General features: G+C 43.0%; 1 protein-coding gene across 1 annotated transcript; it reads right to left on the reverse strand.

Moving 5' to 3' along the window:
- Positions 1 to 14,978: 14,978 nt before the first annotated feature.
- On the reverse strand, positions 14,979 to 39,869 carry LOC137543108 (calponin homology domain-containing protein DDB_G0272472-like). Its single transcript, XM_068264661.1, has 3 exons — positions 39,807 to 39,869; positions 38,821 to 38,882; positions 14,979 to 16,236 (listed from the first exon to the last, which is right to left on the reverse strand). The coding sequence occupies exons 1-3, from the start codon at positions 39,867 to 39,869 to the stop codon at positions 14,979 to 14,981; spliced, it is 1,383 nt and encodes a 460-aa protein (XP_068120762.1).
- Between the last annotated feature and the right edge of the window lie 32,220 nt (positions 39,870 to 72,089).

Below are 72,089 nucleotides of genomic sequence, written 5' to 3' on the forward strand. Positions count from 1 at the left end.
TGCAGCTTGAAAATATATATAATACTTTTTTATTTTTTTTAGTTTTTGTTGTTGTTTATTTTTAGTTTTGGAACTTGTTCATGCCACCATAGGGGATGACATTCCTATAGCAAAACCACTAATATATTCAGGGCAGAAATTCCGGATATGCAATGAAATTTCAGAAATATCACAGCAGGAAGCACACGTCCACAATATCCCGCCTGCGTGTCTCTGATAAATAAAAAACATACCACTGCTATTGTTAGGATATGAACATGCAGCACGTACGAGAGAGAGCGGCGCCGGTAGACTTGGGCGCAGGATACAGACCGGTATATGGCTTATCCTGCTGCCGCACAAGTCCCGGCCGTGTTAATCACTATTCCCCCTCTAGGCCGCCATGGATAGTGGGTGAATGAAATAATTTGGCTTCCAGCAATTGCTGGAAGCCGAATTATTGTTTTAAAAGCAACTTCAGCTCCGTCTTCTGACGGCGCTGAAGTTACTCCCTGTGCCTGCTATAGCCGTAATTCCTATTACGGCCTATGGTGGCGCCGGCTGCACCCAAGTCTCCTGCGCAGGGCCGGATTTCTGGAAAGGCCAGGAAGGCCACGGCCTAGGGAGATAAAATTAGATAAGATAAGAAGGGCGGCATGACTTGGAGAGAGAAGAGGTCATATGTCAAAGTAAATCATCTCTTCTGATCCCACAGCGCAGCCATCCAGCACCCTGCTCTGCACTAATAGCTGAATTCCAGAGTTCCCCAATCCCTGCATCTCTCTCTCACTTCCTGATGTGTTAAAACAATCAGGATCAATCATAACGGACGGTCACCTGATAATCCATTCCTTTGTATGATGGACATACAGATCGATGTGAGAAATACCAGAGATTTACATTACAAAGCAGATAGAACTAAGTTCCGCTGAGTTTTAATGCAGGCATTCCCAAACATCAGTGAGCTCTGCAGTTTCTTCACCTCTTTTACAGCTTTGACACTGACCCCAGCAGTTGATAATTTATCTAATCCTAATATATGACTTTTTTTCTTTTTTTTATCCTAGTAGCAGTGGTCTCTTATCTTCCTTAGTTAACTCTTTCCTGACTCATTTCCTGTCCTCCAGCTCCTACCATCTATGAGACTGCAGGAATAAAAATGCTGTTTTCTTCCCTTTCATTGCTAAACTGTCATTTTGAATGACACCTGAGCAGTGGTGCTCATCCAATATTCAGGTATCCGAACTACCCAGATAATCTGAACTTTTTCCACTATCTGAACTTTGAATAGCAATTCGGATATTTATTAAAATCTGAATAGCACTATCCGAGCAAACTCGAATTTCCCATCTGAGAGAGAGAGAGGGATTTTAAGTCCCCACATCATTAAAAAAAACATGATGCTACATGCCTCATTTACCCTAAAAATGTTTTAAAGGCAATTTAAATAAGCGTTCTTCAGACTTTGTTCCCGTATACTGTCAATATGTTAGAGCACACCACCATATGTACATTCAACATTCAAAAGAGATGCATAGATTTTTCAGCAAATATAAATAAATGTAATTCAGATGCTTTAAAGTGGAGCTGAACTCTTGCACAGGACAGAAGGAAAACAGAGATATGTACCATGTATGTATTTCGAGAGCCTGTCTAATTCCCCCTCCTCTGTGTCACAAGTTGTAATTTGATCTCTACACTGTGTCACCTGACTGCCACAACAGCTAAGCTCATTTGAAAGCACAGGATGTTAAAAATATGTCTGCTTCCATAAAAGCAGGAAGTAGACACACTGCAGATTTATTGCAGGATTTGTATCAGCTGTAACAAAGAAATGTTTTTATTTAAAGGTTATGTTGTTGCATATCTTTTAGAGCAGAGAGGAAGTTCTGAGTTCAGGTCCACTCTAATTGCAACAGAACATCCAAAGTGGGTCTTAATAGGATGTTTGCTACTTACCTGTTCTCTGTTTTGGATGAGCTTCTCTCCATTGCACTGCCCTGCTACCTGTTGGTGGCTCTGACTGCAGCCAGTCGCACAGAGGACAAAGAAGCAGCGCATGCTCTGTCCACTCGCGCTCCCTGTAATTTCTCGCTCCTACCCAGATGTGCACAGTAACCAAGGCCGGTACAGTGTTATGCATTCTTGACAAGTACCGGTCATACATCAGCATCATTTCTCAAGTATGCATGCCCAGAACACTATCGGCTGCTGTGCACATTCGGGCAGGAGCGCAAATTACAGGAATTATTTGTTGAATGGGGGGTAGAGCAGCACAACTGAGATGAGCCCATTCAAACCAATGATCGCTAGTCAGGGTGATGGACAAATTATTTTTTTTGGGGGGGGGGGGGGGGGCGCTTGGTGACAGCAGGCCTAGGGCACTGGAAAGTACAAATCCAGCCCTGGTCCTGCACTGCTGCACCCAGGTGTCCAGCGCTGAATTTAGCACGTTCGCATGCACCCAAACTGTGCATCTCTTGTGCTATAAAATAATTTACTTTAGACTGACGCACAGTTTGTAGTACTTCCCATATCAGTACTTTTGCCACTAATAAAAAGAACCTGAAAATTGTAGAGCCTGTCTACAAATTATTGAAAGGATACCTGAAATAACAGAACTAGAAATCACTGTGCTCCCATAGCAACATTATGGTTGGGCCCTCCCCCTCCACCCCACATAGCTTTCTCTTGCCGTGTAGTAACCCCCATGTATAGCTTTCCCTGGTAGTCTAGTGGCGAAACCCCCACACCATATACCAAAGGTGGGAGTGTAGACGGAACTAAAGTTTAAAGTGGACCTGAACTCTTGCGCAGGATGGAAAGAAAACATAGAGAAATCCACCCTGTATGTATTTAGAGATAAACATGTGTTCATAAAGTATCAAACCTACTAAGAACTAGGCTGTGATCCTTTTTACCATTGAACTGTCCTGTAACTCTCCTTGATAAATAATTACTGATAAAACTGTATAGCAAGGAAAAACTTGTAAGACTATGGTACAAATGTTAAAAAAAAAAAAAAGTTAGACAATTCAAGAGTGGTAGCTAAAAAATATTAAATACAGTCATCTTTGACCTGAGACAGTCAAAAATTTCAGCCTACACGTTTAACTTTAAAACACAAAATAAGATCATTAGATTCAATCAACGTGCAATTTAGAATAAGGACCATACACACACACAAACACATACAGTTCTAACAATGACCTGTGTCTAATAGTGGAGTGATACTTAAGGGACACAAACCAATGAAGCCAGATATAAACCATGGAGCAAAGTCAAGTGATCAGGGCAGTATGCAGTGTGTTTAAAGTATACCCGAGGTGACATGTGACATGATGAGATAGACATGTTTGTACAGTGCCTAGCACACAAATAACTATATTGGGTTCCTTTTTTTCTTTCTCTGACTGAAAGAGTTAAACATCAGGTATGTAAGTGGCTGACTCAGTACTGACTCAGACAGAAAGAGACTACAGTGTGACTCTCACTGATAAGAAATTCCAACCGTAAAATACTTTCCTAGCAGAAAATGGCTTCCGAGAGCAGGAAAGAGATAAAAAGGGTCAATAATTCATCGATTTTAGCTCTGGCATACTTCAATGAATGTGTCTTTGAGGAAAAACAATAAAACAGTTAAAACTTGAAAAGTAGATTTAACCCATTCGCGTTCCGTCGTTTTCACTTGAGCAATGTTCACCTCCCATTCATTAGCCTATAACTTTATCACTACTTATCACAATGAACTGGGCTTTCTTTGGGGGGTACATTTTGCTAAGAGCCACTTTACTGTAAATGCATTTTAACAGGAAAAATAAGAAAAAACGGAAAAAATTCATTATTTCTCAGATTTCAGCCATTATAGTTTTAAAATAATACATGCCTCCAGTGGCGTAGCATTCGCTATAGCCACCATAGCGTTGCTACGGGGCCCCTAGCCACAGGGGGCCCGTGCGAGTCGGGGGACTTTTTTTTTAATTTATTTTTTTTTAATTATGATGCCGTCCGGCCCGCCCCCCCCCCCCCCCCGATAATTTTACACCAGCGCCGCCACTCGCCAGGCTCCCCTGGCCCCCCTCCTCTGATAAGGTGGCTGGTGGTGAGGAGGGGGACTATGTGGCGGCGCATTGATCCTCCCTGGCGGCCGGGCCGACACTTACTGTATAGTTCCGGCTTCCGGCCAGCCAGGGAGGGAGAAGGAGGAGACGTGCGAAGAGGGAAGAGGAGAGCTGCGAGCCTGCGAGGCTGCGAGGAGGAGAGCGAGCGGAGCACGGTCACCGACCCGACCCCACGCCACCCCACGCGTAAGTGACGCTGATGGAGCTGGAGGTGGGTGGAAATGGGGGCCGACCCGGGGGACTTGTTGGCTGTTGCCATGTGCCACCCATACCCGGTCCGGTCTGGCCAGCGGCCATGATGCAACCTGTGCTGGCTGGCTGCTGGGGGAAGGGGGGGATAGGGCAGGAGAGTTGCTGGCTGCTGGGGGGGGGTTATGGGGGAGAAAGTTGCTGGCTGCTGGGGGGGCGAGGAATTGAGGAGAGAGTTGCTGGCTGCTGGGGGGGGGGGGAATGGAGCGGGCACATATACCCCCTGGCTACATATACTTTGCGCATATACCCCTGGCTACATATACTGGGCGCATATACCCCTGGCTACATATACTGGGCGCATATACCCCTGGCTACATATACTGGGCGCATATACCCCTGGCTACATATACTGGGCGCATATACCCCTGGCTACATATACTGGGCGCATATACCCCTGGCTACATACACTGGGCGCATATACCCCTGGCTACATATACTGGGCGCATATACCCCTGGCTACATATACTGGGCGCATATACCCCTGGCTACGTATACTGGGCGCATATACCACTGGCTACGTATACTGGGCGCATATACCCCTGGCTACATATACTGGGCGCATATACCCCTGGCTACATATACTGGGCGCATATACCCCTGGCTACGTATACTGGGCGCATATACCCCTGGCTACGTATACTGGGCGCATATACCCCTGGCTACGTATACTGGGCGCATATACCCCTGGCTACGTATACTGGGCGCATATACCCCTGGCTACATATACTGGGCGCATATATCCCTGGCTACATATACTGGGGACACTGGCTGTTTGTCATTATGTGCATTTACTGGTGAAAAGCTGTCTCTTATTATGTGCGTTTACTGGTGAAAAGCTGTCTCTTATTATGTGCGTTTACTGGTGAAAAGCTGTCTCTTATTATGTGCGTTTACTGGTGAAAAGCTGTCTCTTATTATGTGCATTTACTGGTGAAAAGCTGTCTCTTATTATGTGCGTTTACTGGTGAAAAGCTGTCTCTTATTATGTGCGTTTACTGGTGAAAAGCTGTCTCTTATTATGTGCGTTTACTGGTGAAAAGCTGTCTCTTATTATGTGCGTTTACTGGTGAAAAGCTGTCTCTTATTATGTGCGTTTACTGGTGAAAAGCTGTCTCTTATTATGTGCGTTTACTGGAGAAAAGCTGTCTCTTATTATGTGCGTTTACTAGTGAAAAGCTGTCTCTTATTATGTGCGTTTACTGGGGAAAAGCTGTCTCTTATTATGTGCGTTTACTGGGGAAACGCTGTCTCTAATTATGTGCATTTACTTCATATTTTTTTTATGTAGCTACATTAGCTAGTATAACTACATTAGTTAGCCCCACCCACATGACATCATGGCCACGCCCATTTTAAAAAATTTCCTCGGAAATGTTGCCCCCTAACCATTTTTGACTGCCCCCTCATATGTGCCAGTCTAGAACCGGCCCTGTACCCTGCCTACATATACTGGGCACATATACCCCTGGCTACCTGTTCTGGGGACATCTCTATCCCTGGCTACATGTTCTGGGGACATCTCTACCCCTGGCTACCTGTTCTGGGGACATCTCTCCCCCTGGCCACCTGTTCTGGGGACATCTATACCCCTGGCCACCTATTCTGGGGACACCTATAGACCTGGCTACTTATACTGTAATTAGAGGGTTGTGGGACTGTTGGGGTGGAGGGTCCTGGAGGAATGTTTGGGTGGTGGGTCCGTGGGGTTGGAAGGTTGTGGGGGGGGGGGCATAATTTTTTTTTGCTATGGGGCCCAGTCATTTCTTGCTACGCCCCTGCATGCCTCCATAATTAAAACTCACGTATTGTATTTGCCCATATGTCCCGGTTATTACACCGTTAAAATTATGTCCCTATCACAATGTATGGCGACAATATTTTATTTGGAAATAAAGGTGCATTTTTTCCATTTTGCATCTATCACTATTTACAAGTTTAAAATAAAAAAAATATAGAAATATTTCATCTTTACATTGATATTTAAAAAGTTTAGACCCTTAGGTAAACATTTACATGTTTTTTTTTTTTTTATTGTAATGTTTTTTTTTTTATATTAAACATTTTATTTGGGTATTTTTGGGAGGGTGGGATGTAAACCATAGTTTTTTAATGTAATTGCGTGTTGATTTAAATTTTTTTCACTTTTTGTTGTAGTTTTACTTTTTGGCCACAAGATGGGATGAGTTTGTTTACATGACGTCACTCTAAGCGTAACACACGCTTAGAGTGATGAATCGGGGAGGGAACAGCCAGAAAAGGCGCAGCTTCCGAGAGAAGCTGTCGCTTTTTCAGCGGGGGAGAGGAATCAGTGATCAGGCACCATAGCCCGATTCACTGATTGCCTGGCTAACGAACCGCGGGCCGGGAGCGCGCGTGCACGCGCGCGATCGGCCGTGGGAGCGCGCATGGTTCCTGGACGTAGTTGGAACCAAAATAGGTTAAACATAAAATAAAACTGTGGCATATCTTAAAAAGTCATTTTTAGAAGAAGGAAGATATATACAATCGTTATTTAATTCGTTTATTTTCACCTCAGGTGTCCTTTTAGTGTTTGTTTAACGAATTAATCATGTTTATATTAAATTTTTGAGCATTCAGTAAAGATTGATTGCATAGACCAGGGTTGCTATCCTTTGTGGCCTTACATCCTTTTGTACATCTATATATATAATAGAGTAAGTGCCTCAACCTTCAAGCAAGAAGAAGAAGTAGTGCCCTGCCCCCAGGGCCGGTCCTAGCAAGAAGAAGGGGCTGCTCCAAGCAAGAAGAAGAAGTAGCGCCCTGCCCCCAGGGCCGGTCCAAGCAAGAAGAAGAAGCAGCGCTATGCCTCCAGGGCCGGTCCAAGCAAGAAGAAGGGACTGGTCCAAGCAAGAAGAAGAAGTAGTGTCATATCAAACCAAGGGCAAAGAGAGATAATTTGCATATTCAGCAGCAGTGAATTGTGGGTAACCACAAATGTTAACTTATAGCTGAATTATTGCAGATTTTCTTCTGTTTTAAGAAGGCAAATTACACCAAGCTTTGATTTTTTTAGTAGAAGGTATTTTTGGTCCCTTTTATCCCCCTATACATTCTGAGTGGTTTGGGTCACCCTATCTCTTACAGCTGTATCAATCCTTGTCATGTACAGATGAGAACCAAAAGTCTGAAACAGGCTGTTGTATGTAGGTTTGATATGGCTGTGTAAAATTTAAAGCTGTAGGCTTGCTATACACCAGTGGTTCTGGATGCTTGCTTGGCTTACTAAGGGTGAAAAGGAATTATTTGCATATTTAGTAGCAGTGCATTGTGGGTAACCACAAATGTTCACTTATAGCTGAATTATTGCCTATTTCCTTCTGTTTTAGGAAGGCAAATTACACCAAGCTTTGATTTTTTTAGTAGGAGGTCTTTTTGGTCCCTTTTATCCCACTATACATTTGGAGTGGTTTGGGTCACCCTGAGCTGCTTGGTTACTCTGTTGTACTGGTCCAAGCCCTATCTCATACAGCCGTATCAATCCCTGCCATGTACTGATGAGGACCAAAAGTCTGAAACAGGCTGTCTACATGTGGGTTTGATATGACTGTGTAAAATTTAAAGCTATATGCTTGCTATACACCAGCGGCTCTGGATGGTTGCTTGGCTTATCATGGGGGAAAAGGGGTAATTTGCATATTTAGTAGCAGTGCATTGTGGGTGACCACAAATGTTCACTTATAGCTGAATTATTGTAGATTTCCTTCTGTTTTAAAAAGGCAAATTACACCAATACAGTGTGCAGTATTGCAGGAAATGACGACAGTGGAACGCACAATGGAACACGGAAGAGGTGAGTCATCCCCGCCCGCTGCCTCTTACTAATAGTGGCGGCTGCTACTGTGCTTAAGCAGGAAGGGGAGCGCACATGGGGGACCCAGTTGAGGGGGGGTCCAACCCCCTTCCTGCCCTCTACCCTCTTATGCGGCGTATGCTACGCCGCGGGTCGGCTAGTACTGTATATTATAGGTGGAGAGCACACTGAGAGTGTTGGTGCAGATCTATTTTTTCATGGCTGCAAGTCATAACGAAAAGGTAAATGTAACACTATTATATTGCAAAATGGCTTGTGTGGCACTGATTTACAGTATGTTACATAAATTGTTCGAAAAATTTGATTTCATTAAAATATTTGTATTCTTTATCACATTACTTTTCCTAGATTATAAAATAGAACCAAATTAACCTCTTCAGCCTACAGTGTCGTTTCACCTTGTGCATCCGAGCAACTTTCACCTCTCATTCATTCGCCAATAACTTTATTTTTTTCTTATAGCATTTTAACAGGAATATTAAGAAAAAAATTGAAAAAAATCATTATTTCTCAGTTTTCAGCCATTATAGCTTTAAAATAATACATGCTACCATAATTAAAACCCACGTATTTTATTTGCCCATTTGTCCCGGTTATTACACCATTTAAATTGTGTCCCTATAACAATGTATGGCGTCAATATTTTATTTGGAAATAAAGGTGCATTTTTTCAATTTGCTTCCATCACTATTTACAAGCTTGTAATTTAAAAAAAATTATAGTAATGTACTCACTTGACATGCATATTAAAAAAGTTCAGACCCTTAGGTAACTATTTGTTGTTTTTTTATTGTAATTTTGTTTAATTAAACACTTTATTTGGGGGTTTTCGGAGTGGGGAGGTAAACAGGTAGTTTTAAAGGACTTACGAGGCCTAAATCTAAAAAAAAAAAGTAAAAAAAGATAAGTACCTGCATCTCTTTCAAACACACGGAGGATGCCATCCTACGAGTCGTTCCGTCAGGTCCCCGCCGCTCAATAGCCCCCCGGCCGGTAACGACCACACGGCCGGGTCGGGCTGTCCTGCCTATGTCAATATGGCCACCGGAGCTGACCGCGACTGCGCAGCTCTATGGCCATCCCCCTGATCCACGCTACAGTAGCGTGGATCAAGGGGTTGGCCTTAGAGCTGCACAGCCGCACTCGCGGCTGTGTGGACTGCGCAGCCGCGGCCAGCTCCGGCGGCCATATTGGCAGAGGTAGGACAGCCCGACCCGGCCTTGCGGTCGTGACCGGCCGGGGGGGGGGGGTATTGAGTGGCGGGGACCTAGTGGAACGACTCGGAGGGCGCGGATGGCGTCCTCCGTGTGTTTGAAAGAGATGCAGGTACTTAACTTTTTTAACTTTTTTTTTTTTTAGATTTAGGCCGTAAGTCCTTTAAATGTAATTGATTGTACATATTTAAAAAAAATATGTATGTAGATGTAGTTTTACTATTTGGCCACAAGATGGCCACAGTGATTTTTTGATTTTTCATCCTGTAAGCGAGAGATCTCACTTACAGGAACTGAAGGGTTGACGTGGGACATAGAAAAATCGCGGCTTTTCAGAGAAAGCTGTCGGTTTTTCTTAGGTGCACATAGATCAATGAATGGGATCTGTATTCCCATTCATTGATCTCATTGGCAGCGGAAGGCAATGGGAGCGTGCATGGGAGTGCACACGGCCCCGCAGCAGCAGTGCAGGCTATCTGGATGAATATATCCGTCCAGATAGACCTAAGTGGTTAAAAAAGAGAAATACTGTAGAGAATTTATTTGTTGATTTATTTGTTATTTTGCTTGTTTTCTTCTTTTTATATATTTTGCCTTGTTTCTCAATCTATTTTGTTTGATACCCCTCAAAAGAAAAAAAAAAAGAAAGAAAAAGAAATGGTGTCGCCTCGTAAAGTGATCATTCTGAAAGTTCACGCTCCGAATCCAGAATCAGGAGTTATATATTAGAAAAGGTTATTTGAGATTAAAACTCGTTTGTTTTTAAAGTCAAGGAATGGCTTTAAATTGTAAAAGGTCAGTAGACTTAAACAGAAATTCTTTATTATACTGATACAATTTAAAGGTAAAAATAACATTGTATATAAAAATTGATCGCCTCCAACTTGGGCTTGTGTCTCCAGTTGTAGGTAGCAAATCAGACATTAAAAATGGGCATTGATGGTGAAAGGTTAACGCTTAGATTTCTGGTAGGATATGTTTTATTTAACCACTTAAGTACCAGCGGTCTCTGCCCCCTTAAGGACCAGAGACCGCTGGTACAACAACAACGGAATACTGAAGAATATCCGCATATACTCGCTGCAACCAATGTCCAAGCAGCACGTTGGGATCCTCAGGACACCCACTCTGCTGTCTCAACGATGGCAGGGTCATGTGAGGCAGTCAGGAGCTGCTTTCTTTGGCTCCTGACCGTGTGTATCAATGTAAGCCTATGGGAGTCAATGTAATTGGCTCCTGACCGGCTCACAGGGCTCCATCGTCATAGAGACAGGCAGAGCAAGTGAGCTGTGATGGGACACGGCGGGGATTCAGCAGCAAGATTGGCAGGAGCAACGAAAACGGCAGTGAATTGAAATCTACGCCCTTGCAGCCAGGTAACCATCAAAACAGGACGTAGATTTCAATTACCTCGGTCCGTAAATATTTAAAGGAAAAAGGTACCAACACATAGCAGTCTAGGTCATCTTATAAGAAATGAAAGTAGCACAGTGCCATCTACAGGCCAGATGTATGTATGGCACCTTAGGTGAGAAGGATATGGAGGCTGACAAATGTATATCCTTTTAAACAATGCAAATTACCTAGTGGTCCTGCTGATCCTCTGCCTCTAGTACTTTTAGCCATAGACCTTAAACAAGCATGCAGATCAGATGTTTCTGACTAAAGTCTGACTGGATTAGCCACATACTCGTTTCTGGTGTGTGATTCTTCAGACACTACTAAAAGATCAACATATCACTCTCATTTCAGGTTCCCTTTCTAGATCATCATCAAGGACCCATCTCACCCGGGCTTCCGCTTCCTCAGGGAGCTTCCCTCATGCCGGAGATTCCGGTCCATCTACACCAGGACCACAAGACACAGGAAGAGCTTCTTCCCCTCAGCTGTCAACTCTTTGAACTTTATGGACTCTCCTCACATTGTACAAAATTAGCGGTCAACTCGATGTTTTGTTACGTTTAACGTTTTCTGTATTGTGAGGAAACGCGGAAAAGCCGCCGCAAGTGCTCAGAGTGAGGTGGCTGTTTCCGCGTCTAACATGGCGGCACAACGCGAAGAAACCGCCGCATGCAGCATGGGCAGAGCAGTGGAGTCCGCGTTGGATGCAGCGGATTGCGCACATAGCAATACTACTGACATTGTGGTTGGACGCGAGGAAGCCGCCGCTTGCTTGGAGAGTGGGGCGGCGGCCCCCGCACCCAAATCAGTGGATACATTGCAAGACATGTCTGGTGTGGCTGGGACTGCTAGTCCACACAGGTTCAGAAGGATGCGCGCGCGCGCTGAGAGGCAGAGCTTATATGACAGCCAGAGAAGAGTCAGCTGACCAAGCGGGTCAGCTGACATTTTCACCACCTTCCATTGGTCCAGCACTTAGGGGTGGCGCTGGTGAGCGCTATAGTATATATACTGGATGCTGGTCATTTCTCTGGTGTCTGCCGTTGCGATCACTACGTGGTAGCACTCAGACCTTGTCTGTATTTGTGTTCTAGCATAGTTTCCAAAGGTGTTGATGATCAAGGAACTCACACCTTAGCATTAGGAATATTGAACTGTATTATTTGTTATGACCTTCTGCCTGCCTGACTATTCCTCTGAACTCTGATTCTGTACCTTGCTATTTCTGATATCCTGTTGCCAAACTCTGCTCGTTCCTGGACTCTGTATTTGCCTCCTGATTCTGTACCTTGCTATTCTGATACTCCGTTGCCAAACCCTGCCTGTTTATTGGATTCCGTATCTGTCTCCTGAATCTGTACCTTATCTTTCTGTGTGTTAACGACCTGGCTTGCCGACCTCGAGAACTGGCCATACTGTTAGAGGCAGTTCCCAGACCTGTTAGTGACACCCTCTCTCTGGTGTCACTCACGCTCTGTCCTTCCTACTCTCAGCCTAGCTCCGCCCCCGGGAGAGTCTAGGCCATCGGAAGGAACATACTTCTGTGCAGTACTCAAAGTATACTGTTGCATCTAACACTCACTTGTTATCTCAGGTGTCCAGAGGTTAGTAGATATATCTGAATATCGGTGATACTGCAAATCACCAATAATCGGGTATATTCTGTATTCTCAGTGATACTGCAGTTCACCGGTAATCAGACCCTCTCTGTGTTACACCGATCGTTACATGTATTTCTTATTATTGTTTGTATTGTATGTCCTGCTTCACACTAGCCCTGTACCTGACAAAACCAATTCCAGGTACTGTTAAAAAGACCCAATCGTGCTTGGCGAAATGAAAAAAGATTCTGATTCTAAAGGACACCTGAAGTGAGAGGGATATGGAGGCTGACATATTTATTTCCTTTTAAACAAATTGCCTGGCTGTTCTGCTGATCATCTGCCTGTAATACTTTTAGTCACAGCCCCTGAACAAGCATGCCGATCAGGTGCTCTGACTGAAGTGTGACTAGATTTGCCACATGCTTGTTTCAGGTGTGTGATTCTGGTGCTTCCGATGTATGAAAGATCAGCAGGGCTGCCATGCAACTGGTAGTGTTTAAAAAAATAAATAAATATGGCAGCCTCCATATCTTTCTCAGTTCAGATATGCTCCATCCCTAGTGCTAGAAAATCAGCTTCTACTCTGGTAGCAAGAGGCTACAGGATGCCACCAGACAGCTTTTAAGTACATAGGGTTTAGTATATAGGGATCGAGTTTGCCCACATACCTTAAATGCAGGTTTGCATTAGGATGTAAGCTTTCAGAAATGCTTATGCTCGTATTCATGCTTCACATTGAACCGCAATGTATATAGAAATACAGGTATACCCTGATTCCTATACCATATAGGTTTCTAATGGCCAACATTACGCTAGCCACAAAAGTGGCAATAGCCAGGCACTGGAGAGACTCTAATGGTGCCCCTACATAGTACATCAAGGAAGGCAGCAGGCATGACATGCACGTCCCGAGGTAGTGACCAAAAACAATGTGCACCTGTCACACACAGACAGGTAGCGGACAGGCACAGTGACACTGTGTGCGCTCACGTAGGTAGGTGGGTGCACTGTGAACAACAGGTAGGTAGGTATATGCAGCAATGGGTATTACAATGTGCACCTGTCACACACAGACAGGTAGCGGACAGGCACAGTGACACTGCGTGTGCTCACATAGGTAGGTGGGTGTACTGTGAACAACAGGTAGGTAGGTATATGCAGTAATGGGTATTACAATGTGCACCTGTCACACACACAGGTAGTCACTGAATGTGCTGGGCCTGGCAGTGGCACACACAGTATGAATTATCAAGGCTCTCTATGCAACACAAGTGTCAGTGGGACACACAGAAATAAAAATAGATCACAAGAACAAGATTAGCTCTCAAAAGAGCTGTTGTGGGGTGCTTTTTTTAGCAATGAGAATCAGCAAGGAGCAAGCTAACAAGCCTACAAGAGCCTAACTAAGCTTTCCCTATGAGAGTCTGCAGCAGCTATCCCTTCACTAATTACTGCAGGCACACGAGTGAGTCCACTGCCTGACGCTGCCTGCCTTTATAAGTGGGGGGGGGGCTACAGGAGGGAGTATAGCCTAATTAGCTATAATGTGCCTGCTGACTGTGATGTAGAGGGTCAAAGTTGACCCTAATGGTGCATTATGGGGGCGAACCGAACTTCCGGAAAAGTTTGCGTTCACTGGCGAATGCGAACCACCGGAAGTTTGCCGGGAACTATTCGCAAACTGTTCGGGCCATCTCTACTGGTGGTGGGCCTCTCTGGTTCTGGGTACCTGATGCCAAAGTAAATGAAGTGGGGGCCGGCTACACCAGACACTCCAATACTGCATATTACAATGTTAATTGAAGTATACGGTGCTGAGCTGCTGAGATTGGCGCCCAAGCTGTTAGAAGATCAGCTACCACTTGTTAATTGGCTAGTAGTTTACCGACAAGATTTGGCTAGTATTAGCTGATTGGCTATTACCAGCCAGGCGGGTAATACATTGGCTAGCATGTTTGGGTTATACTAGCTGATCGGCTTGTACTTCAGCTATCGGATCACAGTGGTTTGGATGCCAGAAATCAGGGGTACTGTTAGGGTTTAGGAGGGAGTTAGTGATAGGTTTTAGGAGGGGGCGGGGTGTTACTGTCAGGTAACAGGAGGCAGTGGGGTTAATGTAAGGCATTAGAAGGAAGAGTTAGTGTTAGTATTAGGTACCAGGTAAGTCGATAGTAAAATAGTAATATTTTATTACCAAAAATTTAACTACAGGCAGTCCCCTACCTGTAAACAGGTTCCGTTACGGGAGATTGTAAGTTGATTTGTTGAGTCCTGTGTTAAGCATGGATAAATGATTTATCATATTTTTCAGAATATAAAATACACTTTTTCTACCCCCAAAAATGGGGGGAAAATGGGTGTCTCCTTTATTCCAAAGATAAGGAATAAGCTAAGCAGAGTGCGCAGGTAAACTACCGGTATACTATACCTGATTCTCCAGCCGCAATCCCCTCTCCCCCTGGCTCTGGGTCCCGCTTCTTGTGCATTCCTCTTCTTCATCCTCTGCGACCCTCTCCCCCTGGTTTTGGGTCCCACTTGTGCATTTCTCATCTTCACCCTCCGTGATCCTCTCCCCCTAGCTCCGTGTCCTGCTTCCTGTGTATTCCTCTTCTGCATCCTCTGCAATCCTCTCCCCCTGGCTCCGTGTCCTGCTTCCTGTGTATTCCTCTTCTGCATCCTCTGCAATCCTCTCCCCCTGGCTCCGTGTCCTGCTTCCTGTGTATTCCTCTTCTGCATCCTCTGCGATCCTCTCCCCCTGGCTCCGTGTCCTGCTTCCTGTGTATTCCTCTTCTGCATCCTCTGCGATCCTCTCCTCTTGGCTCCGGGTCCTGCTTCCTGTGTATTCCTCTTCTGCATCTTCTGCGATCCTGTCCTCTTGGCTCCGTGTCCTGCTTCCTGTGTATTCCTCTTCTGCATCCTCTGCGATCCTCTCCTCTTGGCTCCGGGTCCTGCTTCCTGTGTATTCCTCTTCTGCATCCTCTGCGATCCTCTCCTCTTGGCTCCGGGTCCTGCTTCCTGTGTATTCCTCTTCTGCATCTTCTGCGATCCTGTCCTCTTGGCTCCGTGTCCTGCTTCCTGTGTATTCCTCTTCTGCATCCTCTGCAATCCTCTCCTCTTGGCTCCGGGTCCTGCTTCCTGTGTATTCCTCTTCTGCATCCTCTGCGATCCTCTCCTCTTGGCTCCGGGTCCTGCTTCCTGTGCATTCCTCTTCTGCATCCTCTGCGATCCTCTCCTCTTGGCTCCGTGTCCTGCTTCCTGTGTATTCCTCTTCTGCATCCTCTGCGATCCTCTCCTCTTGGCTCCGGGTCCTGCTTTCTGTGTATTCCTCTTCTGCATCCTCTGCAATCCTCTCCCCCTGGCTCCGGGTCCTGCTTCCTGTGCATTCCTCTTCTGCATCCTCTGCAATCCTCTCCTCTTGGCTCCGGGTCCTGCTTCCTGTGCATTCCTCTTCTGCATCCTCTGCAATCCTCTCCTCTTGGCTCCGGGTCCTGCTTCCTGTGCATTCCTCTTCTGCATCCTCTGCAATCCTCTCCTCTTGGCTCCGGGTCCTGCTTCCTGTGCATTCCTCTTCTGCATCCTCTGCAATCCTCTCCTCTTGGCTCCGTGTCCTGCTTCCTGTGTATTCCTCTTCTGCATCCTCTGCGATCCTCTCCTCTTGGCTCCGGGTCCTGCTTCCTGTGCATTCCTCTTCTGCATCCTCTGCAATCCTCTCCTCTTGGCTCCGAGTCCTGCTTCTTGTGCATTCCTCTTCTGCATCCTCTGCGTACCTCTCCCCCTGGCTCCTGGCAGTGCGCTCCTCTTCTTTTGCAGCGGTAGGCAGAGACAATAGCCACCTACCATAAGGATCCGCTGTAGAGAACCGCTAGGTCCTCCATACTGCTAGTTCTATGCACGCTGTCCCTGTACACTAGCAGCGCACGTAGCGCACACCGTAGTGTGGCTGCCCAGTAAGCCAGAGCCACTCATGCATCATGAGCAGGCGCAGAGGTGTTCATGGGAGAGCGCATTTGTGCGCTTGCATTAAAAGGACTGTGGTCACAATAGGCAGCAGATGAGGTCCGGAGATTGGTGTGGGAAGTAAGGTAATAATTGGATTTAAAAATGTAAAATGTCTTGAGCAGTAAACGTTTAATCCATGTGGATAGCTAACTTTTTACCGCTGCAGAAAACTTTATTTGAACTTATCAGCGAGTCTGTACATGAGTCAGTGCTAACATGACCTATTCTGACCAACAGCTAATCTAGTTACCGACTCCTGTAAATCATAATAGCAATTAAGAGTTCATGGAAATGTACTGGTATCGTCAGCATCAACTCTTCCTTCAAGGAGCTTGTAGGAGGTAACTTCCAAATATAATTGCTGCGACACGCTGCCTTGCTTTAATTAACATGGTCACATAGACCATGCAGGGTAATGAGAACGCTGAAAATGACAATTATTGAAATCGGCATGTCATCGGTGGCTGTCGGGTGATCCTGATGGTAGACATGCTAAGACGCATTCCAAATTTAGGTCTTTGAACAGTTCTAGCGGAGAAAACCGGATTACAATAAACAGCGTGACAACACAGAAATGAGTCACATCTTGTCACAAATAACACGCTCGTATTATGTTCGGTGATCAGACTGGTGACAGCGGCATAATTAATTGGAGGAGTGAAATTTGTCTGCTTTTGTTTCAGCAGATAAATGCATAATGGAACGTTCCCGCAATAAAACCAAACCACTTTCTGTTTTAAAGACAAACTGTCCTCAATCTGTTTACCTGACGTTTTTGTTTCATTGAATACGCATTCATTAGTAGGTTCATTTCTAAACATCTGGGAGGAAAATGTATACTTCTCTTAAAGGGAATCTGAAGCGAAAATAAACTTATGAGATCATGGATTGTATGTGTAGTATAGTTAGGAAATAGAACAATAGTAGCAAAGAAAAGAGTCTCATATTGTTTCCAGTACAGGAAGAGTTAAGAGACTTCAGTTGTTATCTATGCGAAAGTGCAGGGGCGTAACTAGACATCACTGGGCCCCCCCTGCGAAACTTTGGATGGGGCCCCCCCTTGAAACTTTGGATGCCCCCTCCCCCGTGAAGCTTTGGATGGGGCCCCCCACCCCCCTCGCTGCACAGGAAAACTGAGGACCAATGTGTTTTCCCCATGCAGATAAAAACACTTAGACTTAAAGGAAATGTCAGGCAATCTATGCTACCCCCAGATCTACTTACCCGGGGCTTCCTCCAGCCTCTTGCAGCTGACAAGTCCCTGGTTGCAGCTCTGCTCCCAGTACATACATACACACACAGCCGTATTATTTTACTACATGAGAGCACATGCTATATGGAGTAACAACAATGACATGCTGAACATAAGATATAGTATTCACTGTAACTTTGGCAAAACATTCAGAATGTCACTGATTGATACTCTTATTACGGGATCTTGGACTCAGTGAGACAACAAGCTCTCAATGAACAACAACAGTAAAGGGGCCCATACACCTAACGATTTTCCCGCCGATATACAGCCGTGTCGATCACAATGATCGAACCGGCTGTGAAATCGCCGCACACACCGCTGACAGAACAATTCCGTCCAAAATCGATTGTTCCCGTCGATTCCCATCGACACATCCCCGCGCAAGATATTTCTTGGTCGCCGGCGGGTCGGGAGTGCGTAGTTAGCGGCGTTCGAATGCCCGACGACCAACGCAATACAGCGGTAATACATTATCTGCTCCAGCCGGCGCGAATCCCCTGGTCTTCTTCTCCGCTTCGGGCTACAGAGCTACACAGAACTTCCTGTCCCGGCAGGAAGTTTAAACAGTAGAGCGCCCTCTACTGTTTAAACTTCCCCTGGACAGGAAGTTCAGTAGCCGGAGCGTGGCGGGGCTGGAGCGGAGAAGAAGACCAGGGGACTCACGCCGGCCGGAGCAGGTAATGTATGTGCCTGCAGCAGCAGCAGCTCCACAGATTGTGATCGGTTTCAGGCTGAAATCGATTTACAATCTGTTTGCAGTAAAGGCAGCCATACGATCCCTCTCTGATCAGATTCGATCAGAGAGGGATCTATCTGTTGGTCGAATCTGATGGCGAATCAACCAGTGTATGGCCACCTTAAGACATCAATCTCCACTCTGCTGTGTTGTAAAAGTAATTAGAGGCCATAAGGTCATTAGCCTGTGTGATAAGAATCTAGGATTTCTTTCAGAGTGAATAAGGGAAAGTCTATAACTTTTTTTTTTAAATGTGACTCGGTTCTTAGGTTGTACATGAAGTCATCAGAACTTTGCAGCAGTGAGAGACAGATGTTTTTTACGAACCCTAGGAAGCAGGGACAGTGTACAAATTCCAGAGTGTGTATGAGTCCTTATCTGTGTGGTGGACACATGCAGTCAATATAACAATGGTGAGAGCAGAATACGTTTTTTTTCTCTCCTGCCCTTAGCTGTCAGTCTCTCAAACTTTTCCCCCCATGGGCCCCCTGTGGCTTCTGGGCCCCCCTGCGTAGGCATCCCTTGCAGGGTCTATTGTTACGCCCCTGCGAAAGAGCTTCTCCGAGCTTTCCGACTCAACTTGGGTCCTATTTTCTGAAGCACTGAAGAAACAGTGAGAGGCAGCTTCAGATAAGGTTTTACAACAGGGAAGTTCAAAGGGTCATTAGCTCTGCTTTGTTTCATAGTTTGAAATACAGGGTGTGGTTTTTAATTGCAAATATGAGATAATGATGCAATGTTGTAGAAAAAAATATATAAAACTGAAAATAAAAATATAAGACTCTTTTCTAGGCTACTAATGTTCTATTAATTATCTGTACTACACATACAATTCATTATATCATAAGTTGTTTTATTTTTCACTTCAGTGTCACTTTAAAAATCAAGTTTTTGTTTATTTTTTTTAAAGCGGACCTGAACTTTTGCACAGGACAGAAGGAAAACAGAGAAATGCACCCTGTATGTATTTAGAGAGTTTAGCCTGTCTAATCACCCCATCTGTGACTAATCACAAGTTGTAATTTTATCTCTCACGTTTGTCAGCCATGGCAGAGCAGCCGATTTGTAAACATAGGATGTTCACAATATGTCTGCTTCCATGAAAGCAGGAAGTAGACACACTGCAGATTTATTGCCAGATTTGTATCAGCTGTAACACAGAAATGTTTTTCTTTAAAGGTTATTATGCTGTTGTTTATCTTTTAGAGCAGAGAGGAAGTTCTGAGTTCAGGTCCGCTTTAACCTCCCTAGCGTTCTGGACGAGCTAATCTCGTCCAGAGATGCTGGAGGTCACCGCTCAGGCCGATTTGAATAATTTTTTTTTAAACACGCAGCAAGCACTTTGCTTGCTGCTTGCCTCACCCGATCGCCGCCGCCCGCCGCCGATCCGCCGCTACCCACCGCGATGCAGGGCCCCCCCAGGCGAGACCCCGTGCACTGCCTGGCCAATCAGTGCCAGGCAGCGCTGAGGGGTGGATCGGGTCTCCCTGTGACGTCATGACGTCGATGACGTCACGACGTGCGTCGTCATGCCGATGGTGGAAGCCCTTCTGGAAATCCCGTTCTGAACGGGATTTCCGGACGCGTGATTGCGCCGGCGGGGATCGGAGGGGTGGGAGGGACGCCGCAGGGAGCTGGGAATCAGCGCTAGGCTAGCTACATGATAAATAAATTAAAAAATGTGCGGCCGCGGGAATCAGAACGCCAGGCAGGTTAATGTATATGTAGCTTCTCTTGCCTGTGAAGGATTGCTGGTGCCGTGGAAGTGGCCATCTTAAATGACACTCTAGAATCATACACTAGGGTTGGCTAATGAAATGCAAATAATTTAAAGTTGATGCAGTATGCAAATGTTGCAGCAAATGTTGTATGTAAATGTATGCAGCTTGAAGATGAGAAAATTAAATCCTGGTGAGGTAAAATTTGATTGGCCCACTTTCAAGCTGCATTAATTTGCATACAACATTTGTATAATCCTGCATCAACTCGAAATTATTTAGCATCACATTGACCATCGCTACCATGCACTCCCCTGACGTGATCATGTTTATATCTTGGCCCATCTTCCCCCATGTGACCACGTGTGTCCACGTCTGCATTCATGTTAAAGGAGGGGACAGAAGTGCAAATGACTGCGGATCAGGTGACTTTGGCGCGTGGATCAGCAGGCGTCTAATAGACACCCATGCTAATTAGGTAATCAGGCGCCCATGTAGTGATTGGAAATATTAGATGAACTAATTGTCTATTGTGTAGAGGATTGGCTACAAATAGCAGTAGTTTGGATGCCAGAGTTAAACACTCGAAGGGGAGGATAATGATAGTCATGTCTAGGAGAACTCACGGAGAAGCATGGGATTTGTTTGGTCAGCTGACAGATTTGCAAAGCTCTGATTTGCTGTGATCACATCCTGCTTTGGCACATGATCATGACTAGCAAATCAGAGACTTACAGTACATATCTATCAGCTGACCAAACTGATCACATGCTTCTCCATGAGTTCTAGACAAGACCATCCCTAAGGAAGGGTTTGTGTTAGAATGAGTGCCAGATAAGCGTATAGTAAAATAATTTAAAATACCACATTTTTTGCTAGTGGTACCACTAGTAAAAGGTAGACAACTCATGCGGTGGCAAACCTATGGTGACAGGTAAGAGCTGGGGGGGTAGGGTCATACGGTCTTGAGAAATCCCAAATTGCTGGGCGATCGTCGACCCTCCTCTGCACCTCTTGATGCTATGGTCTGCACCTGATAAGTATAGGATTTTATCCACTGCTTATTGCAATATTATTATCTTTATAGGACGCATTAAAAAGTTTTGGAACTTATATGCGTGATGCTTCTAGATTGTTTTTCTTCCGTTGGTTTGTATGGACAGAATAAGAGGGAGAATCTCCACACAGAGGAAAAAGACCTAACGTCTTTCCAAGCTGGCCTAAACAAATCATGCTGTCCTGGAACTTGATTTTAACCACTTATAGGACTGGAGCCAGTATATCTACTCCCCTTGAGACTTCATCTTAGCTCCAGGGGAGTAGTTATAAGTAACTCATCACAATCGCTCCTGCGCGTTCTCCTTGCCACCCGCCAGGACACTGATTGGTGAATTGGAACAGGTGTTCCCAAATCCGATCAAAGTGTCTTTAACCTCCTTGGCGGTAACCCCGCTATCCATCACGCCGCTATCCATCACGCCCCCCCCCAGGCCCCTTTCGCTGCCTGGCCAATCAGTGCCAGGCAGCGCTGAGGGGTGGATCGGAACACCTGCCGACGTCACGACGTCGATGACGTCGGTGACGTCATCGCGATCGTCGCCTTGGCGACGGGGAAGCCTATTCAGGGAATCCCGTTCAGAACGGGATTCCCTGCAGAGTAAAAGCACCGGCAGCGATCGGAGGGGTGGGAGGGATACCTGGCGGATTCATTGTACCGCCAGGGAGGTTAATCAATTATCACTGGCATCAGTGAGATGTCAGTGGTCATTACAAAAGTTAAAGTACAAACTAAATACTTCCCGTGTATAATATAAATAAATAAATCCCCCATTAATTAACCCCTAATTCCTCCCCCCCCCCCTCCCCATAGTTGTTACCAAAATAAAACACTTTTGAAAAAAAAAGTTGACATTTAAAAAAATACAGAAATTGTTACCATAGGGACTCACCTTTTGTAATATGCATGTCATGAGAGTATGTAACTGTAATTTTTGCAAAGGGCTTGTAATTAGTGATATAGTTTAAACAAACTCAAAACAGAAAATAATACACCTTTATTTCCTCCAAAAATGTTGTCGCCATACATTGTGCTAGGGACATAATTTTAACATTTTAATAACTGGAACAAATGGGCAAGTAACATCTATGTGTTTTATCCACAGTAGCATGTTTTAATTTAAAACTATAATGGCTGAAAACTGAGAACTAATTTTTTTTTATTATTTACATTAAAATGCATAAAGAATAAAATACTTAGCAAAAAGTACCACCCAAAGAAAGCCTAATTTGTGGCAAAAAAAAAAAAACCTGTATAGATCATTTAGGTGTAATAAGTAGTGATAAAGTTATTGGCGAACAAATAGGAGGAGCACTGAAATGTGAAAAATTGCACTGGTCCATAAGTATATGTATTATGGCAATGAAGGCTCTCCCTGCTGCTGCTCAAATCCCTGGCGATGCTAAATACTTTTACCCCTCCGAGTTGTAGCAACTCAGAGGGAGGTATAATTTGGGGGTCTGGTGATCGCCGGATTCCCGAATAACTTGTGCGCCCTGCGCAACATAGCACTAGTGCTATGACGGCGCCCAGCTTTGGCGCTTGGCGGTGGTTAAGTGGTTAAAGAGGACTGTTACCAGAAAAATAGTAGTAGGGCAAAAAAATAACACAATACATTGCAAAGTGAGAAGTTGAAAAATAGAAAGTAGATCAAGAAATGATTGAATCTTTCCGTGTATTTTATCCATATTATTTGAACTACCATGAGCCTGTAGGTCATCATCTTTACTATCGGCAGAAAAGAAAAAAACTAGACAGCACCAACTTCCATTATCTATCAACACCCCCACTATCAATGTGATAGGCTAACACACACACACGCACACGCACACGCACACGCACACGCACACGCACACGCACACGCACACGCACACGCACACGCACACGCACACGCACACGTACACGTACACGTACACGTACACACACACACACACACACACACACATACATACATACACACATACATATACACACATACATATACACACACACACACACACACACACACCCTGATGATCTATACAAGAAAATGTAAAGACTTATCATGGCAAAAGGGGGATTGGCTATTGGTTGGGATGAAGTTCAGTATTGGGTTAAAGTTCCTCTTTAATCTCATTTTTGTTTTGAATATGCATTATGTACAACAGCTCTTCCCACGAAGCACTGTTACACTGAGAAAAAAAATGATGCTCTTTAATTGATAAGTAATTTACAAGAGAAAAAAAAAGGGCTAGAAAAAAGGTACATTTATCTGCAGCTCGTGACTGTTAATGTATTTGCAGATTACATTCCATCTGGCTACCTTTGAAAAGTTTTTTGTGCATTTTTGGACATAAAATAATAACATAAGATCACAACTCCAATTACTGGATTTGTTTCCCCCATGGCCTAGTTAACTTTGTTTTCCATTTGATATATTTTATTTCCCTTGCATTTGTGAATCAGGGATCAAAGTGTATCACAGCAGCTATTGGCAACACATTTACCTCTTAAATACAGAATACACAAATAAATAAATGCAGAAATACGGCTATAGTATCACTACAGTTAGTACAGTTCTTCTGTTAAAGCCCCTTATATATGATTATGTGCATGTTAGTAAATATACATTAATCAGCACAGTTTTGGGGAATTGCACATTTGTATTTTTTTTGCTATAAATGTATTAAAAGTACCTGGCTGGCTGGCTTCTGTAGCTCCATTTCCTATTAAGATTTTATTGGACAGACAGCTGCCCAATCATCCCTCCTATCCCAACATCACTCAGAAGAGGTAGGAGCCAGTAGGGAGCACCAGCCAATATTTTGCTGAGAGTATAAGTCACATGACCCTGCTCACCTCCTGCCTTTGCAGAAAGACAAGAATAAAATAAAATAAAATTGGTGGGGGTTCCAACTTTTTCCTACTTTAAATGAATACATAAAACAACTTTTCTCATAGCTCCAAACTGTCCCTTTTTCAGAGGCACAGTAACTCTTTGGGAACCAAATCCCTTTGTCCCTCTTTCTTTCTCAATTGTCCCTCTTTCAAAACTCATATACAGATCATGTAAATATGTATATTTTTCTACTGAAAAATGACTTTAACTGACTCTAAACTTTATTCTGTTCATTTAAATTGATATCTATATATATAATAGAGTAAGTGCCTCAACCTTCAAACAAGAAGAAGAAGTAGCGCCCCGCCCCCAGGGCCGGTCCAAGCAAGAAGAAGGGGCTGGTCCAAGCAAGAAGAAGAAGTAGTGTCCTATCAAACCAAGGGCAAAAAGGAATAATTTGCATATTCAGTAGCAGTGCATTGTGGGTAACCACAAATGTTCACTTATAGCTGAATTATTGCAGATTTGCTTCTGTTTTAAGAAGGAAAATTACACCAAGATTTTCTTTTTTATAGTAGGAGGGCTTTTTGGTCTATTTTATCCGCCTATACATTCTTAGTAGCTTGGGTCACCCTGAGCTGCTTGGTTACTCTGTTGTACTGGTCCAAGCCCTATATCATACAGCCCTATCAATCCTTGCTATGTACTGATGAGGACCAAATGTCTGAAACAGGCTGCCACGTGTGGGATTGATATGACTGTGTAAAACTTAAAGCTATAGGTTTGCTTGAGTTACTAAGGGTGAAAAGGAATAATTTGCATATTTAGTAGCAGTGCATTGTGGGTAATCACAAAAGTTCACTTAGGCCTGGTGCACACCAAAAACCGCTAGTAGATCTGCAAAATGCTAGCAGATTTTGAAACGCTTTTTGTTATTTTTCTGTAGCGTTTCAGCTAGCATTTTGCGGATTTGTGAAGCGTTTTTGGTGTAGTAGATTTCAGATATTGTTACAGTAAAGCTGTTACTGAACAGCTTCTCTAACAAAAACGCCTGCAAAACCGCTCTGAACTGCCGTTTTTCAGAGCGGTTTGCGTTTTTCCTATACTTAACATTGAGGCAGAAACACATCCACAATCCAAAAAATGCCTCACCCCGGGAGTATGCGTTTCTGCAAAACGCCTCCCGCTCTGGTGTGAACCACCCCATTGAGATACATTGACCAAGCGGATCAGCAGCCGCAAGCGGCTGCAGAAACGCTGGAAAAGCCGCTTGGTGTGCACCAGCCCTTAAGAAGGCAAATTACACCAAGCTTTGATATTTTTAGTAGAAGGTCTTTTTGGTCCCTTTTATCCACTAGAGATGCGAAGTTCAGATCTTTTCAATGATTCGGATGATTTGAATCGGATCATTGAAAAGATCTTTGATCCAAATCTCGGATCATTTTACTAGGGAAGCATTGGGGGCGGGGGGCGAGGGGGGGGGGGGGTGTGAAACGACTAGCAGGACAGGACTTTCCCTGCAGTGGACAGACAAAGAAGGGGAGGGGGGACGGACGGACAGAGAAGGGGAGAGGGGTGGACAGATAGAGAAGGGGGATGGTGGACAGAGACGGGCAGGGAGTGAACAGAAGGGAGGAGGTGAACGAAGAGGGGTGAGCAGAGAGCAGAAATGTTTTTTTGCACACAATACCCAATTGCAATCATATGCTTTACATATATTTCACCTATATGTTCATCTGTATACTCTGAATGCAAACGTCTCACAGTGAAAGAAAGCATTCCCCTTTTCTCACCTTGAACACATCATACATTTAGGGAGAAGATAAGTGCAGCTGTTTAGAGCAGTGCAGGAGGATCATATTGCACAGCAATCACAGTGCCTGTGTTCCAAGCTGTCTGCAGAGTTACTGAGCTGTGCTTCTCAGCCAAAAGTTTCCCATTTGTTCACAACTACAACAGACAGCCTATAATCAGCAGCACATTGCAGCCAGTAGTGTACTCCACACATATCTGGCAGTGGCACCCATGTCCCCTCTCCCAACTACCTGTCCCTGCAAGGCTGGCTGGCTCCCCTCCAACTGAGCGATCCATCTCCGCTCTGCTTCCAGGACCCCGCTGCCCGCTGAGAGAGGGTGGCATGCCGCTCCTGGCTCCACCCCTTTTGATCCGAATCTGTTCATTTTGATGATCCGGATGATTCGACTCACAAAAGAGATTCGGATCAAAGATCCGAATCGTTCATGATCCGGACAACACTATTATCCACCTATACATGCCGAGTGGTTTGGGTCACCCAGAGCTGCTTGGTTACTCTGTTGTACTGGTCCAAGCCCTATCTCATACAGCCATATCAATCCATGCCATGTACAGATGAGGACCAAAAGTCTGAAACAGGCTGTCACAAGTGGGTTTGATATGGCTGTGTAAAAGTTAAAGCTATAGGCTTACTATACACCAACTAAGGGATACTAAGGGTGAAAAGGAATTGTTTGCATATTTAGTAGCAGTGCATTGTGGGTAACCACAAATGTTCACTTATAGCTGTATTATTGCAGATTTCCTTCTGTTTTAGGAAGGCAAATCACACCAAGCTTTGCTTTTCTTAGTAGGAGGTCTTTTTGGTCCCTTTTATCCCCCTATACACTCTGAGTGGTTTGGGTCACCCTGAGCTGCTTGGTTACTCTGTTGTACTGGTCCAAGCCCTATCTCATACAGCTGTATCAATCCCTGCCATGTACTGATGAGGACCAAAAGTCTGAAACAGGCTTTCTACATGTGGATTTGGTATGACTGTGTAAAATTTAAAGCAATATGCTTGCTATACACCAGCAGCTCTGGATGCTTGCTTGGCATACCAAGGGAGAAAAGGGGTAATTTGCATATTTAGCAACAGTGCATTGTGGGTAACCACAAATGTTCACTTATAGCTGAATTAATGCAGATTTCTTTCTGTTTTAAAAAGGCAAATTACACCAATACATTGTGCGACATTGCAGTAAGTGATGACAGTGGAACGCACGATGGAACACGGAAGAGGTGAGTCATCCCCGCCCGCTGCCTCTTACTAATAGTGGCGGCTGTTACTGTGCTCAAGCAGGAGGGGGAGGTTCCTGCTGAGCTTAACCATTTGCGGACTGCAGTGATAGAGATCTGCGCCCTGTTTTGATGGGCTCCTGGCTGGCAGGGCGTAGACCTCTATCACCGGCGCCGCCGATCCCCGCCGCGATCGCGCGCACCGAACCGGCTGCACTTAGCTGTCTTATGACAGCTAAGGCTTCCGGGTATCGGCAGGAGCCGTCACTGATTGGCTCCCTGCCGTGTGATCGCTGTGAGCCAATCACAGCGATCACCCTCCGAAAGGCAACATAGTTGCCGTTCCGCCTCCCTCTCCGCCTCCCTCTCCCTGTCACTGTGGATCTTGTGTGACAGGGAGAGACGCACAGCCTGCAGCCGTGACAGGCTGTGCGATTTTAGTGTAAATAAAAATCTTTTTATATCCAGATCTCCCCCCAACCACCTATATATAGATAGATCTATATCTATATATAGATCTATATATATATATAGATCTATATATATATATATATAGATCTATATATATATATATATAGATAGATCTATATATATATATAGATCTATATATATATATATATATATCTATTTATATATATAGATCTATATATATATATATATAGATCTATATATATATATAGATCTATATATATATATAGATCTATTTATATATATAGATATATATATATATATATATATATATATATATATATATATATATATATAGATATATATATAGATATATATATAGATATATATATAGATATAGATCTATATATAGATCTATATCTATATATATATATATAGATCTATATATATATAGATCTATATATATCTATATATATATATAGATCTATATATATATATATATATATATATATATATAGATCTATATATATATATATAGATCTATATATATATATAGATCTATATATATATATAGATCTATATATATATATATATAGATCTATATATATATATATATATATATATATATATATATATAGATCTATATATATATATATATATAGATCTATATATATATATATATATATATATATGTATATATATATATATATATATATATATATATATATATATATATATATATATAGATCTATATATATATATATAGTTCTATATATATATATATATATATATATATATATATATATATAGATCTATATATATATATATATATATATAGATCGATATATATATATAGATCTATATATATATATATATATATATATATATATATAGATCTATATATATTTTACTGGATTGTGATTTTAACCACTTGCTGACCGCCCCTACCTAGGGGCGGCGGCAAAGTGGAGCCCGCAACGACCGCAATACGCCGATCGGCGGCGGCTCGTTGCGGACTAGCTGGCCGGGGATCGCACGCTGGATGTGCCCGCCCGCGACGTCAACCCTCCAGCCAATTAGCAGCGGCGGCGGGTTGTTAACCCCCGATCTGCCGCATGTAAAGCGGATAATACGCTTTGTAATGTATACAAAGCGTATTATACAGGCTGCCTCCTGCCCTGGTGGTCCCAGTGATTGAGGGACCACCAGGGCAGGTTGCAGCCCTCCTAGTAAGTACCCAAGCACACTGATCCTGCCCCCTGATCGCCCACTGCACCCATCAGACCCCCCCTGCCCACCCCTCAGACACCTGTTTGCACCCAATCACCCCCCTAATCACCCATTAATCACTCCCTGTCACTATCTCAACGCTATTTTTTAGATTAGGTCCTAAACTGCCCCCTGGAGGCTCCTGAACACCCCCCCCCCACACCCTCAGATCCTCCCTAGACCCTCCCCCCTGTGTACTGTATACATCTATTCTTCCCTATAATCACCCACTGATCACCTGTCAATCACCCATCAATCACCCCCTGTCACCACCTGTCACTGCCACCCATCAGATCAGACCCTAACCTGCCTTTTGTGGGCACCTGATCACCCACCAACACCCTCAGATTGCGTGTAGACCCACCCTCAGATCACCTCCGAAAGTGCATTGTTTACATCTGTTCTCCCCTCTAATCATCCACTGATCACCCATCAATCACCCTGTCACCAACTGTCACTGCTACCCATCAGATCAGACACTAATCTGCCCCTTGCAGGCACCCAATCACCCGCCCACACCCTCAATTAGCCCCCCAGACCCCCTCTGATCAACTCACCAGTGCATTGCTTGCATATATTCTCCTCTGTAATCACCTACTGATCACCTATCAACCACCCCGTCACCCTCTGTCACTGCTACCCATCAGATCAGGCCCTAATATGCCCGCTGCGGGCTTCTGATCACCCGGCCAAACCCTCACCTGCCCCACCGCAGTGACAGAAATTTTTTTTCTGATTACTGCTGGTACGACTTAATTGCCATGTCCAGGTCACGATTTGAGAACATTCCTGCACTTCAGTGCCAATACAACCTGTCATCTAAGAAGCCACCCTGCTTATGACCGGTTCCACAAAATTCGGCCCCTCATAGACCACCTGTCATCAAAATTTGCAGATGCTTATACCCCTGAACAGTCATTTTGAGGCATTAGGTTTCCAGACTACTCCTCGTGGTTTTGGGCCCCTAAAATGCCAGGGCAGTATAGGAACCCCACAAGTGACCCCATTTTAGAAAGAAGGCACCCCAAGGTATTCCGTTAGGTGTATGACGAGTTCATAGAAGCTTTTATTTTTTGTCAAAAGTTAGCGGAAATTGATTTGTATTGTTTTTTTTTCACAAAGTGTCATTTTCCACTAACTTGTGACAAAAAATAAAATCTTCTATGAACTCACCATACACCTAACGGAATACCTTGGGGTGTCTTCTTTCTAAAATGGGGTCACTTGTGGGGTTCCTGTACTGCCCTGGCATTTTAGGGGCCCTAAACCGTGAGGAGTAGTCTAGAAACCAAATGCCTCAAAATGACCTGTGAATAGGACGTTGGGCCCCTTAGCGCACCTAGGCTGCAAAAAAGTGTCACACATGTGATATCGCCGTACTCAGGAGAAGTAGTATAATGTGTTTTGGGGTGTATTTTTACACATACCCATGCTGGGTGGGAGAAATATCTCTGTAAAGGGACAATTGTGTGTAAAAAAATCAAAACATTTTAATTTACAGAGATATTTCTCCTACCCAGCATGGGTATGTGTAAAAATACACCCCAAAACACATTATACTACTTCTCCTGAGTACGGCGATACCACATGTGTGACACTTTTTTGCAACCTAGGTGCGCTAAGAGGCCCAACGTCCTATGAGTACCTTTAGAATTGCACAGTTCATTTTGAGGCATTTGGTTTCTAGACTACTTTTTACGGTTTAGGGCCCCTAAAATGCCAGGGCATTATAGGAACCCCACAAGTGACCCCATTTTAGAAAGAAGACACCCCAAGGTATTCAATTAGGTGTATGGGGAATTCATAGAAGATTTTATTTTTTTGTCACAAGTTAGTGGAAAATGACACTTTGTGAAAAAAACAATAAAAATCAATTTCCGCTAACTTGTGAAAAAAAAATGAAATCTTCTATGAACTCACCATACTACTAACGGAATACCTTGGGGTGTCTTCTTTCTAAAATGTGGTCACTTGTAGGGTTCCTATACTGTCCTGGCATTTTAGGGGCCCTAAACCGTGAGGAGTAGTCTAGAAAATAAATGCCTCTAAATGACCTGTGAAATCCTAAAGGTACTCATAGGACTTTGGGCCCCTTAGCGCAGTTAGGGTGCAAAAAAGTGTCACACATGTGGTATCGCCGTACTCAGGAGAAGTAGTATAATGTGTTTTGGGGTGTATTTTTACACATACCCATGCTGGGTGGGAGAAATATCTCTGTAAATGGACAATTGTGTGTAAAAAAATCAAAAGAAATCTCATTTACAGAGATATTTCTCCCACCCATCATGGGTATGTGTAAAAATACACCCTAAAACACATTATACTATTTCTCCTGAGTAAGGCGATACCACATGTGTGACATTTCTTTTGCAGCCTAGGTGCGCTAAGGGGCCCAAAGTCCTATGAGCACCTTTAGGCTTTACAGGGGTGCTTACAATTTAGCACCCCCCAAAATGCCAGGACAGTAAACACACCCCACAAATGACCCCATTTTGGAAACTAGACACTTCAAGGTATTCAGAGAGGGGCATGGTGAGTCCGTGGCAGATTTCATTTTTTTTGTCACCAGTTAGCAGAAATGGGAACTTTTTTTTATTTTTATTTTTTGTCACAAAGTGTCATTTTCCGCTAACTTGTGACAAAAGATAAAATCTTCTATGAACTCACCATGCCTCTTAGTGAATACTTTGGGGTGTCTTCTTTCCAAAATTGGGTCATTTGGGGGGTATTTATACTATCCTGGAATTCTAGCACCTCATGAACCCTGACAGGTGCTCAGAAATGAGAGAGATGCTTCAAAATGGGAAAATTCAATTTTTGCACCATAGTTTGTAAACGCTATAACTTTTACCCAAACCAATAAATATACACTGAATGGTTTTTTTTTTATCAAAAACATGTTTGTCCACATTTTTCGCGCTGCATGTATACAGAAATTTTACTTTATTTGAAAAATGTCAGCACAGAAAGTTAAAAAAATCATTTTTTTGCCAAAATTCATGTCTTTTTTGATGAATATAATAAAAAGTAAAAATCGCAGCAGCAATCAAATAGCACCAAAAGAAAGCTGTATTAGTGACAAGAAAAGGAGGTAAAATTCATTTAGATGGTAGCTTGTATGACTGAGCAATAAACCAATAAAGCTGCAGTGGTCTGAATGGAAAAAAGGCTCTGGTCCTTAAGGGGTGAAAAGACTGCGGTCCTTAAGTGGTTAAGCTGGTGGTAGAGCACACATGGGAGACCCAGTTGAGGAGTCCCCTCCCCGCCGCTGTGCCCAATACCCCCTTCCTGCCCTCTACCCTCTTATGCGGCGTATGCTACGCCGCGGGGCGGCTAGTATTTCTTATTTTCAAATGTTAAAATGAAGCAAAACTAGTGATTGTAGAATGTACCAGTGTGGTTTGATTGAAAAAACATCTTTTGCTTCTGAATTCTTTGTGATATGCATGACGAGGGGTGTGGTGGGGTGTGGTGGGGTGTGGTTAGAGGCGTGGCAGGGGTGTGTCCTAAAGTCTCCCTCTTTCTTATCTCAAAAATGTTGGGAGGTATGACTTTTCTAGCTGTCTTTGCCCTGGTTGCCCACTGTTGTTGCCCCCTGCCTGTCAGAGCAGGAAATGGAAAAGATTCACCCAGATGGGAACAAGGACAGATGTAAAAAACAAAGACTTTCTAACCAATTTCCACACTATTGAGAACTAACATAATGTGTGTGGGCTTTTTTACAGCTGGTAAAGGAATAAATTGCTCTAATCCCAGCCTAGAAGGATGTTTATATAAACACACAGATAATCAAGCCCAGCTTTAAGCTGCAGAGAGTAATTTTGCTTCAACTAGAGGAAATTTGTAAAGCGATGCACTTTTGTATTTGCCAAAACATCTGCTAAAAGGGGCCCATACACCTAACGATTTTACCGCCGATATACAGCAGATTTGATCACTGTGACCGAATCTGCTGTAAAATCGTTGCACAAACGCTGACAGAACGATCGATTTCCGTCGGAAATCAATAGTTCCCGTCGATTCCCGTCGAGCCGTCCGTGCGGAAGATTTTGCTCGATCGCCGGCGGGTCGGAGTGTGTCGATAGCGGCGTTCGAATGTCCGACGACCGACGATAGCAGCAATACATTACCTGCTCCTCCGACGCGAATCCCCTGGTCTTCGCTGTCTTCTTCTTCGCTGGGCTCCGGGTTCCGGCTGGCGTCACTTCCTGTCCCGGCAGGAAGTTTGAACAGTAGAGCGCCCTCTACTGTTTAAACTTCCCCCCGGCAGGAAGTTCAGTGAAGTTGGGGCCGAGCGCGGAGAAGAAGACAGCAGAGACCGGGGGACTCGCGCCGGCCGGATCAGGTAATGTATGCAGGGGGGGCGGCGGCAGCTTCACAGATGGTGAATCAATTTCATGCTGAAATCGATTCACAATCTGTTTGCAGTAAAGGCAGTCATACGATCCCTCTCTGATCAGATTCGATCAGAGAGGGATCTATCTGTTGGTCGATCTGATGGCAAATCGACCGGTGTATGGCCACGTTTTCACTTGTATCTCCCTAATGCACCATGTAAATTTAATTTACCATTGTTATGTAAGACTGTGTGAACTGAGCTTATGATTACACGCAAGATGGTACTGTTGTTTTTTTATAAAAATTGGAGTTTAAGTGCATTTGATCAGTGCTTTTACTTTACAGATCATTTAGAAGTATTGATCCTGCGGCTCTGTTTCCCAAGTGTGCAGTGCTTTGATATCTCTGCACCAAAGGATCATGGGAAAGCACTGGAGGATCATGGCAAGCAACATTTCTGGATTTTTTTGTCTGTGTTAGTAAAGCTGGTAATGTGCCCAGGGATTGGAACCTGAATCCCAGACAACCTTTCTACTGAATCCTCTACTTAAAGAGGAACTCCAGTGAAAATAATGTAGTAAAAAAAGTGCTTCATTTTTACAATAATTATGTATAAATGATTTAATCAGTGCTTGCTCATTGTAAAATCTTTCCTCTCCCCGATTTACATTCTGACATTTATTACATGGTGACATTTTTACTTATGTAGCTGCTCCTAGCTGTTTTGGCTGTTAGAGACAGCTGTAAACAGCTAATTCCTGTCTGTGAACATTGTTACATTGTGGCAGTTTGCCCAGAGTACTGCGGTACTCAGAGCTTCTTGTGGGAGGGGTTTCAGCACAAAATCAGTCATACAGCGCCCCCTGATGGTCTGTTTGTGAAAAGCATCATATTTCTCATGTAAAAGCGGGTATCAGCTACTGATTGGGATAAAGTTCAATTCTAGGTTGGAGTTTCTCTTTAAAGCAATACTGCAGCAAACAAAAAATAACAAAAGAACCATAGTTAGTTATGGTTCTTTTAGAGTCTTCCTGCCTGGTCCAACAAGGGTGAAGAGGTGGCCATGATAGGATAAAACTAGATTAAAAACAAAGTAACATCGAAACAAAGTAGAGGTGGCTTACCTCTCAAGACGACACAACTAAGTGAAAAAGGTACATTTTATTTTCACAGGCAACACGATTCATGGGTACACGCCCACTTCATCAGGCCAATAACAGTGCCGCAATGTAACAAGCCACAAAGCTGGGAGCGCCTCTCTAGAGAGCACTTCCGGCTACTTATACTGGGGGCCTACCTAATACCGGTGGTACCTCTGGCTACCAATTCTGGCGGGTTGTCTAATTCTGGGGGGCACCTCTTACTACCTAAAACTAGGGGAGGGCACAATGGTCCCTTATCTTTTTTTGTAGGAAGCCCTAAGCAAAATTTTGCTATGGGGCCCCCATGGTTTCTAGCTATGCCTCTGGATGATTGACTAAACAGCACAAAGAACTGTATAGGAGTTGTGTGTGGTCTGTAATTTACTTTTTCTTTAATTCTCAGTCCAAAGATACTGTATGGAATTATCCAAAGTCGAGTTGGACCAGAAGTATAATTGTGGGCTCATCAATGTACTGAGCACACACAGATATGTACAATAAAGACTGCCATAACACCGGTATGTTTGCTTTGGGTTGGTCCAGTACATTGAAATTGGCCATTAGAAGCCACAGAAGTGTTTGTTTTGTGGATGTACACAGTGTGACGTTCTCAGAAGCTATAATCCTTCTCTTGGAATACAGAGAATCCAATCAAACTCTTTGTTCGATTTTTCTCTGCTGTTTGTAGAAGAAAAATACTAAAAATAATTTTGATTGTACCTTTCCACCACTTTTAGGTAAATTTTCAGTTAAAAAGTGCTGGAAAGGTCTTTTAACCTCTAGCTGACCGCTCCACACCAATTGGCGTGAATGAGGCTAAGGCACCAGGACCGATCCATGCTGATTGGCTTAAACGCTGACTATACTAAAGTAACCACTAAAGTCGGCACAAAATTGTGTTGTGAAAATTATGCAAAATTACAAATGGATTACAAAAAATTAATTGAATGTCCAAACTGTAATAACATATGGCCGTAATTGCGAAAATGTACGCGCAATTTCGTGTAATCGTAATTAGCAGATTACAATCATCAATGCTCCTTAGGTAAGTATCTGATTTTGTACCCGAGCTTCAGCTCAGGTACACTTTAAAGAGACACTTAAGCAAAAAAAAAAATTATGATATAATGAATTGGTTGTGTAGTACGAATAATTACTAGAATATTAGTAGCAAAGATAATATTCTCATATTTTATTTTCAGTTGTATAGTGTTTTTTTATAACATTGCATCATTCTCTAATATCTGCAGTTTACACACTACTCAGCATTCTAAATGATTTTACAGAGCAGTCTTGTGAACTATTGACCTGTCAGAGAAAAAGAAGATACAATGACTGACAGTTGAGATAAAAAGCTTCAGAAGACAGAGCTCTCTGCGACTTTGAAAGTCGTGGAGCTCAATGGCTTTTTTGCATAGATAACAACTGGAGTTTCTTAACTCTTCCTGTACTGGAAACAAAATTAGACTTATGTCTCTGCTCCTAATGTTTTATTTCTTAGCTGTACTACACATGCAAATCATTATATCATCATCATTTTTTTTTTTTTTTTTGCTTCAGTGTCTCTTTAAAGATATATATATCTTTTGCTTGTATCATTTGTCTGTGCTATAGAATGATCCTTGTTCAGGAGCAGCTCCTATGTAAAGGGCATTACAGAAGCACAAAAAATGTCTGCTGCTGCTGTGAAATATTTCAGTGGGATGATTTAATGCCTCCTCCATACAGAAGTAAGAGAAGATGATTCACTGTCATCAGTGTCCCGGCCCTGAGCTCCCTGTGTTTTATGGTTCCTCTATGGGAACTTGTAAAATACAGAAGCTGTAAACCCCATCGCAACTCTTTTAGCAATGTATGAAATATATACTCCTTCTATTGATTAACAACCAATCTAAGACAATATTTCCCTTTTCAGTTTCTCTTTTAAAAGTGTTGAATCTTCATAGTTTATTCATCTCAGGAAATACATTTCTTATTTTACAGATTTTGAGGCATAAGGTTAGGATTCAGGGGCGTTGCTAGCCCCAAAGATTAGTGGCACCTGCCCCGGATCTATTCTGCGGTGCCCCAGATGTCCCGCAGGCAGTGTCAGGAAGTGGGCAGCAGTACCCATCTCTGGCCACTTGGTCTTCAGATTCTACAGACTTATCTCTTGTGGGCTTCTCCCCTTAGTGTCTGAGAAGGAATCAGACATTAGAGCTTCTAGTATTTGATTCTTGGATACTAGGGGGAGAATCAGCCAGCTACAGAAGATCTCTCCAGACTTGGAGAGTATATGGAGGAGATGAGTTCCTCCCGCTGTGCTATTCTGTTTGGAAGGGGGGCGGGGTTTCAGGGGTAGGAACAGTGAGGAGACACACAACAATGCATGCTCCCTATGGAGGCTCCACAGCTTCCAGCATGTCACTACAACAACCAGCATGCCCCATAGAAGCACCACAGCACACAGTATTCCCCATAGAGGCACCACAGCACCTAGTATGCCCCATAGAGGCACCACAGCTCCCAGCATGGTGCCACACACCACCCAGAATGCATTTTATTTTTGTGGTAATGGAGAGGGGGGGGCTTCATTTTCTGGGCAGACCTACATAAGCTGCTGTTAAGTTCATGTAAATTTAGCTCCACCCATAACCACACCCACATTCTGGTGCATGGCCACACCCATTTTTGTCTGGAGTGCCCAAAACTGGCCTGGATTTCTTAGGAGCCTAGCAACACAATTGTTGGGATTATATTTGTAAATATGCCCAACATTTTTTTTATAATGAGATTGCATCATGGTTGTTTGTTTTACAATTACCATTCTTTAATAACATGTAAGAAGTTTTGAATAACATGTCTGTGCCATTCTCCACCATTGTAAAGTGGCGATCCCACCTACAGTAGTGAACTGCATTGAAATTGATCTGGCCCAGTAACTTCATACAGATTGTAATGCTTTTTAAAGAACACCACTACATTTTCAGATTACCTTAAATGGGGAGAGATAAAGTTGGACAATTTCATTCATGGCTATGCTTCACTGATACTTATACTAGAGAAAAGCTTGAATTCCAACTTGTACTGACAATTTGCACATACTTGGAACTGAGCCAGTTTAACCCAGTAAGGGCTTGTTCACACTAAGAGCGTTTTCGATTTTGGGCGATTATGAAAATCATTTTAAAAGTGATTGAACAATGTTGCTCTACGTGAGTGCTCTTTACATGAGCGATGAGCTTTCTTTCCAAGCGCAAACGCGGGTCCTGCACAATTTCCTGAGCGTTTGCCCTTCAATGCAAAGTATAGGGAAATAATTAAGCGCTTTGAAAAGCGATTTGGTGAGTGCTTTAAAAAAAAAAAAAAAAAAAAACAACATGCAATTATTCAGTTCCAGGTCAAAGAGTTCACATCGTGCTTGTCGTGAGGAAGAAAAAAAAATCGTCAAACAAAAGCACTCAGAAAAGCGCTTAAAGTACATCCGAGGTGAACTTTTACTCATTGCATAATTGTGTTCCTTTCCTATTGTTTATAGGGCATTCCTCAAGCCAAATACTTTTTTGCTTTTGTTTTAATACTCTAATTCCCTATAAACTAAAGAAGCCACGCCCACAAGGTTTCAAAGAGCCAAGTCATTTTCAGACAGTAGCAAGGGCTCATGGGAGCTCAGTCTGGGCAGGAGGAGGGGGAGGTATTACTAGCCAGAGATTTCAGAGGCATAGGGGAAGAGGGAGGAGGAGGAGGGATTAGGTTTTTTTCACAGGCTGAGTGCTCAAGATGCAGATAAGCCTGCCTCTGTGTAATGTTTACAAACAACATGGCTGCTGTCATTGTATCACAGGAAGAAATAATCATATTCTATTAAAGCTGTTTGCTGCTAGATTTGCTGTGTAAACTATATAAACTTTAGATAAGATATATAGACCAGTTACTTGTTATAGTTAGTTTTTCATCTCGGATCCGCTTTAACAAAGCACAAATCGCTCTGATAGCGCAGGGAAAAGTGCTTACAAAAGCGCTCAGCGTTTGCAATTGTGCTGGTAATTTATAATGTAAACAAGGTCTGACAGCTGTTTAATTAACCAGCTGCTGGCTAATTAGCCAAAAGCTAATGGGTCTAATAGGCTCAGTGTCAAGTCAGTGTCAATTTGCATGGAAAGTTGGTTCAAACTCATGTCAAATCCAGAACCACTAGCCAATCCACACTGAGGCCATCTTAATGTGTTATTCCCTGTAAAGTACTGCAAAAGACACCAGCTCTATAGCAATATTTACTAATAATAATGATGATAATGATAATATTATTTCAAATAATATATTTTTACTAGCCATTATTCCCGTTACATTTACAGGCACTAGGCTGTTTGATCTTAAAGGTTGATTTGTGTACCGCCGTACTGCCCATATGGGTGTCTGTGGTCCCATATGCAAACGTGTCCATGGCCCCCCCTATGCATGTGTGCGTAGCCGCAGCCCTGCACATGCACACTATGGCAGTACATATGGACGCAGAAACCTGGGGATTTATTAGGTAAGATTATTATTATGTCCTCTATGAATTCCTAGTGCATTTAGTTCTCCGTGGTTTAAACAAGTACTCTGTAATACCTCAATTACCAAATCATACCCAAATCATACGCAAAGCGCCATATCTACCCTCACCTTGCACTGATGAAGGCCAAAACAGCCTGAAACGCTCGTCTAGAAGTTGGAGTATAATGGCTCTGCAGAACAAAAAAAAGACTCTGGGTCTGCTGTAGAGCATGGGCCCTGGCTGTATGCCTGGCTTTGTGAGGACAGAAAGCATATTCACTCTCTAACCTGAAGTCAGGCACCATGGGAGAAACTTCTTGCTCACATGAAGCCGAATATTTTAAGATGGCAAATTTGTACGTGTGACAATACCAGTAACCGATGAAAGAGGAAGGTCATGCAGTGAATGACCTCACAGGCTACAGTGCGATGTTCAGCATACCTTATTCAAACAGGAACAAACTTTTCAAAATATGTTAGGATGGGAAAACAGAGTTATGTTTCCAGCCCAACTAGAGGGCCACGCAGAGGTCAATGGTTCACTATAATTAACCCTTAGGAAGGAAAAATATTTTATTATGAACAGAGTCCTATATTTGTGAATGTACAGACAGCAATTTGGGTCAAAAGACAGAGCCCAAATTACTCTAAAAACAACACAATTCGTCTGCCGCGGTGGACATATTTCCCCGAGTCCACAGGGACCTGGAGGGTAGATAGTAATAAATACCAACGGGATTTTGGCAGGAGCAGGGTGAGTCATTTTTTGGCTATACCCTGTGCCCAAATTCCCTGGCAGTTTAATTATATGTATGCCTATAGATTGCTACAGCAGTACCATTTAAATCAAACATGTAAAGAAAAAAAAATTGGTCATACATTTGCATACATCATTTGCATAATTCTGCATCAGCTCATATTTGTTTGCATCTCGTTGACCAGCCCTAGTCATAACTTCAATATGCTGATTCCAAAAATGTTGTGCCTTGTTGTTAGCCGATCGTCATACAGGAGGAAGGTATGTGCCGTACACCAGAGTATTATGACAGGTTAGAACTATGACAGCAATGGGAATATCACAACTGGTAGCTTATTGTCAGTAATCCTGCGCTTACCATGTCAGTTTCTGCTGCCTCCGCTGGCAGCGCATCTGGGACTTCCGGTGCGGCTGCCCGCATTGTCAGGGATGGTGTCAGCAGCGTTCATGCAGAGATCCGGCCGCATGATTCTCAGACTGCAAATGAGGGTAGACACATGCGCTGTCAGTGACGCCCTACTTATACTCTAAGGAAGCGTGTCAGATGATCACCTGTCAGCTGACACATATGGCTCCACCTCCAGTGCCTGATTGGCCAAGCGGTTTAGGGGCGTGGTTGCCTGCTTACCCAGGCTATTTAAGAGCTGTGCTGACACTTGCTCACTATCTGCTCTAGCTAACACTTCGCAGTGAAGGCTTCAGACCTTAGTAAGATCCTTGTGTGCTTTGAACCGGCAGGACCCCGGGGATTCCACACTAGCTAGCCTATTATTATTATTACTGATTGATATACTGTGTTTGACTTCTGCTTGATCCTCTGACTACCCTTTGCCTAACGATTCTGTACTTTTGCCAATCTGATCTGTTGCCGACCTCTGCCTGAACACTCACTTAGCTTTTGCCTACCGATTCTGTACCTTTGCTCATCTGATTGTTGCCGACCTCTGCCTGTTTACTAACGTCGTATTTGCCTGCCGATTCTGTACTGTGTCTGTCAGATCTGTTACCGACCCTGTTTTTCCTGACCATTCTCATTATCTGTACTCAGTGTTAGTGCTGCCTTCTACTGACACTGTCTGTGGATATTTCCCATTCTGGGAACGTCTGATAATTGTCTGTCTGCTAGTGCTCACACACCAGCAGATTGTTACACTTATAAATTGATGACATTTGTTGTTTTTTGTTATCATTTGTTGTATTGTTTATTTAGTTTTTAATTTATTTATTTAGTTTAGTTCACTTAAACGTGCACAATTAAAAAGGCACCGCAACATCATGTAGGAGAATGTACTAAATTATTCTGGATACTCAATTTTATATAATTATTCCAGTTTCAGCATCAGAAACACATTATATATCTGTATATATATAATGATATATAATTCCACCCTCCCAGTGATGTTTTAGCCTTGGCTACAATGTCACAAGCCCTCTCCTCCCAGTGCACGCTGGGAAACCATGGTCCTTATACAATTAACTTTTTCTCCTTTAATTTCACCTAAAATATCATTTTTCCTTTCTCTTTAAAATAACGTCACAGCTAAAAAAAAGTACCAAAAGTAAGTAAAAAAGTACTAACAAAATTATGTTGAGTATTTTCTTGCTTGCTGTTGTTTAAAAGGCATTTTATTGACAAGAGCCCATGTGCAATTAACTTTTTCTCCTGAGTTTTCTCTTAGGAGATAATTTTTCATCTTCTATTTAGAATAACTTTTCAAAACTTTGCAATTGAAAAAGTACCAAAAAGTAGGTGAAAAAGTTCTCTCAAAACTATTTTTAGTATTTTCTTTATTATATTAAAAGGCATTTTATTGACAGGTTTGAAAATATTACTTTGGAGAAAAACTTAACTGCAACTGCATATTGACCCAGGTGTAGCTTCTGATTGGAACACACCACAAACATTCCACAGTGATGCTGCTTGCCAGCAGCCATAAAGATGTTGCCACTTGTGTATTTAATTTAAAAATGTATATATGGCTGAGGTAAACTTTTACAGTGATCAGGAGGTCAGGAGACAATGAAAACGGCTCCTGACTGAGGTATGGAATTCAGCTGACTTTAGACAGCCCGTCTCGTGCAAGGGATTTGCGTCTCATGCACGGGACTGGGGGGGGGGGGGGGGGGGGGTGCTAAGACTACTCCACATCAGGCTTAGGCAGTAGGGATGCACATTCGAATTCTGCGGAATTGAAATGTCTGCATTTCCGATCGAAAGTCATAATTTCCAATCGGAATTTGAAAAAAAGACATCAGAATTCTACAGAAATCCAATTAACAACAATTCAGTAATTTTAGCCCCATCACAGAACTCGGAAGCATTGGACCAATCAGACAATGCAGAATTTTTCTACAAAAAAAAAAAAAAATTGGATTACCGCGGTAACTTTAGACCAATCCTAAGATTCTGTTCCAATTTCCTGATTTTTTTTTTAACCTTTTTGGATTATCTGATGCAAAAAAATGACAAATAAAATACTCCTCAGAAATCGGAAAGTCAAAAAAACGAAAAATAAAAAAAAATGCTCATCGGTAATTGGCAATGGCATAAGACAGAAGTGCATTGTAGTTTTAACTACGGCTGGTCCCGAACCGGTCAGGCTATGTTCAGTAAAGTTCCTCTAAAAAGTGGACCTGAAGTCTTGCACAGGACAGAAGGAAAACATAGAAAAATGCACCCTGTGTGTATTTAGAGAGTTTAGCTTATCTAATTCCCCCTCATCTGTGACTAATCACAACTGTAATTTGATCTCTCACTTTTGTCAGCTGACTGCTACTGCAGAGAAGCGAATTGGTAAACACAGGATGTTAACCCTATGTCTGCTTTCATGAAAGCAGGAAGTAGACACACTGTAGAATTATTGCAGGATTTGTAACAATTAAATGTTTTTCTTTAAAGGTTATTATGCTGCTGCTTATCTTTTAGAGCATAGAGGAAGTTCTGAGTTCAGGTCCGCTTTAAATATTTTAAAAGTACAAATGCTAAATGTTTGTATATTTCCATTGTTCTTACATAATAGGCTTTCACCAGTCACCTTACATAGCACAGTAAAGGACGCGCCGGGCTGGCATTATGCAGGACATTTGACATTTCCACACTGGTGCATTCCCTCCATGGGAGGATAGAAGGCTTCATTAATCATTCCCTATGTGTTTCTCTTTGTGGCCCATTTTAGCTTGTAAAAGACAAGTGCATAATGAATGGAAGCACTCCCACCACTGTCAGGATCTGCCTTATTAGCTGTGCAAAATAAATGCAGAGTTCAGGCTCTGGGACAAGGTCTTCAATCAGACAGCTGATGAGGAGAATATAATCTATGGCTGTGTTCAGGTAAACAAAGAAGATGCCCACTAGAACCCCTTCCTATACTAATGGACCAACAAGTGACTAGTCAGTCAAGGTCATGTGGCGTTTCTAAGCACAGGAAGCTCATATAGGATTGCTCCATGAATGGAAGTGTCCTTTGATATGCAGGTCCATAGAAGGAACATGTTTGACCTTCAAATGAAATAATTACACCCAACTTACAGCACTTTCCAACTTACAATTATATAGTTGAATGTCAGTTGTAATAGAAATGTAGTAATACATTATGGGCCCCAATCCAATTTACTTTTTCTTCTAAGTTTTCTAGATCATTTTTATCTTCTGTTTAACCCCTTAGGTGTTCTGTGTTTTCGCATCTCTTTGCCACAAACGTCAAAAAGCTTTTCAATACAAGAACCTAAAAAAAAGCTTTTCTATAGTCATTTTTGTGTTTCTATTTTCCTGTGCCACGGCTGTCTGAAAGGCTGCGTGACAAATTTCTACTTCACTTGAAATATGCAAGTACAGTATTTTTTGCGGTATAAGATGCTCCGGAATACAAGGCCTAGGTTTAGAGGGCAAAAACTAGGGGGGAAAAATATATATACTAAACCTGGTGCTTCCATGTTCCAGGAGCCTCTTGTAGATGTTATCCCCCAATTGGTATCCTTCTGTGTCCCCCATGTTTCCTCTGGTGTCCCCTTGGTTCCTCCCAGGTGTCCCCTTCTGTCCTCCCAGGTGTCCCCTTCTGTCCTCCCAGATGTCTTCTTCTGTCCTCCCAGGTGTCCCCCTTCTCTGCCCAGATGTCCCCTTCTGTCCCCTTCTGTCCTCCCAGGTGTCCCCCTTCTCTGCCCAGATGTCCCCTTCTGTCCTCCCAAGTGTCACTTTCTGTGAACAGGTGTCTCCACTACTTCCACTGTGTCCCCGCTATAGTTTCCTTGTGCCCCTACTCACGGTATAAACATATAGAGTGTAGCGGCAGACTCTTACCTCTCCAGCAGTACCCGCGGGGATAGCCAACCTCTTCACCGCCGCTCTTCTCGCTCTAGTGTTGGCTTGTACTGATGACGTCCACGTTGTGGAGGTGAAGAGGTCGGCTATCCCCGCAGGCGCTGCTAGAGAGGTAAGAGCCTGCCGCTACCCTCTATGGGCTTGATTTACAAAAGCGTGATAACTGATAGCACGGCCGTGCTATGCAGTTACTATGCGATCTGATGTGTGTGCAGGGCCGGTTCTAGACAGGCACATATAAGGGGGCAGCCAGAAATTTGCAGGGGGCATAAAAAACCCCTGCGCCGCGCGTAGCGCGGCGCGCCAAAAAATGGGCGTGGTCATGCAGCAGACCGTGGGTGTGGTCATGGGTGGGGCCAAATATACATGACTTTAGCAGTGGTGTTAAAGGTCTGCTGGGATAGTTTGAGCTCTGCTGTAGTGCATCCCCCAAAAATATGTGATCTGACAGCATTTCACCAAAAATACACTGCCAAGTTGCTGATGTATGGCACCCTTAAAGGAAACCAAAGATGATTGATACTGTTTTATACATACCCAGGTCTTCCTCCAGCCCCATGCACACAGATCGCTCCCACGCCGCCGTCCTCTGCTGCCTGCTGCTGCGGTATTGGGTCCCGTTAGTTCAGCCAGTCTGCGCAAGAGGAACTGCGCTCTTTACGTATCTCTCCAGCGACCACCGAAGAGATACGTAGAGGGCGCACTTCCCTTGGGTAGACTGGCAGAACTAACGGGACCCAATACCGCAGCAGCAGGCAGCAAAGGACGGCGTCGTGGGAGTGATCTGTGCGCATGGGGCTGGAGGAAGCCCCAGGTATGTATACAACACTGTCAATCATCTCTGGTACACTTTAAGACATTCTTAATAGGAGACCAGCAGCAGCTACAAATGATTAAATTAGGATACACAAAGCTTAAGAAGCTAGGACAGGCAGTGAAAGGGTTAAAAGAAAATGCAGGCTGAAGTGAGCAGAGCAGATAGAAGAGCAGAGGGCAGGTCAGTCAGTGAGACTGAATAGTGAAAAGAAGGGGGGTGAGCCATTACACAGAGTATATCTGACCTCTGTGCAGATTGTTCCTGCTCCCTGAGCTGCAGATAGGAATCAGTTATTAATAAAAGAGTATCCCCCTGCCCACCAATCATCACAGTGATGTGGGCACAGGGTCCTCAGGTCAGTGTGGGAGGTCAGGGGACTCGTACATTATACACAACATAGCGCCGTCCATCAGCAGCACACAGGCAGTCTGACAGGCTGTGTCCTGTGTATGCAGAGAGCTGGGCGGCTGGGACTGGAGACATAAATCACTTGCCTTTTCCTCTCATGTCTCCCCAGCGCGCCCATCCTTCTCATTCAGATACAGAGATACTTGTGGCTGGCTGGCCGGGATCACATGGGGCGGGCAGCCAGTGAGAGAGCAGAGTGTCTCACTCCTCTCTCACTGGCTGCCTGGCCCCATGTGATACCCGACCAGGCTACTGAGTGTCTCTATCTCCGCCCTCTACACACAGCACAGCGGAGATAGAGGAAATGTGTCTGCGTTCCATGGACCAGGAAGCAGCAGCATATTTGAGGGGGCAAGAAGTCTATTTGAGGGGGCTCTGCCCCCTCTTGCCCCCCCCTAAAGCCGGCCCTGTGTGTGTGCAGGTTTGTGCGCGTAAAGGCTTATGCCCGCGTGCTAAACGAGGGTTTGCGTGCGATCACACGCACATTTGCAATTATCACGCTTTTGTGAATCAAGCCCAATATATTTATACAGAGAGCAGGGACACAAAGTAACTGTAGCGGGGACACAGGGAAGGGAAGCAGGGACATAGGGAAGGTAGCGGGGACACAGCGAGAGAAATTGGGGACACAGTGGAGGTAGCGGGGACATGGAGGAGGGAAGCGGGGACACAGTGGAGGGAAGCAGAGGCGCAGGACAGAACGAGCACACAGGCAGAGAATCCCAGACGTGACAGCGGGTTAGCGATTCGTATCAGCGGGCATTCGTAAGTCAGGGGTTCCATGCCTTTGCTGTATAAAGCTGGCCACTAACGGTCCAATTTCTAGCGAAAAATCGTTCGAGCGATCAGAAATTCTGATCGAATTGGTTGTAAATAATCTCCATTGGTGGACACAATCGATTATGAACGAGTGAAAAAAATGTCGCCTGAATGAATTTTCGTCGAACGAAAATTTGGATTTTCTTGGTGGTCGTGATAGATAGAAAGCAATGATTGGTTAGTTGATGGTGTAGTGAACGATTTTTCATCCGATCAGAATTTCTGAACGCTCGAACGATTTTTTTGCTAGAAATTGGACCGTTAGTGGCCAGCTTAAGATGGTGCAGAGATATGCAAATGTTACTGCAAATCTATGCAGCTTGAATATTGCCCAGTGGAATGCTTTTACTGCAAGATTTGACAGGTCCATTTTACAGTAGATTTTCCTAATAATTTGTAGAATTCTGTATCATAATAATTAGCATAATTCTCAATCATCTCAAATGTATTAGCAACTAAATAACAATCCTACTGACTAATGCGGACTTTGATACATGTAGATTTGGGCAAGACATTTAATAAACACAACACAAACATAGCAGGCACTGGCGTGTAGCTTTTGTATTAAAAAAAATAAAAGTAGCTAGCAGTCTAAGGGCCTGTTTCCACTGCTGCGGAAATCGGGCCGAATCTGCAGAGTCTCCCCGCAAGTAAATCGCGCAGGGAAACTCTGCCAAAGGGGATAGTGCTGCTGCCATCCGAATCACTTTCCTTAGTGATTTGGCCGACACCGCAGCATTTTTTCGTTGCTGGAGGCAGGGAATCCTATAGTTGTGCATGGCACGGCTTACAGGTTTCGGCTGCGTCCTCGCGCAGGAAGGAAGTGCCACCGCACATCTCGCAGGACGCACGGCGGCTAGTGGAAACGGGCCCTTAGGGTTAATTAGGGTGCAATTGGAAAAGCACTAAAAGTACCAAAAAGTAAGTGAAAAAGTACTGTCAAAATTATTTGGAGTATTTTCTTGCTTGCTATAAAGAAAAAAGGGCTTGGCTTGATAACGAAATGGCGCAGGTGGATAACAAAACCTGATAACGATAAACATCATTGTCAAACTTTGTTAACGATAAATACCATTGTTAAAACAGACGGGAAATAATAACAAAAATATATTAACATTAAAAATCGTTACGCAATTCAACAATACAGCTTAACTCAACCCTACTCTCACACAGAGCCCTTCCCTAGTGGTGCCTAAAACTAACCGCTTCCCTGGTGGTGCCTAACCCTAATTACCCCCCCCCGGTGGTGCCTAACCCTAAGCACCCCCCCTGGTGTTGCCTAAAACTAACTGCTGCCTGGGTGGTGCCTAACCCTAACCACTCCCCCTGGTGTTGCTTAACCCTAACCACGTAAAATCTGTACATATAAACAAAATAATATGACAAAAACTATAACGTTGCAAGCTTCTAAAACGATAACTACTTCAAAAACTTTAATGTTCTAATGTTGTTAAAATTATTTTTCACGGCGCCCTTTTTTCTGCTTTTTTTGCCGTATTAGCGATAATTGCATTAAAGTCTATGGCGGTGCCCTTTTCGTCCACCCTCGTCCTGCGCCCTTTTTTCCTGCTACCCCTAAAAGGCATTTTTTTGATAAGATGTGAAATATCACCTAGGAGAAAACGTCAGTGAAAAAGGTGCATGGATCATGCCCAATGGCCCTTATTCAATTAACTTTTCTTCTGCATTTTTTTTCACAAGGTAATTTTTCATCTTCTCTACAAATGACTTGACAGCACTCTGAAATCAAAAAAAGTACCAAAAAATAGGTAAAAATATGATAAACTTATTTTGGGTATTTTCTTGCTTGCTGGTGGCAAGCATTGTACTATTGATAATGTGCGAAAATATCTCCAGGGAGAAAACTCAGAAAAAAGTTTGATTGCTAAAAGGGGCCTATTTGTCTTTAAAAAAGAGATTCCTTATTAGAAATGATGTGGGAAAACCTACTTTTGGGAGCATAAGATGCACTTTTTCTACCCCAAAGTGGGGAGAAAATGTCACTGCCTCTGATGGTCCGAATAAAGGGAGTCCCTGACTTACAAACACCTGCCGAGACAAACAACCGCCGACCTGCCGCAAAGTCAGGGACTCCCTGTACTGCTTCCCAGTGCAGGGTGCAGCGGAAGCAACAGCTCACCTGATCTGGGTACCCAGTGAGATCAGTAAAGTCTACTCTCCCTCTTGGCATCTTATAGTGCCGGCTTCTGATGGTCGTGTCATTACACAGGACCAGCACTAGGGGGGCCTGAAAAGGACAGAAGTCATGGCTGCATGGGGGATAGTGTTAATGTCCCCTGTTTGAATGAGTTCCTTCTGTGCAGACATCCAAAGAAGTGATGTACAGTGATAATGCAGTGCGGAGGTAGCCAAAGACTTACAATGCCAGGAGGAGTCTAGGCAGGATGAGGGGAGTGCTGGAAGATGCCACAAGCACGTGTGGATATATTTAAACTGTGCGTGCAGAGAGAAGGATACTGGCGTCCCTGCTGTCCACCCTATTTGTCATCTGACCTCTGAAGATGTGATGTGTCCACCACAAACTGGCTGTAAGGTGCAGGGGACTTGTCCCCCGATTTGGGCCTGCAAAAAAACATTAAAGGCCGGCTGGTAACATTTTCTCTGTGCCCACGTCTTGTCTCTCTAGTCTAATACAATTGCATTTTATTTGTGGTTGAAGGTGAAGCAAGTTACATTCCAGTTGCATGCTGCCAATGCTGTCATTTGGTCCTGCGTGCCATTGAACTGTTCTCTCTTTTTGTTCACTTCTGTGCCTTCTTGTTCACTCCCAAATCCCCAAAACCATTCTGGTAGGTTGGCTGCATGCAAAGAAACTGACCCTGGACTATGGCAGGGGAACAGTTTACAAATACAGAACGCATACAAAGCTGGGCCTCCTGAACATGCTACAAGTGGGCGGCAAAAGCTCCATTTATGTCACCATGAACTTTGATTGCTACAGGAGGAAAAAGCTTTACAAACGTTGTCTCATTATGTGTCATGAACGCAGACTCAGTGGCATGCACTTTCACAGTCATCTAGACCATTCAAGGATTTATCTCCTTTCAGCCATATAAAGACACAATTATTGGCCATCCAAACAGCTTGTAATGCTCTCAGGCAGTTACATAAATTGCAACCTTTATACAGTCTTCATTAAAAGTCCATCATAATAACACGGTTCTCAAGACCTTGATAGGTTGTGCTGTGTGAGACTTGCATTGACCCTGCAATGCCTGGCCTTCTTTTCAAAGCTAAGAGTATTCTGAGGACTGTGTGATGTTTACAGAAGTGAATTATGGACTTTTAATGAGGAATCAGCAAACCCATTGGATTACAGATTCTAAACTTTTCTGGTGGTGTCCTGAGGAAACATGAATAATCTGTATGTGATCATCTGTGGACATCTGGAGACTCACACACAGGATTAGTCACAGGATATATCTAGAGAGACAGTCAAGTTCTTGTCCTCATTTTCCTTTTGCTAATATGTACACAAATCATTAGGTCATGTGGGAAAGCAGCCGGGTGAAAAACTTTTCTTTATTGTCCCTGAAAATCAAATACTGTAAAAAATAATTAAAAAAATGACATTAAAATGAAACTTGTTCCCTTTTGTCTTTATGAGAGAGCCAAAGGCTGAATGCAGTAAATTCATCACTTCCTGTCAGCTGTCCCCATGCACCAGCCTAGCACTTGGCATGGGTGGTGGAGAGGCGGCCCTGAGAGGAATCAATCGTCAGTTGGCAATCTATAAGTGTATAGCCAAATGTAAGCTTTTTTTTTACCCAGGAGGCTGAACTGTGCACTTGTAACATGCAGCCAAGTAGCAGTGCTTGAAACCCCATGCGTGTCAGTGTTTGACATGTATTGTGTTACTTAATAGCCAAAGACCTGATGCATCTAAATGAGGCATCTAAACATGAGTGTGGTCATGATTCACCCAGTCCCCAGCCAGCACCCAGGCACCCACCCAGTCCCCAGCCAGCACCCAGGCACCCACCCAGTCCACAGCCAGCACCCAGGCACCCACCCAGCCCCCAGATACCCAACCAGTCCCCAGCTAGCACTCACCCAACCAGTACCCACACAGACCACAGCCAGCACCCCCCATTCCCAAGCCAGCACCCACTCAGTCTCCAGCCAGTACCCACCTAGTCCTCAGCCAGCACCCACCATGTCCCCAGCCAGCACCATCCAGCCCCCACCCATCACCCACCCAGCCCCTAGCCAGCACCCAGCCCTTGCACCCACCCCAGCCAGCACCCAGCCCTAAGCCAGCACTCCCACTGACCCCAGCCAGAACTCACCACTTCCCTCCAATCCAGCACTCAGCACCTCCCACCCACCCCAGACAGGTTAGTGTTAGTAGTGGGGGGGGGGGGGTTAGTGTTAGCACAGAGTACAGAAAGGTAATAGAAGGAGACATTTCTTACAAAATATCCCTTGCCAAAAAACATTAACAATGAAAACAAATATATGTGAGACAAAAATTGTCACTATTTGCCATAGGCCAGTGATCTGCAAACTTGGCTCTCCAGCTGTTAAGGGACTACAAGTCCCACAATGCATTGTGGAAGTGTGAAAGCCACAGTCATGATTTATAAAGGCAAATGCATTGTGGGACTTGTAGTTCCTTAACAGCTGGAGAGCCAAGTTTGCAGATCACTGCCATAGGCGCCATATTACCCAGATAGGCTTCTGGTGTACACATATTTTAAATTGTACATTTTTTTCGGAGAAGTGGACCTTAAATTAGACACAACTTTTTCTCCTGCGTTTTATACTAGGAGATACTTTTTCATCTTTGATTTAGAATAACTTTTCAGCACTTCGCAATAGAAAAAGTACCAAAATTAGGCAAAAAAGAACTATCAAAATTGTATTGAATATTTTTTTTGCTTGCTGGTGGTTTGAAAGGCATTTTATTGCCGATCTTGAAAATACCACCTGGGAGAAAACTTAAGAGAAAAAGTGAATAGCATACGGGCCAGGGAGAAAGGCATCCCCCATGGCTGCCCCACTAAGAGCCGGTTAGTTGAGACTGCTGGTTGGTACATTCCCGGATAACCAGGACTCTACTGTAAAAATAATAATTTTAAATTTTCATTTGTTCATTTTAATAGTCACATATTCTCTTATATGCTTTTTTTTAAAATTTGTACCATCCCTCTCCAGTCCAGATACATAATTTTTTCCAATTGCTTGAGGAAAAAAATCTTGCCTGAATTTTAATACAATTTATTTTAAGTGATTTAGCATGCCAAGATCCAGCAGATTAGTGCACACTACCAGGCAACATGTGCCTCCAATCTGGAGCTTATAATGCTGGCTGAAACATACAACACTGTGTAGTGAAAAGTATGTAGAACAGAGAAAAAATAATGTTGGCAGTTTTCAAGTTCCTTGTTTGTTTTCAGATTTCTGTTTTCAAATTTCCATCACAAAGCAATTGTCAAATTCCAGCATAGATTCCCATGTGTGCAATTCCCCATTTACATAATGAAGAATTGAGAGTGTTATTCTACGGAGATAGATGACTGAGAAAAGGAAGTCCAAAATTAAACTTAATGAGAGTTTCATACCGTACCGACTGTACTTTACCTATGTTAGGATGCTCTTCATTAACTACAGCTCAGAATTTAACACCATCGTACCTAGCCAGCTGATCAACAAACTCTATGGACTAGGTCTTGCACCCTCCATATGTAGCTGGTTATTGGACTTTCTTACAAAGCTGACAGATTAGGAAAACACAATCCTCCACCATTACTCTGAACACTGGCGTGCCACAGGGCTATGTATTAAGTCCTTTCCTCTATGCACTTTTCACCCATGACTGCCAACCTATCCATAACTCAAACATAATTGTTGAATTTGCAGATGGGCTTATATCAGACAACGAGGAAGCTGCATACAGGGAAGAAGTTAGGAACCTGACTACATGGTGTGACATTAAGAACATTTTATTAAATACAAAAAAAGACCAAAGAATTTATTCTGGACATTAGAACCACCAAAAAGACCATACCAATAACGATCAATGCAGAGTCATTGGAGAGAGTTTCCACCAGCTTTAAGTTTTTGGAAGTCACTATCGCAGAAGACCTGTCCTAGGCTGACAATGCTTTAACTGTAATTGGCAAAGCACAACAACATTTCTACAGTACTTCTTGAGAAAGCTAATGCTGGGAACACACGATACGCTTTTTGCGGTCGATTCTTCACGCAATCGACAATTTACCATTCGATTCTCGGCTCGATTCTCTAAATCTTTCGCTCGTTTTTCTTTTCTTTTTTCCATTCACTTCTAGGAGAAATCGAGTGGAAAACGATCTAACATAGAATCGGAACATGACGGATTTTATCAATCGAAGTCATCTATCAGAACGATTCTACCGCAAAAACAAAACGTCTGTTCCCAGAGTGCTAACCTTCCTCAGAAGCTGCTGTTTAATGTCTACAGATGCTCTATAGAAAGCATCTGGACCAACTGCATGACAGCCTGGTACAACAGCTGTGCCAACGCTGCTAGAGAAACCCTGCAGCTAATAAAAAAAAGCAGAGGTCATTATCCGCACTAGACTACAATCACTTAAACTCTTGTATTAGACTCACTGCATAAAAAGGGCCAAAACATTATCAAGGACAACACTCACCCGGGAAACACTTTGTTTGAGCTCCTTCCATCAGGTAGACATTTTAGAACAATCTGCATACACACAAACAGACTGAAAACCAACCTTTTCCCATCTGCCATGCACTTCTCTGAAATAATGAAGACTGTGTAGAAATTGTTCACATTTTTGAAATACCTGACATACTTGTATAATTCCTTTATTTCTACCTTTTGTTACTATGACTATGTTCCTTATATGCACCTTGGGCCTGTCATGAAAAGTAATGACATTGTGTTATACAATGACAATGAAGTGCTTGAATCTTGAATACTTCCTTACTGCCCAATTTCCTGGAACTTATGATTGGCTGGCGTTATTTTAGTAATCAGTTAACTAGGATCTAGCAGTAATGATGTGGCTTTATTGCTATAGAATTTCACAGAACATTTATATTGTGCTTTGTACTGCTGGACTCAAAGTACCAGAGCTTCAGCCACTAGGACGCACTTTATAGGCAGTAACAATGTAAGGGAGTCTTGCCCAGGGACTCCTTACTGAATAGGTGCTGGCTTATAGGGTTGAGCTCTCAGATTCAAACAGTTCCGAAGTTTCACATTGGAGTTTGGTGATTTCAAATAAAATCACTAAAATCGGATGTTGGCGCTCAGAAACAAGAATTTTCAGCAAACAGCATTAACACTGCAAAAATTGGCTTCTAAAACAAGAATTTTCAGCCCACAGTGAGGTCAACAAAATGGCTGCCAGGGATTTTACAAATAAAATAAAAACTCAACAACGAAAAAAGTCCTTTATTGTTCTAAATTAACCAGAAATACTTACTTTTGGATAATCCTACACCAGTATCCTTAGAGTCAGAAGTGATCCAGTATCCTCTAAGGAGGTCCCATGCACGCACCATTCTCAACGAACTACCGGCACTGAATGGTCATAGACAACTTCTGCATCTGTATTGCATTGGTTGACAATGTGAACATTTCGGCAATCAGTGACACCAACAGGGGTAATTCCTGATCTCTGGAGGCCATGTTAGAGTGACAGAACGAGTGGTTTCTCACATGAATGGGGGTCCAGGGGACCTGGGCATCCCCTGCCCTGGTCCCTTGGACCCCTGACCCATGTGTAAAACCGCTAGTTCTGGCCTCCAGAGTGTCACTCTTACCAAAAATCAAATGTTTCCTTAATTGATTAAATGAAGATGGCTGTTACGATCCAGATGACCCTGATACATGTCTGTACAAATACATGTAATATTTAATTCATGACAACTGACTTGTTGCTGAGTTTGGTATTGGCCAGATTTTTCAAGCATATGTAATGGATTTAACGTCACCATTAAACTGCATAGACTAAACTTTTCATACGTATGTAGGCACTTAACTTGTCCTGTAATGATATATACACCAAGACTGGAAATATTTTATATACATTTATTTTTACATTTGAAAGGATCAGGTAGACATGATATTATTTGACTTCTTATATTGCTTTGAATGAGATGATTTATGCAGTGTTAGTTTACTGCGAAGAGACATATGATATAACTAATGATCTACACATGTATTCAAGTTATGCAATAATATAAATTGCTTTGCTAAGAGAAGGTTCAGAAGCAATTGAGTGAGACATACTGTAAGCTTCCTAAAAATCTAATTACAGCAGTAGTGATGAGTGTAATCTGCTAATTATGAATATGCAAAATTTTGCACATTTTGGAAAAACAATTGATTTTGTGTAATCCATTTGTAATTCGTAATTTTGTGAAGACCTTGTCGTTTTTGAGAAGATCTACTGGTATATTAAAAATGCAGTTTTCTGAGTTTAAAAATTATTTCTCCTTTGCATCTTCGTTTATGTCAAAAGCTACAAGGACTTTGGGGGCTTTGCTATTAACCACTAAATTCGGCACAAAATTATGCAAAATTTTGTGTAAATTCATGTATATTTTTTAGGAGCCATGCTAAGATAAACAAAAGCAAACAAAAGAAAGTAAACTTTTGTTTTCCATAGCATTTTAGTAAGGGGGCTTTTTGGACCATTGTAGCCCCTTTCACACTCTAATGAGTTCACCATGAGCTTGCTGGTTAGTCTGTACCTCTCGGTGTTTCAAGTCCTACTCCATAGAGCCATATTAATCCATGCCATGCACTGATGAGGAGCAACCAATCCGAAACAGTCTGTATGCATGTTGGATTATTATGGCTCTGTACAAAGAACAAGCTAACACATCATTGCATTCCAGTGGCTCTGGAGGTGTGGCTAGCTACCATGGACAACAATGGTTAATTTGCATATAATCAGCAGTGATGTACTGGGAGACATCTCAGAGCTCACTCCAACCTGAATTACCACAAATACTTTCTGTATTAAGAAAGCAAACTTTTGTTTTTCATAGCATTTTAGTAGGAGGGCTTTTTGGACCATTGTAGCCCCTCACACACTCCAATGAGTTCTGGTTCATCATGAGCTTGCTGGTTAGTCTGTACCTGTTGGTAAGTGGCAAACACATTGAGAAAGGGAATTATTATTTAATATTTATATAGAACCAACATCCGGGCCATCTCTACCAACATCCTCCGCACCACTGCTCAGAGTATATCGTCTTGTCACTTTGCTGTGCCTCTGCGGGGCTCACAATCTAATCCCTGCCATAGTCATATATCTATGTATGTATCATGTAGTGTATGTATTGTAGCCCAGGGCCAATTTAGGGGGAAGTCAGTTACTTATCTATAAGTTTTTGGGGATCTGGGAGGAAACCAGAGTGCCTGGAGGAAACTCCCACAAACACGGGGAGAACATACAGATAGGCTGGGAAGAGGGTGGTATATTTCATTGATGATAAAAATTGTACATATTATTCTGTCTTATTACAAATGGACTGCAGACAGCATGTTATGATCACAGGAAGGCCCATATGTTATCCCTGTGTAGAAACTTCAAGTCCAACTTCGAGTTAGAGATGTGATGTTCCCATCAGAGCATTGTTTGCTGAAGTGTGATTTGAAACAGGCGGCGTTCATTTGGCACATTTTGTGGGCAGAATCTCTTGGCTGGAAAGAAATCAGCAGGAATTTAATAACAACAATAATGCTGCCTGGAATATGGGAACCTGAAACGCATTTCCCAAAATGAGAGTCATGTGCGGTAAACAAACTCGTCAAAGCTCCAGAGAAGAGAGAGATTTCCTGCGGTGGATTCCGTGGATGTGGAGGTCTTTGATGAGATGTCTGGAGGGAGATGTCCCCCGACTACGTCTGCAGAAGAGCAGAACATTAGAAACATAACTCGTAAAGTGATGGACATCTCTACAGGAAAGCAGCTTGGTGCCACGTCAGAATCCATGTCCAGAAATATGGGACCTTCAAACTGAATCAGCGTCAAGCTGTCACACAACGTTCTGTATGACTTGCGTAAACAATCTTGCCTGAAAGGTCAAGGATAGAATGGAGGCCTGCTAGGAAGCTGGAGACACCAACCTTCATACTGATTAAGATGTCATTCAAAAATTTGCAATAAAAATAAGAAACCAAAACTCTCTTTTTAATGGCATACCAAAGTAGCTAGGACGAAGCTTCAGCAACTAACCCAGATCTCAGTCTTCCATATAGGATCATACCTTTAAAGAGGCACTGTAGGGACGTCGCGTCAGAGACTAGCGAGAGGAACGCACGCTGGAGCGCACTGAAGGTATGTATCTGTCCACTGCCCGCCGCTGCCCGGACTCTAATTTAAAGTGGAGGGGAGAGCAGAGGGGAGAGCCCCGAGGTTAGGGAGGGGGGAACGTCCCTCCCCACCGAATGTGGCCATGGCTTTCCCCTCATGCTGCGTCCCCTCCAACCCCCACAAAACGGCCCCGAGCAGGCCCCAGCCCTCCCCCCCCCCCCCCCCCGCGGGAGCAGGGGCTGCAGGCCCTATTGTTACGCCAGTGCGTCTGTGATAAGTTTTAGAATGTAGATCAGGGAGAGGAAAGATTTTACAAGGAACAAACACAGATACAGATTAAATCATTTATAAATGAACATTGCAAAAAAATAAAATAAAATTGTGTGGCTGATATTGTGGTGAAACCCCTCCCACAGTGTGATATCATGACCAAGGTCCTGACAGTTTGCTGTCTGTGAATTTCATTGCATTGTGGGAACTTTTTTTGAACTGCCAAGCAGTGAATATTTCCTTCAGTTCATAGAACTGAACATTCCGTACAGATCACCTGGCAGAACTAAAGACGTCACCCCCAGTGAAATTTCAGAATGTAAATCAGAGAGAGAAAAGGTTTTACAATGAGCAAACACTGACTACGTAATCTATAAACTAATATTGTGAGAAAATAAGCAACTTTATGGAATATGTTGGTACGTTATAAAATAATCGTAATAGTAATAACAATAATAATAATATGCATTATCATTATTATTATTATTATTATTATTATTATTTATAAAGCACCAACATATTCCATGGCACTGTACATAGTAGGAAAACAAACATGGGGTACATAATACAGACAATGATATACAGTACATCAAATTTACACTACAGTTCCCCTTTAAAGTGAAACGAGCACCTTTTTAGCACTCAGGACATTTCTATAGCACATGAAAAATGCATGCCAACAATCTGTGTCATTATTAAAATAAACTTTCATTTTACCTTTCATTTTACCTTTTTACATTTTTTACAATCAAAGTAGTTTTATTAGCCTGTTTTAGCAGGCCTGACCGTCCGCAGAGATCTCAGGAAGCTAATTGTTTTATTGAGCTAATTACCCAGAAGTAAACAATTCCTTTTCATCAACAAAGGGGGTGGGTGTCAAACAGTCCTAATTACCCACCCCCTTTGATTGTAAAATACAAGGTAAAATGAAAGTTTATTTAATAATGAAACAGATTGTTGGCATGCATTTTTCATGTGCTATAGAAATGTCCTGAGTGCTAAAAAGGTGCTTGGTTCACTTTAAGGCCTCTTTAACAGTGTGACGTTAAAGTCGCACATTAGAAAATGTTTCAATGCAGACTAATGCACAGCAATACTAAGTCTGTGCGACATTCACAGTGCACACGTTGCGTTTGTGTGTAACGTGTAGCGTTATTAGAAAGTGCTGCATGCTGTGCGTTTATAGCAAAGAATCTGCTGCGTTACTTGTGTTGCACATGCTCAGTAATGTTTTTTTTCTTTTTTAAAATGTTCCACATGCGCCGTTTTTGCTCCATAGTAAATACATTTTCTAACGTGCGACTTTAACGTTGCACCCTGAAAGTGTATAGGCGTTGCGTTAGGGCCGCATTGTGTGACCTTAACGTCGCACTGAAACGCAACGTCCTACTGTGAAAGAGGCCTAAGGCAGCAGATCTTCCTTTTAAGTGTGCATTGTGCAATTCATGTTTTCAATCAAAGTAAATGGCCTTTGCAATTTTTCAGTTAGGCCTCGTTCACATCTGGTGTGCTGAGAAATGTGTAAAAGTGCATGGTAAAAAATGCATGTGCTTGTGCACGCCTCAGTGCGTGTTTCTGTGCATTGCGGCGCGCTTTTTTTAAGCATGTTTTGCTTATTGTAGCAGTAGTAGTGGTCAATAAAGCTTTGTTTTCATATGTAAATGTATTTTTTTTCCAACTAGGGGTAACACACACATGCGCTTCTATGCGCTTCTATGCGCTAAAAAAGTGCACCCATTCACTTGCATTAATGTCAGCTCAACGCACAGAAATGCATGCAACATCAGGCCTTGTTCACATCTACTCAGTGCCAATGGTAGTGCGATCAGAACGCAACGCGTACGATTGCACGCCATCTGCGCTGCTACCCGCTGCACAGCTGATCCCATCCATTGACAGTGATGGGATCAACTCTGCGCTTGCGGACAAAATGCAGGCAGCAGTATGTAAGCGCATCATAGCGCATCGTACTACTGTGCAGCGCAGTAGATGTGAACGGCAGAAGAGTTCTCTATGCCCTTCTGCCATTCCTGTGTGTCACCACGTCATACGCACTTCCAAATGCGCATGCAAGTGGGTATGATGCAAACGAGGCCTTACGTTTTTGAAACGCTGCTCAGCGCAGTGCATAAATGTGAATCAGGCACATTTAATTACATGGAAAAATCAATACCTTGCAAAACGCACAGGGCAATGCGCTGTGGAAAGCACACAGAAACGTCCCATGGGCTTGATTCACTAAACCGTGATAACTGATCTCACAGTTGCGTCATGTTTTGTTGGCACGCGTTTTCGTTTTGCGTGCATGCGTAACATTTTTGCACGCAAATGTGAATTTTCGCATAAAAATGGCCACATTTTTCGTGAATATTCACTTTATAGCGTGCGCAAAACGCTAGCGCAACTGTGATATCAGTTATCACGGTTTAGTGAATCAAGCCCCTAGTGGGAACGAGGCCTTAGTAAGATGTATTTTTTATGTAAAGTAACGTCATTGGTATGCATGGAAAAATCACAATGCAAACTTTTGCATACAAATGCATAAAAAATTGAAAAAACGAGCATGAACGTTTGTACAAAAATTGCAGACGCAGAATTTTGCATAAAATGCGACAATAGATGTGACAGGCCCGAATTGAGAATGTGACCAATCTATCCCACAAATGATGACCGCTACGGAATATACCGCATGTGTGGGACTGCAGTCGATTCATTTTCAATCAAACAGTCAATTTCCCCTTATTTTTTTCCCCTATCTTTGTAATCTGTTAAAACTACAAATGTAGATTAAAAAGTGAATAATTCATTAAAATTCTACAACACAAAGAAGATTTTTTTTCTTCAGAAGTTCCAAACAAAAGTGTAAACACAATCCCTAATCACTTCAGTCAGTGATAAGAATAATTACTCTGCCGACATTATAACCTCAAGAACTCCTCTTGAATAATTCAGGTAATTAATGAATGATATGGTGTAAACAACAAGTGATGAAGAGCGATGAACTCAAAATTTGTTGTTTACGTCCCCTGAGCTCAGTTACACATACTGTAAAGGTGGCCGTACACTGGCCCGATTCGCGGCCGTTTCGACAGCAGATTCGATCCTGGGATCGAATCTGCTGCCAATCGTTCGCGCTAAACGCACCCGTCAGTCCGATTTCCTCCCAAAATCGGATCGGTCCGTCGATCGCGCCGTGCGGGAAATTACCCTCGATCGCCCGCGGGTAGGGAGCGCGTCGCTAGCGGCGGCCGATCCGATCAGGTATACATTACCTGACGCTGGCTCCCGGGCGTCTTCTCCGCATCTTCTCCACGCTGCACCGGCTCCATCCCGGCGCTTCCTGTCACTCCAGTGACCAGGAAGTTCAAATAGAGGGCGCTCTAGTTGAACTTCCTGGTCACGGAGTGACACAGGAAGCGCCGGGATGGAGCGGGTGCAGCGTGCAGAAGATGCGGAGAAGATGCCCGGGAGCCAGCGTCAGGTAATGTATGCGTGGGGGGGGGGGAGACAGGCGGCAGCAGCGGCTTCACAGATTGTGATCGGTTTCAGGCTAAAATCGATTCACAATCTGTTTGCAGTAAAGGTAGCCATACGATCCCTCTCTGATCAGATTCGATCAGATAGGGATCTGTCAGCTGGTCGATCTAATGGCAAATCGATCAGTGTATGGCTACCTTAAGTGAGCACCGAATTGTTCCCTTTCTAATCTGCTGTAGGTGGCTTCATCTTGTGCTGTGCCATCGTCCCTCCTCCCACATCACTTAAGTGTACCTGAGCCATGTGTCTGTACCTCCTTCCATCCCTGTAGCATCTCAACATGACCATCCACTCTATGGAAGGTCAATTGCGCGTGGCCCGGTATTAGTCATGTAGAGAATCCGAAGACATAACAACAAAAGATGTTTAAGTGATACCTTTAGGCCTCTTTTACATCAGGACGTTGCGTTTTAGGGGACGTTAAGGTCGCATAGCGTGCTCCTAACGCAATGCCTGGTGGTGTTGAAGGAGGACGCCACATTGAGCCGCGTTATGCGGCTCTTGGTGCGCCTTTTTTGTTCTATAGTCTGTGGAGACCAAGTGATCGGAACACTCCACATCACGTCGTCTCGCCAGCCAATAAGCGGCCGCTACAGGAAGTAAACACTGCAGTGCAGTGAATATTAATTAGCCATGTGGCTAAACACAACAGGGGACTCTACCCTCCTCCTCTCCTGCATTAATAAAATGAAAAAAAACAACATTACTGAGCATGTGCAAACAGTCTAACGTGGCTAAAACCCGCTTATAACGCACAGCATGATGCACTTTCATAGAACGTGCAGCGTTACAATGTAACGCACCGTGGGCACTGTGAACAGCCCATTGATTTTTCACTACTGTGAGTTGGGCTGCGTTACAGGCTGCTCTAACGTGCGCCTGTAACGTCCCACTGTGAAAGCAGCCTTAATGAATATCTATACACGATTTCTTTGCAAGCTTTCGAAAGTTTAAGTTTTTTCTTCAGGCATGTTTCACTATGGTTCTAATCCAGTTCTGAAACATGCCTGAAGAAGAAAGTTTCGAAAGCTTTCAAAGAAATCTTGTACATTTAGTCATTAACTGTCGGTGCTATATATATATATATATATACATATATATATATATATATATATATATATATATATATATATATATATATATATATATACACAAAAAATAATGGCTTCTGATGAAGATGAAAATGATGGCAGTATCAGCAGAATTACTTTAAACTGTTGTGTAGCAAAGCAACCACAAGATGTCACTGTGTAGATAAACTGTTGCAATGATCTCTATGGTATTGTGATTTTCCTATAGTCACTCTGTATTCCTCTCTCTTCTAAGTAAGCTGTATTTCCTGATGGGGGTGTATGATATATATCTGCATGTTTTTCTTCAGTAAAGAGTTCTATCTTGTTATACTGGGAGCCTATCTGCGTGTAGAGACCACTCTGCTCCATCGCAAAAATAGTCTACTTGGATGCCCCTCCTCCACCTATTAGAGTCCTATCACTATTTTGACTAGGCTTAATTATTGATGAGTAGGAATGGTCAACGAGATGCAAATAATTCTAAGTTGATGCAGGAAAATCTGCATGCAAATTTATGCTCCTTAAAAATGGGCTGATCCAATGAAGCCAAGATGGAATTTGATTGGTCTATTTTCAAGCTTCATAAATGTGCATAATTCCGCATCAACTCTGAATGATATGCATTACATCATTACATTGATGATTCCTATCGATGGGGAATGGGGGGGGGGGGGTTGCTAAAGGAGTTTTGTGTTCCTTGAGCTATCCAAATGATACTGTCCACATTGCCTTCTGCTACTCAGCAAAAGCTCAACTCTGAGGTTTTAGGTAGCTGCGGCTATTTATCACAGTAAGCATTCCAACTCATCCTCCTTGGAAACGTTTTCTGCAGTGAGATCTTGGAATGTTCTGTCACCGAATATTTGTGTCTTCTTTCTGAAAGAAATGTTAAAGCAATATGACTGTAGTGGTGGGATAGTGAACTGATTAAGGGCACTTCCTCTGTCACAGAAGACCTGGGATCGAACCTCTGCTCTTCCTGTTCAGTACGCCAGCTCCTATTTAGTGAGGAGACCTTGGCCAAGACACCCTAGCCCTGCTAGTTACTGCCTACTGAGCGCATCCCTAGTGGCTGCAGCTCTGGTGATTTGAGTGCACCAAGAGAAAAGCGTGATATACGTGTTATTTGTCTTGACTTATCCATCTGGAATGAGAAGGAAAGAGCAATGAATGCCATTAAGTTGGGGAAGGAAAATTCTCTGGCTTAGAAAAGAGATTTACTTTGATACATTTCGAAATGAATTGCTCACTAGGTGCCGAGACTAATAGTATTCTCCACGGCGTCCCACTTACAAAATTGGCAAGCAGCTTGCTGTGTAAAATTCACATCTCAATAAGAAGCATAATAAGTCTCTGAATCTCACCTCTCATAAACCATCACTCAAATAAATGTCTTCCAGATGTTATTGTTTTATAAGACAGGTCCGTGCGTAAACCCTGCTGCTGCCAAGTGGTTTAGCCTCCATAATATACTCATCACATCAGATTTTAAAATATCATATCAGATTGCTTTGCCACCGGAGTCCGACAAATCTTTGCTGTATTATAACTTGCTTTTCTTCTTAAAGAGACTCTGTAACAAAATGTTCAGCCTTATTTCTTCTATCCTATAAGTCCCTATACCTGTTCTATGTGGTCTGTCTTACTGCAGCCTTTCCTAGTTGCACAGTGGCTGTATTACCTCTGTTTGTTATATAATCTAATCTTTCCTTTGTCAGCTTTGTCGGCTCAGGCAGGAATGTGCTGCTCTGCTGTGATAGGTAAAAGTTATACACACCTTCTCCACGCCCCCTGCAGGCTCTGTATGAGTCACAGACTAAGCTTCTCTCAGCCTATCACATGCTGGTTAGCAGCCATGTTTTTTGTTGGTAAACACTGCCTAAAACTGGCAATTACAAGCCAGGATTGCAGCAGGGAGAAGCAGCAATAGCACAGAGGGGCCCAGGAGAAGGTAATGAAGAGAATGGTATGCTTTTTATTGTAAGAATTTTAGAGTACAGATTCTCTTTAAGGCAAACATTGAGGAACAGTGATGATTGTAATCAGCTAATTACGTAAATTTTCAGGTAAATTTTCGCATTTATGCTTATACATAATTACGATGTGTAAATTGAATTGATTTCTTATCGTGATTCGTAATTTTGCAAAAAATGTAGCGTAATTTTCATGTAATTTCATGGCGACTTTGGCAGTGAATGTTAAGAAAATAGTTGGTACAAAGTCAAAACATTTTTCCAAAAAGACCTTGTAGATTTTGAGAAAATCGATTTTAAAAATGCAAAGAAAAAATGGTTTTTAAACTAAAAAATGACATTTAAAAAACATTTTTCTTTGCATATTGAAAATCGATTTTCTCAAAACCTACAAGGCCCTTTTGAAAAATTCTTGTTTTGACTTGAACCCAATATTGTCCTTATCCTAAAAGAGGAACTTCAGCCTAAACAAAAATACGGTCATTAAGTTACATTAGTTATGTTAATTAAAATAGATAGTTAATATAATCTCTTACCCGCCCTGTTTTAAAAGAACAGGCAAATGTTTGTGATTTCATGAGGGCAGCCATCTTTTTGGTTGAAAGGAGGTGACAGGGAGCATGAGACATAGTTCCAACTGCCCTGTGTGCTGATCACCCCTCCTAGTTGCTAGGCAACGTGAATAACAACATAGGAAATCCCATCATGCTTTGCACAGCAACAGGGGAAAAAGCCCGGGCAGTTTTCTTTGATGGGTGGAGCTTAGCTAAAAATTCAGCTAAAAATGATGCTTTGGTGAGAAAAGCAAAGTTCTGATGCTGTGAAACTGCTAAAGAAACACCAAGCCTTTTCAGTTCTGCTGAGTAGATTTTTAGTCTGGAGGTTCACTTTAATATTAACCACTTGCCGACCGCACGCTTATACCGTGCGTCGGCAAAGTGGCAGCTGCAGGACCAGCGACGCAGTATTGCGTCGCCAGCTGCAGGCTGATTAATCAGTAAGCAGCCGCTCGCGCGAGCGGCTGCTTCCTGTCAATTCACGGCGGGGGGCTCCGTGAATAGCCTGCGGGCCGCCGATGGCGGCTCGCAGGCTAAATGTAAACACAAGCGGAAATAATCCGCTTTGTTTACATTGTACGGCGCTGCTGCGCAGCAGCGCCGTAAGGCAGATCGGCGATCCCCGGCCAATCAGCGGCCGGGGATCACCGCCATGTGACAGAGGACGTCCTGTCACTGGCTGCACAGGACGGATAGCGTCCTGTGCAGCCCGGATCACTGGGGGGACAGGTAGGAGAGGGAGGGGGAGGGAATGTCGCTGCGGAGGGGGGCTTTGAGGTGCCCCCCCCCCCCCGCAACATGCCACCAGCAGGAGCGATCAGACCCCCCCTGCACATCATCCCCATAGGGGGGAAAAAAGGGGGGCGATCTGATCGCTCTGCGTGCACCCTGATCTGTGCTGGGGGCTGCAGAGCCCACCCAGCACACATCCCATCAAACAGCGCTGGTCCTTAAGGGGGGGTAAAGGGTGGGTCCTCAAGTGGTTAATATTGGTAGCAATAGCATGGATGGAGGCTTTGCTATTAACTGCTAAAGTTGGCACAAAATTTCATGAAATTGAGCATAAATTACACGAAATTATGAAATATTACTATTACATACAAAATTAATTACGATTTTCCCTGAAATTTCGCATTACAATTACGATGCATAATTGCAAATTTCGATGCAAAATTTTGCATATGCGAAATTTCGGCCCACCGCTGATGAGGAACAGTAATGAACAGAAAGTAAAACTAATGGATTATATACCCGTTTTTACCTTAATTATCCTGATCTCAGAAGGCTTCTTATATCTATATATTGTTATATATGTTGGTTTGTAGCCCCGCCTTCCCAGTGATGTTTGGCCTAGGCCTTGATGTCATGCAGCTTTCACCTCCAGAGCACTGAGGATCATGTGATGTTCCTGTTCACTTCACAAAGGGAGAAAAACATTCCACAGTGATTCACCTTTGACTAAATTATTTCTAAATTAATATTTAAACAATAATAGCATGGTTGGTATGCCATACTCCAAAACTGCAGACATTCTACAATTGTCTTCTCTAATGAGCTATCTTAGCTGTACTGCAGCAAAACATTTTTTTTTCTGAATTAAAAGATTCCACAAAAAAACAGTAGGTGGCGCACTAATCCAGTATCACATGTTTATTTGTAATGTGTCATATTTTTCTGAGTAAAAAAAAAAAAATATTAATAAAACAGAAATGAATAAAATCACTATATGTCCATTTGAAAGAAACTGCTAATTTACTTATGTACTCCCAAACTGAAAAAAGAGCAACAAAATGGTCAGAAAATGGTTCAGCACCAAACTGTGTTCATTCAGACAAGATCCAGAGCATCTCTGAGGGGGGGGGGGGGGGGGGGGGGTATTTCTGTGGCATAAGCCATGGCCATGATTATGTAAGAGTGAACAGAGGCGCCAGCAGGATAAAAGGTTCTAAAAGGCTTAAAATCCCCAGGCGGTGGTGGTGGACTCGCCTCCTCGAAGCAGACAAGATACCGTCAGTTTTATGACAACAGGTTTATTAATATACTCCAAAACAAACAGTGGCAACGCGTTTCACGGGTATGTTCCCGCTTCCTCAGGCAATAACAGATAGGAGTACACAGTATAGTCTCAAGGTCACAAATAGCGCCTCTGAGACGCTAGGCGACAGAAGCGCTATTCATGACCTTGAGACTATACTGTGTACTCCTATCTGTTTATTGCCTGAGGAAGCGGGAAACATACCCGTGAAACGCGTTGCACTGTTTGTTTTGGAGTATATTAATAAACCTGTTGCCATAACACTGACGGTATCTTGTCTGCTTCGGGGAGGCGAGTCCACCACCATCTCCTGAGGGATTTTAAGCCTTTTAGAACCTTTTATCCTGCTCGGCGCCTCTGTTCACTCTTACATTATCAATATCCACCCTGACGGAGGGGTGTTGCCCCTTATTTCCTTATCTACAGAGAGCGACTTTTAATCCTGAGTGAGGACAGGTTTAATCTCCTCACCTGCCTGTACAGTGGTTGCCTAGGCGGTAACCCACGTTTGTGAGTATATTACATTATATACTTTTCATTTCCAACTCCTTGTTTTGCATACTACACTATATTGGGCTCTCGGTATTTCTTTTGTCTTCATGGCCATGATTGTTTGTTGGTGGGTCATATAATCCTTGCAGAAGTGTAAGCCCTACCAAAACTTTAGACAAATCTCCCTTTTTTCAAATAACAGATTAGACCTTGACCACTCACTGGGAATTAGCTACTGTATGAAGCTCAATTTACAGTCACTAATCTACTCATGATTACAACTGATTAATCTAAAAAAAAAAATTCACTCTGATCTGCTGATATTAATCACCTTCTATTACTATGCAGGGCCCCTAATAGTTTGATTTTATAGCTGTAGGAAGTTAGATCATGGTTTCAGATAAGGACTTCTGGAAAGCTAGTCAAACAGGATTCAAATAGGTTATAAATAAACTGCTCTGATTTCCCTATCGCATTTAGCCACGGATGCAATTGTTGTTTCAGATTTGTCTTTGTCAGTTTATACCGAATCTGCACCGGCCTGACTTGATAAATAGCTCAACATGACATGGAAGAAGAAACATATCATTTAGAGAGAATCAAATACAAAATGTGACTAGTAAACACGTCCACGGGGAATATTTAATGTTGCTTTTCAGTTAAGTTTAAAGTGAAATTTCTTTTCAAATATTTATGTATTTGATTCAGGATTCCCATAATGCTTTGGGCCTCCACAGAAGTCATCAGCAGACAGGAAAAACTTAGACAGATATCCTGTGTGGGTAGAAACATCTCCACATGGAGTCTAGACATCACATCAGCTACTATATATGGGTAACTGACAAGAGTTCTATTGGGTGCCCATGATCACATGGTAATAATATAGTCCTACAGATCTTTTAAATATCAGCCACTTTAAGCTTTTTATATGCAGATGGGGCAGGGCCGGATCTAGCATAAGGCACTATAGGCACGTGCCTAGAGGCGCCTGGTGATGGAAAGGTGTCTCACTCCCCTCACCTAGTCCCTCCTTCCCTATGCTGAGTCCCGAGTGGAGTGTAAATGACAGGCTACTCACCCGGGTCTTAGCATTCCACTGACGAAATCTCCCTTCAGTCAGGGGCACCTCAACTCTGGCTACCTAATACTAAGGGGCACCTGTAGCTACCTATGACAGGCAAGGGAAGTAAGGGAGGAGTGACAGCTGGGCCAGCCAGCACACATGTGGTGCAGTTAGGCAGATGTTTGTAGATTCATGGAGGGTGAAGTCTAGGGTGCCAGGACATCTATGCCTATAGGCTCCTGTGATGCAAATCCAGGCCTGGGGTTGGAGCATAACTGACCTTCTTAATCCATCTCTGTTCCACGGTGCTTCTAATGGTGCCCTTTAGTGATGCTGTGTTCAGTGCACAATTGTACTTCTGACCAGATCATTCAGATTGAATGAAAAGATTACTTTTATGCAGCACTAATGATCCAAACTATAAAATATCCAACCAGCTGTGATCGTATGCATGTAAAAAGATCCACTTACAACGATCAATTAGTTCTTTTCAGGAAGCGATTGATAATGCTAAGGATTTCTTAAAATATCAATAATGTACACTTGTACAGGATTCATTAGGCCCATCATCTTCTCCAGTGCGTATGCATGTGGACATCGCCGGTGAGTTGGGCCCCGGGAGAGCTGAATGAGTCCCTGCTGCCGCAAAACTACCCGGGGGCTGGTAATACTATTCCCCCTCCAGTTGTCAAAACTCAGAGGGAGATGTAATTCGGGGTCTGGCAACCCCCAGAGCCCCAAATTACCCTTATGCCGCCCGCACAGCATTACATTGCTGCTATGGGGCGCCTGCTTTCGGCGTCCAATGGTGAGCGCAGTGCGCCAAAACCACATGCTTCGGCTCCGATACCATGCAATTCAATCTGAAGGTTCTGATCAAAAATATGATAATAATCGCACTACTCATGGTCATAGAATTTGGCAGATAGGCGTATCAAAGTTTTCTGCCAGCCAGTTGATTAGTCCAGAATGTAACATCTAGATATTTCTAAGGCAATTTGGGAATTTTCTGGTCAACTGTACCCCTAACAGAGCATAGAGTGGGCCTGTCACTAACTGCGTTTGCGACGTGATTTTTCCTAATTACAAAACTCGACCCTGCTGCATTTTTGTGCACTTGAGCTTCTATACAAAGTATAGGAGTGCAGGAAATTCACATAGCAATCACGGTGATATGCGATTTTTTTTGTTTTGTTTTTTTGCAATATGCCAGCCTAAAAAAAAAATCCTGCTCTTTTATTTTTTCCTTCCATCGCAAATCGCAATTGAAGCGCATTGCAAGCACGCTGTACAAGTGTTGGATCACACAAAAATTGTGTCAGAATCGTAGTAGTATAAAAAAAATTGCAATCGCATCACACCGCAACCGATTGCGATCGCATTTCTTAGGCAGCAAAGAAGAGCTTGTAGACAAACAGGAGCATGGCCACAAGGGTATATTTGGTCAGTGGTGTCAAGGAGGGTGGGGGAAGCTTCTGGACCCATTCTCACTTGAACCCCCCCAATGTAATTGCCTAAAAAGAAACCCCTACAATTCCTTAACCTAATTTTCCCTAATACCTTACCCCAACTCCATCTAAGTGCCTAAAATAAACCCACCCCACCTGATGCCTAACCCTAACCTTACAGTGGCTTAAAAACCTAAAAATAACACCAAAAACTAATGCTTAACACTGACCCAGCCCCATCTACCGCCCACCTGTAAGTTTCTAAAATATCCCTCATAACCCTGTGCCCATCAGCTACAAACATTGATTCCAATTCCAATTGGCTACCTCCCACATTGGGCACCCCACTCACTTTTTGGGTGCCCGATAACTGATAATTAACACAGACGTCTATAAGGCGCCTGCTGATCCCTGCACCCAAATGACCTGATCCAATCTCTTCTCCAGCCAAGAAGAGACTGGCATTGGCAGATAGATCCTATGATCTCGCTTTATACGTGTAAAACTTAACATTTAAGAAAACTTGCTTGACCCAAATAAAAATAGTAATGAAAAGGCAATTACAGATGCTCACCTGTACATCTTCCACAGACGATATGATGTAAATCCCCTATTTAGCACCTGCACAGCAAAATAAGTAAAATAAAAACAGTAATACTAAGCGAGGTGGTGAGAAAGATGGAGAGCCGGGGCATGAGGGGTAACTGCAAGTCTCAGCAATTGTCAGGAATTAAAGGTCCACCTGGAGAAGGCTTCTGGGAATCACCCCTCTAATTGTGTGACTGGAGACTTCAGATGTAATTAAGAGGATAAAGTGTCCTGTAATTCTCTGTGCTTAAATGTTGTGATGCTCAGAATAAAGGCATAATGCTATCTCAGTGGGTGCATTAAATGCATTCATGCAGCTCAGCCTGGAACTAAAGATGCTTTCATGTAATCCAATTATTAGTATTAATCAGATTATTATTATTATTATTATTATTATTATTATTATTATTATTATTATTATTATTATTATTATTATTATTATTATTATTATTATTATTATTATTATTATTATTGTATTATTATTATTATTATTATTAATCCATCTATGTAAACCAACCCCCCAAAAATAGAAAACTTTACTTTCTTTCCTCTTCCCCTTTTTCTATTCTTTCCTCCCCCTCCTTCTTTATTTTGTCCCTCCCTCCCTCCCTCCTTTCCATCCATCCTCCCTCCCGCCTCTCTTCCTCCCTATCTTTTTTACCATTCTTCTTTCTCTAATTCCCTCCTTTCTCCCTTCCTTCTATCTTCCCTCCCTTCCTATTTTCTTCCTTCTTCTCTCCTTCCCTCCCTCTCCCACCACCCCCCCCCCCCCCCCCCCCCCCCCCTCTCTCTATTCCTCATGTCTTAATTTCCTTTCTCTCTTCCTTACTTCCTTTCATCCATCCTCACTCCCATCCACTCTTCCTTCTTCCTATCTTCCTTCCTTCTATATTTATTCCTTTCCTCAATTCCTTCTATTCTTCCTCTCTTCTTATATCGCTACCTTCCTTCCTTTATCCTTTCTTTACTTCCTTCCTAACTCTCTCACTTCCATCCTCCCTCCTCATCTTGCTTCTTTCTTTACTCTCTACCACCCCCTCTCCAATCCTTCCTTTCATCCTCCCTCTCTCTACTTTACTTCTTTCTTCCCTCTCTTCATTTACTTCCCCCATACTCCCCTCCCTTCCATCATCCTTTCCTCCCCTCCTATTTTACATCCTTCCACCAATCATTCCTCCATTCATACTTCCCTTACTTCCTCCCTCCACCCATCTCTTACTACCACTCTTCCTTCCTTTTCTTCCCCATATTGTTCTTGGTCAGCATCAGTAATAAATGTCTGCAAATTCTAATGTATTATTTTGACTGCTTGTTTCTGGCTGATCATTTGCCAAGGTTTGTAATAATGGGGCTGTGTGCCTCTAAGCATGTACATAAATATACTTAAAATCCCATAATCTAAAGCCATGAAGACTCAGTACTGGTCGAGGCAAATTCTCAAAGCAATCATATTGATTATTTTAAAGTATCACCTCTAGACATCACAGTTTTAGATTGAAAAGCCCATTGGCTATCCCTGTTTTCCTGCAGCTGTGCACAACTCCCGGAGAAGAAATACTGTAGAATAGATGATAATGTTATATAGCATGGAAAAGAGTTACAGCCTGTCTTGGATTTTATTGATAGCCTGTGTCCTTGTTTAAGAAATGTAGCCTCAGTTCCAATCCCAGCAGCCTGTGGACTTCTAGGGGCTTGCATAGGTTTTATCATAAAATAAAGTCGTTCTTCTAGTTACTCTTCTAGTTACTTCTACTTCCTGACTACTTCTACTCACTTGTAACTTCCTATCATCTGTCTGTATGCTGTACATAGGCTTATATGCCATAGTGCCTGTAATAATGCAACATAATATAGATGTTCATAAGAGAAAGCCTGAGCTATTCACAAGGAATAGATCAAGAGCATGCAACACTTAAAGAGGAACTTCAGCCTAAACAAACATCCTGTCATTAAGTTACATCAGTTATCTTAATTAAAATAGATAGGTAATATAATCTCTTACCCACCCTCTTTTAAAAGAACAGACAAATGTTTAATTTCATGAGGGCAGCCATCTTTTTGCTTGAAAGGAGGTGACAGGGAGCATGAGACACAATTCCAACTGTCCTGTGTGCTGATCACCCCTCCCAGTTGCTAGGCAACATGAATAACAACATAGAAAATCCCATCATGCTTTGAACAGCACCAGGGGAAAAAAGCCCGGGCAGTTTTCTTTGATGGGTGGAGCTTAGTTTTAAAATGCAGCTAAAAATGAGGCTTGGGTAAAAAAAACAAAGAACTGATGCTGTGAAACTGTTAAAGAAACACCAAGCCTTTTCAGTTCTGCTGAGTAGAGGGCGGAGGTTCACTTTAAGATGACTTACGAAGGTACGAAGATAAGATTGCTGATGAACACACCTGTATATCTGTTTTGCCGAATAAATTACTTAAAGCTTGAGACGTTCCACTTTTGAGTTGAGATATCTGCCGGCTGTGGGAATGTCCTATCGCTGGGTGCAGCTATAAGCTAAGCTGCTGGTGCCGAACCAAAGGTGTGTTGTTGCCCATAGCAACCAACAAATTACATTTCTACACCAGGAAGAGGAGAGACATAGATTAGAGCTTTACAAGGGTTGTAAAAGTAAATAAAAATATAATGAAATATATATTTATTATTAGTTGTTGTCTTTCCTTGAATTGCAGAGATTTACCCACTATGGCTATCATTCATAAAGCATTCCCGAATGCGGAAATGCTAAAAACAGCCGACTTTACCGAGCACTGAACAAAATGTGTATTCATAAAGGCTGTTTCCGCATGCGAAGCTGACATTTCCGAACAGAGCGATAAATAACCGCATTCGGCGGTGATTCTATACGGAAATGTAACAAAATGTCAATTCATAAAAACTAACGCAGGTGGTATGCGGACGGTGATTACCGCTCCCCTGGATGTAGCGA

Source organism: Hyperolius riggenbachi, chromosome 1 (assembly GCF_040937935.1).
Source record: "Hyperolius riggenbachi isolate aHypRig1 chromosome 1, aHypRig1.pri, whole genome shotgun sequence".
In the NCBI taxonomy this organism is placed as follows: Eukaryota; Metazoa; Chordata; class Amphibia; order Anura; family Hyperoliidae; genus Hyperolius; species Hyperolius riggenbachi.

What these genes read in the sequence shown, in the direction of transcription:
- LOC137543108 (XM_068264661.1), bottom strand. Translation starts at nt 39,869, where the DNA reads ATGCGGGCAGCCGCACCGGAAGTCCCAGATGCGCTGCCAGCGGAGGCA. An exon ending in AGGCAGCAGAAACTGACATG is followed by an intron (nt 38,883 to 39,806) that starts GTAAGCGCAGGA and finishes TTTGTTCTGCAG; the next exon opens with AGCCATTATACTCCAACTTC. An exon ending in TTGGCCTTCATCAGTGCAAG is followed by an intron (nt 16,237 to 38,820) that starts GTGAGGGTAGAT and finishes TCCTTATGGTAG; the next exon opens with GTGGCTATTGTCTCTGCCTA.